Below are 72,089 nucleotides of genomic sequence, written 5' to 3' on the forward strand. Positions count from 1 at the left end.
GATCAGCTAAATCAAATTCCATCCACTCTGCTGGGATGAAATCAACATTATCCTCGTCCTTAATTGTTTCCTCAATAACATTATTTACAGGTGTATGGAATTCTGTTGCCACAACCTCGTTAACAATATCAATTTCCATTTCACCAACGCGCACACAAATTTGGGAATCAAATAACAAGGTAATAACAATCCTTTCAATTCCACATCCTATAATTACAGGTGCATAACACTATACAAATCAAGGGTCATATACGCAATGTCCACATTAATAGGCAAAATTCAAATTCAACCTTCACAAATATATGTCCATGTATTGTTAAATTTCTCAACTCCAACAAAAGTTAAAAAAAAAAATGCATTCACAGGTTCAGCCATTATAAAAGACATATGAACTGCCAAAATCTATAACGGAACATTTGTATGCAATCCATACAAAGAATGACCAACATTAACCATACAAAGAATGATCAACATTAACCATACAAGTCCGATGTAGAAGGGGTAGGAAGACCAATATGAACGATATAAGTAACAACATTTGTTTCATAACATTTCACACTCAGAATTACCACATTAACCTTAACTAAATGACCACATTTTTTGCAACACTAAATGTGCAGACAACAATTTCTCATACAAGTAACAACAACCCATACAAAGAATTACAACATTTTCCATAACTAAGTGACCACGTCTTGCAAAACTAAATGACCACATAACGATTTCTCCTACAAGTAACAACATGTCGTACATAGAATAACAACATTTTACACAATTAAAGAACCACATTTGCACAACTAAATAATCACATTTTCACTATAGATTACTTCTATAACCAAAGTATTTCTTCAATCGAAACCTCAACCTCTAATCTAATAGAATCACACCGACCAAACCAAATCTAAATCAGCCCATTTTTTAACGGGTATTAGTCAGCTCCTCTTTCAACGATTACCAGGAGCACCTTCTCCATTCAGAGTAGTACACAACAGAGCACATTCTCCTTAAAAAGCAAATTACAATAGAGCTCCTTCTCCTTCAAGAGAAAATCATAATAGAGTACCTTCTCCTTCGGCTATGCAGAGTAAAGCAGAACAAAAAGTACATGCGTGAAGCGGACATGCTTCAAATACTTCTTCCCACCAGCATGCGGTTCCCTATGTTTGGCCCATTTGGATACAAGTATTAGGGTAGTTGTGGTTGATTGGCTGAGAGGATAACACATTGTTGACTTGGATGTCGCCTCATCGCACAAGTTGACTGGGCAGGCTCATTAATTCGCTAGCACCCTCGCGCAAGCCATGTCATAGGACACAACATTTTTTTTTTTTTTTTTTTTTGAAACTATAGGACACAACAAATTGATATAAAATTACATTAAAAAAAAAAATGATGTAAACTTGTAAAGTAAACTTTTCTCTTTTTTTTTTTCTTTTTTTTTTTGTCCTAAAGAGTCATTATTTAATTAAAGGTGTATTTATAATTCATGTGAGAATAAATTTTATATGATGATTTATTATATTTCTCTCCCAAGTTAGTTATCATTTTTTGAGTTGATTTTTTGTTGGGGTTTGAAATTAGGTGACAAATAATGAGCAAACGACAAATAATTGAAGCATTATTTAAGAAAAAAGATATTAGTCATTTAGATCTTAGGACATCTGTAGAAATAAATGTTGATACTTTAATACCCGATGAGCATCCCTCCAAATGTTTTAGAATTCAATCTGAAGAGATAGATGGTGATCCAGGATCACATCAACAAATATATAAATTCCCTATCAACAAACAAGATTGATGTTCTTATCTCATAGACAATCTATATTAACCAAAAGATATAGAGGACTCATTCAAATTCGCAAATAATCATCATTATAGTTTTCAAGCTTCATGGTTTGAATCACTTTCAAATTGGTTGGAATACTCAACTTCAAAAGATGCAATATATTGTCTGCCTTGCTACATTTTTGGTAAGAAACCAACATGTTGTCCTAGATCAGATGCATTCACTGTAAAATGTTCTAATAATTGGAAAAATGTGAATGATGGAATGAATTATCTTTTTAATTGGTCATGAGGGGAAAGATCCAAGTTCACCACATAAAATTGCTAAGAAATGTTGTGAGTATCTAAAGAATTATTCACGACATATTGACAAGCTAGTTGAGAAACAAACATCAAATTAAATAGAGAATAATCAAGTCCGGCTCAAGACCTTCATAGTGTGCTTGATGGCTAGCATTTCAAGCTTTTGCTTTTAGAAGTCAAGATGAAAGTCTTGACTCAAAAAATCGAGGTAAATTTATTGAATTAATAAAACACACATCAACTTTCAATGACAAAGTAGCTGAAGTTGTCTTAGAAAATGCTCCATGGAATGCAAAATATACATCACCCAAAATTAAAAGGAGATCTTATTTGAAGGGTTTTGTAGGTTCATTGATCAGGGATTAATAGAAGAACTTTATAAGTTTCCAAAAATGGAAGATATAAATCAAGAAATTGAATTTCAATTATTTGTGGAAACATATCAATTGGTAGAACCGGTGATAAAAGAAAGAGATGTTGTATATCTTGCATATTCTTGCTAGTAAAGTGCGAAATGTGATTCGTAAAGAAATTGGGGATGCAAAATTTTGTATTCTAGTTGATGAAGCTCTGGATGAGTCGAAGAGAGAGCAAATGACCATTATTTTGAGGTTTGTTGATAAAGAAGGTTTCATTAAAGAATATTTCTTTCATGTTGTATATGGTAGAGATACTACTGCATTGATCTTAAAGACTGAGATATTTGTTGTTCTTTCTCGTTACAACCTTCACATTAAAAATAATCGAGGTCAAGGATATGATGGAGCATATGTGTGGTGAATAGAATGAATTACAAGTTTTGTTCCTTAAAAATTGCCTATATGCTTATTATATACATTGCATGGCTCATAGGTTGCAATTAGCTCTAGTTACAACATCTAGAGAAGTAAATGTTGTTCATTAATTCTTTGATCATTTGATTAATATTATTAATATTGTGGTTGCTTCTAGTAAGCGTAATGATGAATTACAATATGCTCAAACGAAACTAGTTGAGAATATGACTACTTCTAATGAAATTAAGACTAGAAAAGGAGCAAACCAAATTGGTACTTTGCAACGAGCTAGAGATACTAGGTGGAGATCTTATTTTCAATTTATCTACAGTTTGATAAAAAATGATTGATGCAACATGCAAATTTATCAACATTATCTATGAGGAAGGGGCTAACTATAAACAACATGGTGATGTCGAGGGGGTCTATCATGTATTAACATTATTTGAGTTTATTTTAATCTTGCATTAAATGAAAGATATAATGAGAATTATTAATATCCTTTGTCAAACTTTGCAGCAACATTCTCATGACCTTTAAAATGCCATGTATTTAGTTTCGACCACAAAATCACTTATTCAAAAGTTAAGAGATAATGGATGGGAGCCTTTACTTGCTAGTGTTATATCATTTTATGAACAACATGAAATTGATATTCCTTATATGATTGCTAGTTGTGGGCGTAAGCTCTCACACCACATCTCCTTTTGGGTGAGTACGCCTTGGCCTAGGGTGGTCCATGACAAAGGGGTATAAATGGATTCATCACCTAGTTTAGGTCTAGAAACCATAAATATAGCATCCTTCGTGGAATGACTGACCTTTACTAGAGCACGTGTTCGGAGTTTATGTATGGGGATTGAAAGGTGTTAGGCACTCAAACCCACCCGACCCGTGGGTTGGCTTCCACTCATTGTGTTTCAAATCTTAATCTCATTAAAGGCATATTCAACATGTTATTCTTATTAGGATGTATGCCCTTAAATTCTATTGTATAATGCTATGTATAACTTAATATTATGGTTAATAAAGTTGTTTTATTATTATCTAAAATAATGGTAACATGAATATTTGAACACTATCATACAGTCCATGTGATTTATGTGAAAAGTCACAGAAGATATAAATCACAAATTCTTTGTAAACTCAGAATTATAGTTCGTAGTCGATGATGAAATTGGGCATTTCATCTGCGAAGACTATAACATATCAACTAAGATGATTTGTTTTGATCATGGAAGTGGAGACTTCTAGTTGGCATATTGATATGTTTTTAAAGTTAAGGCATATTGAACTGGACCGCTATGAGATTTATTATTTTCCTAACGACTGTCAAATGAATAATAAATCTCACGACTTCTATTTACATAAACTCCTAATCCTGAGAGGATAATGGACCTGATTATGAAATGTAGATTAATTTGATATATCAAGAGTAAGATCTTAAGTCACGATCAAAACTTCAGTATGTTGGGCAGCCACATTTAGTGTTGATAGAACATATATTCTCAAGATAGAATTCATAATCTCTTAACGGAGATATAAAATATTCTCTTAAGATAAGTTTAATGGGTTTGGTTATTTAGAATGTTAGGCCTAACCACTTTAGTAAGGAGAAACTAAAGTATATACTTATGAAATTGGATTTCATAAATATATGATGAATAACTCAAATGATTAAACCGGGTACTCAAGGATTAAGATGTAGTAATCTTCAAAGTGACAGTCTACATTCACGACTTTAAATTACTACGAAAATTTTATGAAGGGGTTACATGTATAATAAAGTCTTGGGATATAATTTATTAATAAGGCCTATAGTGCAATTATATTTATGTAGTGGTATTAAATATAATTAATGGTAACTTTGGACTTGTCAAGAGTTGACAGAGAAGCCCAAGGCCAATTGGAGCTAGTATCTTATTGGTCTATTTTAGTCCCACTCCAAGCCACACACTAAAGCCCAATTGGAAAGGCCCCAATAGGCTAGCCCAATTAGATAATTAGTTAAATATAAATGGAGAAACATACAGAATTTTTTATAAGAGAAAAAGACACATCATTGTGAAATGGTGTGTATGTGTGAGTGAAGCCACTCGATTATTCTCCCTTGGAAACTGATTGAGAGACCATACTTCTTGGGCGTAAAGTGGAATTGGAGTGAAGATTAAAAATGTTCCCAAGTACTTCTAATATTTTGTTTTGAATTTCACCACACCAAGGTACGTTATCTTGTTCTTAAATTCTGAAATTTACATAGTGCATGTTATTAATCATGAATGAAATAAATCCATGTTTTTTGTTTCTGCTATGTATTTTGTATGAGATACAAAACCAGATTTTTCAACAATTCTAACTCACACACACTCTAACATGCATCTAAAAGCAAATAAACATGGCATAATTATTCCAAACCTAGCATTCATCTATCATGGCATTCAGCATATATTACCAAGGGCAGAAACATCACAAGCCAGATCTAGATAACACATCTAAACATTCAAAAATCATGGGACTCAACCAAACATATTCATATTCATCAACCATATCATACTCATTTTTGAAATTAAATGCATGTTCATGTGATTACCTCACTGCATCACAACACCTATGCTTGTTCATTGGTATATGCATGTTCATGGCATTCAAACAATCTAAAACCCTAATAATCATCAAAGAGATAAAAAAAACAAAGCAAAACAAAAACAGAGAAACAAAGACTTAAAAAAAAGGTCAACTAAGTTTAATAGAGACAAAAACACATAAAGAAAACAAAAGAAGAACAAACAAAAAAGGATTAGGGTTTTTAGGCATGGATGTGCATGTGCATACATAGGTCATGCGTGAATAGCCTAACTATATGTGTACATACATCACGAGCATGCACACAGCATGCACACGCATACACTCCCAGAACATAATACCTAGCAAATAGAAAGAAAACTACCAAACCAAAGAGCTAACAACCTAGCATGTTTTATAATAGAAACACAAAATAAACCTAGCTATACAGGTATGTTATAAACACATAGACACATTTATATGCACAAGAAAACAAAGAAAAGTGAAGAGCCAAAGTTAGAACATTTACCTCAACATTTTACAACTTGATTTTGACCGTTCCTCTCAGTCAATCTATTCACAACCAAATCAACATGGGTTAGCAAACTTTAGAACTCAAAGATCAAGACTAGAAAAAGTCTCAATCAAACAAAATTTGACTTAAGGATGTTTTGTAGAAAACTCCCTCTTTGATTCACTATTTTCTAGTGAATCTTGTGTGTTTTTCCACCGTTTTCATCATTTCTTAAACAAGTGCCTTTTATGGTTTTATATAGTTGAAAAATAGGGGTTTGGGGCAGCTCCCAAACAATGTAGGATTCGTTTCAAACCAAGTTTAATGTAGAAAAACCTTTCCTTATATAGTTTTTGGAACCCTAGCTACGTATGTATACCAGTGCATGCAATAAGCATGCGTATGCACGTACATATGGCTTGAGTGTGCGTACGCATACATGTGTATGCACGTGCACACTTAGGGTTTCCAGCGACCTTTCTTTTCCAAAAATAGTTTTATTCTTCCAAAAATAAGTTATATTCTCCACAAATACTTTCTTCAAGTAAATTTTCATTTGATTGGGCCTTAAACCAACATTGGGCTTTAGAGTACTACCATCATTGGGAAATGGGAGTCCAGGTTGTAAGGAGTACAAAATGTAGTGTTTACACTAGTTACACTAAAACTCGAGGTAGATATCGTTGTCAAGATGAAGATTTATTAGTAGAACATCATTTTAGAATTGGCATATTTACAGTTGTGATAGACTTTCAATTGCAAGAATTGAGAAGTAGATTTTGTGAGCTAACAATGGAACTTGTCATTCTTAGTTAAGCTTTAAATCCCAAAAATGCTTTTAGATTATTCAACATTGTTGATATATGCAATTTGGTTCAAAAATATTATTATCAAGATTTCACTAAGCCAGAACAGATTTCATTAAGCAAGAACAAAACTGTTTAAAGTTTCAATTGCAACATTATGAGCTTGATTTGATAAAACATCTAGACTTTTTGAAGGTAAGCATCATCTGATATGTCAAATGTTCTTTTTTGGATATTTTTGTATATGTTTACAATGAACTAGATAATTTTTGTATGTTTATTAATGTTTAAGAAAATGATAATATATCAAAGTTGATGATATATCATTAGTACAAATCAACCCCTAGGTATTAATTCCTAGCTAGCCCCTGTGTATAAGAAAACAAAATATACAAAATGAAAAAATCTCAACAACAAAAAAAAGGAACATACCTATACAGTTACATACAACAAAAACAAAAACAAAACAAAAAATTCATGGTGAAAAAACTAAGAGTGAAAAGTGGAGAAGAAAAGCTAACAGTCTACTGGTACTGGGTTGAATACACACAAAAAAAAAGAAAGAATAACAAAGAGGAAGACATAACATAGATTATTAAAAAAAAAAAAAAAGACAACAAAAAATGAGAAAAGTGAGATAAAAATGAGAAGAAATTCCAAAGTGAGAAGTGTAGAAATCAAAGAGTCAGAGACTGGAAGTCATGTGGCTAAGAAAATACGAAATAAAAGGGAAAAGAAGTGGTGGTATGAAACTAAAATGTCGAAAAAGAGGCAAAGAAAGAAGTGGAGGTAGGTGGGGATATTTAATGAAGTGTCATGTTTCACTTTTTCATTGGTTGATAGACTTTTTAAATATTTTTTCCGTTCAATGTGTGCTGTCCTTATGGTGGCACGTTCTTTTTTTCTTTTTTTTTGAGAAACAAACATACTGTTAAACACACACTTACTGTGCCACATTGATTGCATGCAATACAAATTGTAATTAACTATTTATACGGTCATAATCTTTACCCGTTTGAATAAAAAAAATTAATCATTGGTATTTTTTTTTTCTTTTTTAAAAAACAAACATTAGCAATTTAGCATTTCATTTCATAAATTTATATATAGTTATAAATATCCAAATAATTATATATTATATGTAAAATACATTTAATTAGATTATTTTAATTAATTTTTTTTATTTATTTAATTTTAAATAATTATTAAATTAATTATAATTTTATTACAGTTCGATCTCGATCCGACCTTCAAAACCTTGAACTTCTTCCTTTAACGATTTATTAAACAATCCGGGTCTAAAAATCATGACGGTAGGTAGGGCTAAAAAAAATATAGTATTTGGCACTTCTAAACATGTTTTTTGGTGTTGGTGTGCTAAATTTAGTAATGAGCACATCCAATGTTAGTTCTCTTAATGGGCTCATTGGCTTGAAAGTATTCTGAAAACGGTCATACCTATTTGCAAGACCTGCCATCCTGCAAGTTTCAAGCTCCTTCACTTTTCAATTTGGGCTTTCATGCAAAGCTTGGACTATATGATGGAAATGATCTTGGGCTCAACTGACCCAAGTGCTTCATGATGAACAAGTTTGGGCTTTGGAATTTTCTATTCGTCTTGCTTTTATTTCATATAGCGGATGGCCATGATACGTTGGCTTGTCTATTTACATACACATGTAGTTTCAGACTTAATCAATTATTTACCGGACATTTTACAGTGCATAGAATAGAAGCAGAAGTTAAAACCGTTCCATCCTGTCTAGAATTGTTGAACCTCTAGTTGTTTTTTAAGCCCATGCAAATACAACCCCTTTTTTCAAATTTTTTATTTTTAAAATAAAATACAGTTAACACTTTTGATATTTGGGTTATGTCAGTTAGGTCTAAATTTTTTTAAAACTAATCAAGTTGGTTCCTAATTATCTTGAGAGGGAAGAAAAATGAGTAATAATTTAAGGTCTAATTTGGGTTTAGAGACTAAATTGATCGGTTTTGAAAAATTGTGAAGTGGACTGACATTAAGCCAAACCTTAACAGTATTTATAATATATTACTTTTATTTTATTTTTTTTAGATTAATTTTTATAATACATCAAGTCCATTTAGTTGGAAATAATATTTTCCCAAAATAAATTTAAGATATATTTTAAAGATGCACCAGCAAACCAAACCTGCCAAATGAGAGAACTCTCACTTTCAGTTGAGACAAAAGTCTTAACTCTAGGCCTTATGGAAACACAGACACAGTGCCCTCTGTAAGGTCGGCTAAGTCCATATCCGTTGCGAGGATTGAGAAGCCGAACATGGGCAAGCCATTATAAGCGCAGCTGTAGTGTACAATAGCTGGTCTCCAACGAAAGCAAAGAATATCTGACCACGAATGACACCTGTAAAAGACAAAGCCCACTGCAAAGTCCTTTTGTCCTTGTACGGAAAGACGGCTTCCATCACTCATGGCCTCATACAGTTTCCATGTTTCTTAGCTCAAACAAAGACACGCGGAGTTCACATTCCTTTTTAGATTTGCCATCACGTGGTTTACACAGGTGTCAGGCAAAGGAATACATGTGCATGTTTCAAGCGATAGAGAGTCGATGTACTACAAAACACTAAGAAGAAAATCTTGGGATTTATGAAAAGGTGTCCCTGTTTCACGATGCGCATTTTGATTTTTTGCAGGTCTCTCCTTTTCATATTTTTATATAATCCCGCACGAAAGACAATGGCTCTAAGTAAACAAACACAAAGTAAATATAAAAGACGAAAATATATTTTTGTTTCTTATATTTTAGGTCAATATTTATTTTAATTTTAAATTAATTTTATATTTATCTTATTCTTTAAAATTAGAAAAAAAAATTTCGTTTTAATGCCTACGGTTAATCTATTAACAAAAAATTCATACGTGGCATGTTCGATACTAACGTGACTAATAAAATAATATTAAAATATTTTAGTTGGTATTTTAATTTTTTTGAAAGCCACGTCAAAAAAACAATGAAATAAAATTTTAAACTTATGATTTTTTTTATAAATCAAATCAAATCAAATAATTAATTTCTTTCTTTTTCTTTTCATTATTTTTTTTGGAAGAACATGACTGATTCCTATTCTTGAAACCCAGCAAATCCATTAAAACAGAATATCAAGACAGTAAAACCAAAACCAAAACAAAAGCTACCAATTTGAGATTAAACTTATCAAACATATGAAGGAAAAAAAAATCATAACCGATCAACCCATCAAACCCATATGAAACCAAAACCAAATCAAACTCATCAAATGGATCAACCCATCAAACGCATATGAAACCAAATTAAACCTATCAAAACCAAAACCGAATCACACATAAAATTCATACCACTTTCCCTAAAAAAAATTCCAATGTTAACTTCTTTATCTTTGCTCTTTCTACGCGTAGACCAATCGTTAAGGCGTTAATTTATTGACTTTTGGCTTTTTAAAAATGATCTAGTTTACTTAAAACATCATTACTTATTGGGAATTACAAAAATTAGTCATAATTTCTTTATTATTTAAATCAAATAACAAAAAATGGTTTTAAAATTATTTTTAATTACAGCCGTGGCCAAATATGGAAATATTGATTAGTTTTTTACAAAATATTTTCAGTTGAAACAAATTCAACACAAATTCTTATGAAAACCAAGTTAAGCATTTGTACCAAATTTTCAAAAACCATGTTTCCAATGAAATGACTTCTTTGACCCTTTCACATTGCCCATTGATTAGTAATAGAATATATATACATATACACACACGTACTACAAGAGGAAATAAATACATATACATATAGATGTCCAAAATATATTCTATTGTTTTTTTTTTTAATAAATCTATAATTACAATGAAATGATTTCAACATTGCATGTTTATATTGAAAAGACCGAAATATATCTTCTGACTTCTAAGGCTCTTATCGAAAATACATTCTACTGTTAATCCTATACTAAAAGGAAGCATAGTAACTTGTTTAAGTTCTTCTTCTTTCTTTGTTTATTTATTTATTTATATTTTTCTTATGAAGATACGAATGTGAAAACTTGTCTTACTTGAGCTATGTAAATGGTTTTAAAATGAGGTTGCTCATTACCCTCTCTCACACACGCATATATGTTAATATGTGTGTGTGTATGTTTTTTGTGTGGATAATTCGTTGATATGCCCAATCCAGCCAGCAGGATTAATGTTTATGTTGTACGGTTGACATAGGAATAGTACAAGATCAGCAATTCTGCATATATGATGTAAGAGATATGTGTGTATATGTCCATGAATACTTTCTCCTCGTATAGAAATATAAAAAAGTGATAAAGTTTGAATGGACAGACGCATAAGATTTTCTTATTTTTTCCTTGATAAGAGCAATCGTGTACCAGACAATGAAAAAAAAAAAAAAAAACTAATTTTATACATTTTACCACAAAAAACACCTACATACTTGCATAAGAGCATCCGCATTAGTAAAACCATAATTTTATCTTTTTTAGTTTCACTAAAAGCTATTTTATCTATATTACTTTTTCATTTTACAAAACACTAAGTGATTTTATTTTAACTTTCCTCACAATAAACTAAGATATATCCACAATACCTATTTATTATTTTTTCTCATTATTCATCTCTATCTCTATCTCTCTATCTTCTTCTTATCTTCCCTCTCTTCAACCCACGGTCTCTCACAACACCACCACCATCACCACCACTCACTGCTGTGTCAAACCAACCCAGCCACCAACTCACAACCAATCCACAGCAAAACCCACCATCGATCTGCCACCGGCCACAATTCACCACCACAAACCCACAAAACCTACTTTATCTATATTACTTTCTCATTTTACAAAACACCCAATGTAAATGATTTTATTTTAACTCTCAACACAATAAAATAAGATATATCCACAATACCTATTTATTATTTTTTCTCATTATTCATCTCTATCTCTCTATCTTCTTCTTCTCTTCCCTCTCTTCAACCCACGGTCCCTCATGACACCACCACCACTCACTGCTGTGTCAAACCAATCCAGCCACCAACTCACAACCAATCCACGGCAAAACCCACCATCGATCTGCCACTGGCCACAATTCACCACCACAAACCCACAAAACCCATGTTCTTCATCAATCGGCACACCGCCACTAACCACTAATCCAAACCATCAAAAGCCAACACAAGCCAATTGCAAACTTATCCACACCCGAACCCACCACAAAATTTAGCAACCCACAACCACGATCCACCCCAAAGAGGGGAGGCACAGCGACAATCTACCCAATGGCACGGCAGTGATCCATCCAGTGGCACGACGACAATCCATCAACGATGTGACGACGACCCATCAGCGGTGTGACAGCGATCCATCCAGCAGCACGACGGTGACCCATCAGCGACAAGACGGCGACGATCTACTTAGAGAGAGAGAGAGAGAGAGAGAGAGAGAGAGAGAGAGAACAAATTGAGGGAGAATGAAAAGAGAGAGGCGTCTGAGAAGCTCAATAATGAAAGACGGAAAGAGAAAAATGTTTTGGATTAATAAAACAATATTTTAAAGTAAAGGGAGAATAAATAAATATTGTTTGGGTTTAGCTCAAGAGCTAAAAATTTTAGATATGGCTTCACGAATGTAGCCCAGTATTTGTAGTTTGTGGGGGTTAAATATAACAATTTAGATTTTTAGCATCATTAATATTAATGCTCTAAGTTTGTATATATCCAAAAGTGCTATAGTAATCGTGAATATATGCAACTTTTTATATATTATTTTAATTTTTTTTCTTGATTGGAACGAGTCTCGGTGCATGCGGAGGAGATTGGGGTTTTTGGATTGACTGAACGAATCTCTGTGGACCGTGCTTGTGGCAGAGAAGGTGCTTCTAGATTGGTGCTTGTGACCAAGTGTCATCCATGGAAGCAGCAGTGTCTTCAAGAATCGAGAGATTTTTCGGATGGGTTAAAAGGAAGTTGAGATAAATAATAAAAAAAAAATAATTATTTAAATAAAATATATAATAAAATTAACAAATTAATGTGGGCGTTTTATAAAAATAGGTGTGTAAATAGAAAATATATATATATATTTTTTGTAGAATAGACAAAATTTTTACATCTATTAATGCAATTGCTCTAACAGTGATAAGCTTAAGTAATGCAGCAACCGTCCTGCATAAAAAACTTGAACTCGGTCCACTCCAATTCCAAACTTGCTTGACTGAACTTGAAGTATATCATTTAAGTTTAAATTTGATATTGTACTTAGTCAAAAAAAAAAAACTTGAAGTAGTTTAAATATGATAACTTCGCAATTCAATGGATTTTGATGCACCACTTTCTCTAACTAAGTTCTTAACAACTGGATTTTTGGCTGAGCCAGTTTAGCGACTTGTTATAAACAACAATTTAAAGAAAATGACATTGTACTTTGTTGGACTAACAAGTTGTTGAAGGATACTTGACATGATGTGTTGTTTGTTACTCACCTAACACAATTGCAAACGAAATGACCTGTTTTCGTAATTTTATAAACTAAATTAATAATATAACAAGAAGCCAGCCAGTTCTAAAACTTGGCTAAATTTGGTAGACTCAGACCTAACTATCGATGTGATATCTTACAGATGGTGTGGGGAATGATTTCGTGAGATAGTTTCATAGTAAGACCGACTATACTAATATCATATATATACACTTGCTTTTGGTACATTGTACTAAATTTGTTGTGACAATGACACGTGTTTACTTTTAGTTAGATATCATTATTATAGGTATGGTAAAAAAAGCTTCTCAAAAAAAAAAAGGTATGGTAAAAAAAAATGCTTTTATTTTCAATTTTTACTAAATTTTGACCGAATTTAGTATTGGACTAAATTAGTGTTTGATTCTCAGTTCAACTGGTTGATTTGGTTCAATTTTTAAAAACTATGATCATTATTGTAATGGGTTTAGTGCATTATGAAAGCTTAATTAGTGTGAAAACTAATGCTTGTTTAGACCCCCTAATTTTAAATTAAGGCTTGATTGTTTTTATTCTAACTCATCTAAGTGTAAAACAATAGTAAATGAAGCGCAATAAACCAATAACACTACTCTAAGCCATAAGCAAGTACAATGAGCAATAAATGTAAAGCTTAAAGAGTAAGGAAGAGAGATGCAAATACAAGATAATACCGAGATGTGTTATCGAAGAGAAAACCAAAGTACTTGACAAAAAACCTCTCTGCGATCCTTCAAGTTGAAATCAATCCACTAGTGAATAAGTTAGAGTACAAGAATATCAAAAAGACCCTCTAAGCCTAATCTACCCAATGTATTTAAGTCCTCTCTAGCTACCAACGGACTTCTCGGAGTTTTGTCTTCACTAGTTATTCGGATCCCGCATTACCGCTCTATTGCATCTGCCAAGCCTCACCAGCTTCTTTTGGCAAATCCCAAATACTTCCCAAACTCCAAAAACACTCTCTACACTCTGAATATGTGTGAGTTGTGTTTGGGTACAAATCTCATCTTAAGGTATAACAATGGGAGAGTGAAATGAGAAGAGACTACTAATGAATTCTTACTCAAGGATGAGTAGGTCTCTCTAAGACGATGGGCGTGTTGTAAAAACTTCTCTAGGGTTTTTCTCTAAATAGCCTCCTTACACTTTTGTGAGTAATGATGATATATATAATATGGGCGAAGGTTATAAGAGTCACACTTAAAATTTCAGCTATCAGTGCATTTTGCGGGTCATCTCACGAGTTGACCAAGTCGTGAGATGAGTCGCAAAACTCACTAACTCTTCAGCTTTCGACATGTGCTCCTCATGTGATCTTTGCGGGTTGCACCACCGTGATCCAAGTTGTAGAATCAACTGCTTGAGCAATCTTCACCAACGTAATGCTAAACCTATTACAAATAAATCCCACAAAGTATAAGGAAATAAATTAATGCAATTACAACACTTTTTGTTATGAAATAAAGCCAACACATATGTTATGTGAAAAATCATAACTTTACACATTTGGAGTCCCTAAACCCAAGCTTTGCATATAATAATAATATAAGCCAAAAAATACTAAAACCTGGCTAAATTGGGTGCAGACCCAAACTAATCCACTGAGGGGTATCTCGTTATATTCCAGTACCACACACGTTGTGGGAGAATGATATCATGTGACCATCTCATACTATAAAACTTTTTTTTTTTTTTTGCTGAATATCTCATTCTATAATAATAAAACTCAATCATACCCAAATGGACTAATGTATAGTAAAGATCATACCCAAATGGACCAATAAACAATAAACAACATGCCAAAAGTGAGGGGGAGGGAGAGGGGGAGGGAATTAGAGAAATGATAGGATCTTCATGACGGACAACTCACTTATCCACCATTCCATTAAAAGACGCTTACTTGTTTAAAAATTGTTGAGTCAATTTTTTTTTTAAACATAAACTAATTATTTTAAATAGGTAAAATTTGTTTAACAAAATAGTAGATCACATTACTTACCCATAATGAATATCTTATAATTTCCCTTCAAAAGTGAAATTGCCAAGTTCATACCTGTGTAATTACCAAATTCCTAAATGACCTAACACCAACATCGGGAATCCAATGACACATTGAAAATAGTCCATCGCAAGTGCGAGAATCCGACCAATGTCCCTCGCACGCTTTAACTGGGTCCCCCCTTTGTTTCTCTCTCTTTCACACCCACACACAGACGCACATTATAGTATACAGTGTGTCTAAAAAGAGAGTGCAGTAGCCTCTGTGTATATCTCTCACATATTCATCAGATTCCCCATCCGCTCCTAATAAAGCAAAAGCAAAGCCAAAAACTCTCTCTCCCTCTCTCTCTCTTATCTCTTTTATTATTTTCATTCCCAACAAAAAACAAAAATCAACGCCATTTCTTGGTTTGCTTCAACAATAAGATGAACTCCGATGCAGTAATCGGTGTAGGTTTTCGGTGATTCTCTTTCATCTCCGACAAGGTAAATAACCTTAAAACAACCTTTCGGTTCCTTTGAGTTGTCTTTGTCTCGTAGCTAACCGTATTACATTAAAACCATGTTTGGTTGCCGAGAAAGTTTGAGTAAATTGTAATGTAACCAAACATTTAATGTCGGTTTCGCTTTTGTCTCGGAAAGAAAAAACAACAAAGGAAACGCTAATTAAATAAACTAAAACTTCTGATAGATAAGTTTGATAAGGATGTGTATCGTTTTTTTTTTTCTTTCCCCTTTTCTATGTTCTGCATTTAATGAAGAACTCAAGCGGTTGATTTTTTATATATTATTTTTGTTATTTAAAATTAATAAATTAATGTTTTCACATTTTTTTTATCCGTATTTTCCTGCGTTTTCTCGGTAACCAAACACGGGATTTGGGAATGTCTGTGTTATCTGGTCACCGATCTAAAAAATTACAGGGTTGATTGTACTATTTGTGGTTTGTGACTCTGTTTGTTTTTTGTTTTTGGTTGTTAACAGTGTTTCAAGCATTTAGATCTGAGGATTTCTCTGATAACAGTTTCCTAAAGGTAAGCTCATTATGTTCGTTTAAATTTTAAAAATTAGTTCTACTTACTACTCAAAAGATCTAGGGTTCTCTCAACAACCTCTCTGCATTTTGTTTTGTTTTTTTTTTAAATTTTTTAAAATTTTTATATTGAATATTTAAAATCTGATTTCGTTTCCATTTTTGAAACCTTTGGTTTTCCGAAATGTTCGCTCTTAGCTTATCTGTTAAGTTAGCTATTTTAAAAAAAATTTCCTACAATTAATAGTCTTCTTAGTATTATTAATTATTATCGAAAAAAAATTTAATAGTCTTAGTATTGTCCTAGTTTTGAGTTTATGGAATATTAATGTAACTTTTTGTTTAGTTTTTAGTATCGAGTAACGGCTACTTGACTGTGTCTTTTCCGATGCTTTAGAGGCCTTTGAATTAATTCAAAACTAAACTAACATCAAACTCTTCCACTTCAATTTTTCAGTTCTACCCACTACCAGGTGTCTCTGCTTTGTTTGATTCAAAATGATGCAGAGGCCTCCTCCACAGGAGGAATTTTTGTTGAAGGAGACCAATCCCCATCTTGGAGGGGGAAAGCACACTGGAGACAAGCACACAAGCACATATGACCTCGTTGAGCAGATGCAGTATCTCTATGTCCGTGTTGTCAAGGCCAAGGACTTGCCTGCAAAAGATGTCACCGGTAGTTGTGACCCTTACGTTGAAGTTAAGCTTGGAAACTACAAGGGTACAACTCGGCATTTTGAGAAGAAGTCGAATCCGGAGTGGAACCAGGTGTTCGCTTTCTCGAAAGATCGGCTTCAGTCTTCGGTGCTTGAAGTTACTGTGAAGGATAAGGATCTTGTCAAGGATGATTTCATTGGTCGGGTTCTGTTCGATCTGAATGAGGTTCCGAAACGGGTTCCCCCCGATAGTCCATTGGCGCCACAGTGGTATAGGTTGGAGGATAGGAAGTCTGAAAAGGTTAAGGGAGAGCTGATGTTGGCTGTTTGGATGGGTACTCAAGCTGATGAAGCGTTTCCTGAAGCATGGAATTCAGATGCCTCTGGTGTTACTGGTGCTGATGGTCTTGCCAATATTCGTTCAAAGGTATACCTCTCTCCTAAGCTTTGGTATTTGAGGGTCAATGTAATTGAAGCTCAGGACTTGCAACCGAGTGATAAGGGTAGGTTCCCGGATGTGTTTGTGAAGGCTATTTTAGGAAATCAGGCCTTAAGAACCAGAATTTCTCAGAGCAGGAATATTAATCCTCTGTGGAATGAGGATTTAATGTTTGTAGCAGCAGAACCATTTGAGGAGCCCTTGATTTTAAGTGTAGAAGACCGAGTTGCACCTAACAAGGATGAAGTTCTTGGGAGATGTGCAATTCCCTTGCAGTATGTTGATAGGAGGTTGGATCACAAACCTGTGAACACTAGATGGTATAATCTTGAGAAGTATGTTGTTGTAGAAGGGGATAAGAAGAAGGAAACTAAATTTGCGAGCAGGATTCATATGAGGATCTGCTTGGAAGGTGGTTATCACGTCCTGGACGAATCAACACACTATAGCAGCGACCTTCGGCCAACAGCAAAACAGTTGTGGAAGACTGCCATTGGAGTTCTGGAAGTGGGGATTTTAAATGCTCAGGGGCTTATGCCTATGAAGACAAAAGATGGGAGGGGAACGACAGATGCTTATTGTGTGGCAAAATATGGTCAGAAATGGGTTCGAACAAGGACGATTATAGATAGCTTTACTCCCAAGTGGAATGAACAATATACTTGGGAGGTGTTTGATCCTTGTACTGTCATTACAATTGGGGTCTTCGATAACTGTCATTTGCATGGAGGAGACAAGGCTGCACAGTCAAGAGATGCAAGAATTGGGAAGGTAAGGATTCGTCTTTCCACCCTTGAAACTGATCGGGTTTACACACACTCGTATCCACTTCTAGTTTTACACCCCAATGGGGTGAAAAAGATGGGTGAAATTCATTTGGCTGTGAGGTTCACTTGCTCCTCTTTGCTTAATATGATGCACATGTACTCACATCCGCTTTTGCCAAAAATGCACTATATTCATCCATTAACTGTTAGCCAGCTTGATAGCTTGAGGCACCAGGCAACTCAAATTGTATCAATGAGGTTGAGCCGGGCTGAGCCACCGCTGAGGAAAGAGGTGGTGGAGTATATGTTGGATGTGGGCTCCCACATGTGGAGTATGAGAAGGAGCAAAGCAAACTTTTTCAGGATTATGGGAGTTTTGGGTGGGTTAATTGCTGTAGGAAAATGGTTTGATCAGATTTGCCACTGGAAAAACCCCATCACAACCGTATTGATCCACATATTGTTTATAATACTGGTCATGTACCCTGAGCTCATCTTACCAACCATATTCCTCTACCTTTTCTTGATTGGGGTCTGGTATTATAGATGGAGGCCAAGGCATCCTCCTCACATGGACACTCGACTTTCTCATGCAGATTCTGCACATCCTGATGAACTTGATGAAGAATTTGATACATTCCCAACTTCCCGGCCTTCCGACATTATAAGGATGAGATATGATCGGTTGAGAAGTATTGCGGGGAGGATTCAAACAGTGGTTGGTGACTTGGCTACTCAAGGGGAGAGGCTGCAATCTTTGTTGAGCTGGCGAGACCCAAGGGCAACAGCTCTGTTTGTGATTTTCTGTCTGGTTGCTGCTATTGTTCTCTATGTTACACCATTCCAAGTTGTAGCCCTTCTCACAGGATTTTATGTGTTGAGACATCCAAGGTTCCGTCATAAGCTTCCTTCTGTACCATTGAATTTCTTCAGGAGGTTGCCAGCAAGAACAGACTGTATGTTATGAGCAAGCCTTTATCTGCAATTGCTTTTGAATGGGAATGATGCTCAGTTCCCAACCACCCCCCCCCCCCCCCCCCTCTTTTCATGTTAAGCTAGCAGAAAAGATGTGGAAACAAATGGAACTTTCAATGTTTGGCGGCTGATACTAGGTTGTGTGTGTAACCTTCCTATGAAGGTAGTAGATTTTGTGTTATTTAATATTTAATGCCATTTGATACTATTTCTGCTTGAAGCTTGGCTTTATGGTAATCAGTGATTGTTTATCTGTAATTTTGTAGGCTGTGAATTACCCTTTGCTGAACCATCTTTATTTTTGCATAATGCGATCAATTACATGATAATTTCTTCCTAATTCTTTTAAATTTTTAGAATCTTTGCTAGTTTGGCATCATCCCCTGGATAAATAGATCTAGTACATTTATAATTGGTCATCTGGAATGTTGACAGTGACATGTTAATGTATAGTATTTAGTATTAACTACTTAGATAAATGAATGTGGACATTGTTGCTCCTGGACAGTGACAAACATAAAATTTTTGCTATACTTAGCATCATGCCTTATTTAATTCAAGCTGGCTCTGTTTTACTTTTATGCAACTTGTATATGTGTTTTTGTTATCTTGTTTGCCACTGCGTTTCCAGCTCAGTTTGGTGGAAACTCGGTGCTTCATAAAGTAACATATGAGAGATTTTTTTATGCATTTAATTTGTCTATTTTGTGTGGTAATGTTTCTGCTGATGGATTATAGTATTATTCACAAAAAAAAAAAAGATCAAACAAAAAACAAACAAGTATGGAGATTCACACTCAAAAGAACTAAAACTCACCTGCTTTAATCAGTACCAACTCGGCGAGAGGTCTCGATCCATCCTCTAATACAATACCCGACTACACTACTACCAATCATATGCCTAAGTTATTCCAAGAATAACAAACACACGTCTCTCTTCAATTGTGTTGTCCCTGCCCTATTTATGTGTGTAATATTACTTTGTTATACTAATAATAGTATTTTCCCTCCTTGAAAAAAGAAAAAAAGTAATCATATTGTAAAGACGTTGACAAAAGAAAAACATTGGAAAGACAGCCCAGACAGCCTCCTATCATATGTGTAATGTAGTGCAGCATAAAAAAAACCAAAAACGTAGCATTGAACACACAGCCTCATCCAACCACCATAACCAGGCCACTGTGATGTTAACACCTAGAATAGAATGCCAAATGAGGGGGGTGAGAGACAACATGCAAGGGCAAAAGACGAGCGAGTAAAGAAAGCAAGTAAACAGGCTGTAAAGAGAAAAGAGCAGCAGAGATAGGTCCCCACATATCTAGAACACAGAAGCGGCTTCAGATTCCAAGAATCAGCAAGAAGTTGTTTATTTATTTTTTTTCTACCTTATTATTATTACAAGGCCTTTGGTATGTATGGTCCTTGCATTGCAGTCAAAATTTGCTGTGGAAAATCAGACAGGCTCCGCTGTTGAGGGCACTTTAATCGATCTACTACAATAACAAGAAGCTGAGGTAAATTTGATTTACCACATCCACATGGGAGTCATTTGGTCATTTGGACGGTGCAATACAAACAACCGTACTTGCTTTTTGGTCATGTTTATGTATTCCCAAAATGCTTTTTAGAAAGGAACCGGTCCAGTGGACCGTGTGGATTCTGCGACCTGTAGATGAACTAATTGCTGCGACCTACAACAGTTTCATAACATTTGAACACTTTGTAGTTTGTACATGAAGCCCTTCACGAACGACTTGTAGTTTACACGACCAGAACTTTTGACCAACTACAAAAAGTCCTTCCTTGAAGGTTTGAATAACGTTCGGTTCATAGGTTCTGTGGCTTCAACTTTTGATCACTAATATGCAACAATACTTTTGGAATATTCGCCTTTTGAACTCATAGGTTGACCACGCTTTTAGGTTAAGATTCTCTCTGTGTAACGTCTATGACAATAGCATCTCTAAACCTTATGGAGTCTTTTATATGCTGTGTATGCAGAACACGAAAATCTAGGCTAAGACTTCAATTAAAAATACATTAGATTCTGTTTTACTGATAATTGATCAATCGACCAGCAATCAAATAGCTTGAAGATCCTTTTTCAATCGATTGAGCAACGATTGAAAGTGTGTTGAAATTTTGAGTTTGATCGATGGAGTATCTATTGAAAGATATTCAAAATCTAGATCGAAAGGCTTTTTTTTTTTTAGTTGTATCTTGGACTTTTGATCTTGCATATTTGATAACACTTTACATATTCGATATTTATTACAATTTCATGGATTTTTCCAATTTAAAACCTAACAATTTTCTCATTTGACCATTACGAGACAAAACCCAATTTACAGAAACTAACCCAACTCAATATAGAGTCATCAATTATAAACAATCCCGATAAACCACATATTGAACTAGGACGGATTAACTGACAAGACATAAAAATAAATAGAAAACTTCTTTCCTAAAATCATGAACAAACACATTAAGCGCATCAAGTGGAAAACAAAAAAATGAGGATTACGATAGGAATTGTAATCTTTATTACTGGGAATAAAATGTGTTGTAATGTAATAACTAAACCTATTCATTAGTTTTGTTGTGAGTTATAACATTAGAATGAAATTTAACATTTATTTTAGGAAATTTCTTACTCATACAATTATATCTCCTTAAAAATTGTTATTTTTATATTTAAGAGAGATATGTGTTATTTTTTATGATTTTTTATTTTTATAATTGTTAAATGTATATGGAAAGTTTGTTTATTTGGAAATATATTAAGTTTTGAAATTATTGCACTTACTAAGGAATAGCTAATACAACATTTTAAAGAGAAATAATTATTCCTCATTTTGAAGAATAGTTATTCAATAAGAATGATTATTCCTTGTAATAAAAACATAACCAAACTAAATAATAACTAAACCATAGGAATAACTATTACATTACAGTGCTTATTACAGTCTACCAAACATGTCATTAGAAACGATACAATAATGATTGTGATTAGTGACACTTCAAGAAGATAATAAATAAGTATTTGAATGAATGATGTTAGGGATATTATAAATTTTTCAATATGAGGCTTACAAAGACGTATCATCAATCACAAAAAGTGTTTCAAAAATGCATTTAATAAGTTGTTGACGTCTACAAATTATATTAATTGTCACATCAATTTGTAAAGGTCTTTGAAGTAAAACTTAATGTATATATTTCTTGCATTTTCCTATCTAAATTATTTCTTGTGATTAATGACATATATTTGTAGGACTTATGTATTTAAAGTTATATTGTCTCTAACATTACTTAATTATTTGGGACTTCTTAAAAGTACAAAAAAAAATCTATATCTCCAATTTTTTTTTTTTTTCAAAAAAATATACTAATTTTTACCCCAAAATTTGGGGCATTTCTCTAGTAGGGGGCCCTAGGCGATGGCCTAAGTGGCCTAGGCCTAGGGTTGGCCTTGCATTCACATTCATAGACTTACTACATTTATCTTTTAAAAAGGCATATGACCATACCCTGAACATTCAAGAAACTGAACAGCTTAAGCATTCTTTTCTTTCTTAGCCTTAAACCTCTCTCTAGATTCTCTCTCAGGTGGATAAATTTTTTTCCAGGTTTTATACTTGATTTTTAAAACTTTTAAAATTGTTTAGCAAGATAGGCTAGTTCTTACCATTCATTTTATCCATGGTTGCCAAAATCCCGATCTAAATCCTACGATCCTACGATTTTACGATCTTACCTGTTCAAAACGATCTGGATCTTTCAAGAATCTTTGTGATCATTTAGAATCGGTAGGATCGTACGATTCTGACGATCCCAAACGACTTTGGTTTCTTGTAATTTTCTTTAACTTAATAGAAGGCTTCGTTGGACCTAAATGAAAAATAAAATCTCAATAAATCAAGTTTTTCTAGTCTAATGAAAGAGAGTGTCAGTTGGACCCAAATAAAAAGAATATCTCAATAGTGTCACATTTTGAGATTTTTGGTCTCTTTAAATGATGCTTACAAATGGATGTAGTGATATATGGTAATTATATCAATGAATGTATAATTTATATGATTATTTTACATACCAATATGTGTTTTTTGTTTTTTCTCAAATAATGTAAGATCTTACGATCCACGATCCGATCCTACGATCTACGATCCCACCTATCTCCCATGATCCTACATAGGATTCCGATTTTGATAACCTTGATTTATCATAAGAGGAATTAGTATCCTCTTCTTTGATAGTTTTGAGGCCATTTATATCATTTGGGTCATACTAAAGAAGTGTATCATCTTGGATGTCATTTATATCATAAAAAATATTCATGTTTTAAGAGGGATATTAAAATTTTTGGGAGAGCCAAGCCCTCAAGCCCAGTGGGTTATCTTAATTTAATAATTTAAAAAACAATAATGCTTAAATACTTCCAAAGTACAGAGAATGATGCTTATTTTTCTCACTGTGGTCATATTCATAGTAGTGTCAATTTATTAAATTTATAATAAAGTTTACCATGAATGTGAGGGAAGCGAACACCATTTATTAATTTTCCAAAAATACTTAAGAATTTTATAAAAATAAAAAAGAGGGGTCTGTCAAGTCAAAACAAATAACTTAGAAAAATGAAGGGGGTGTTTGGTGGTTGTTTTCAAACAACCATTTTCAGTTTTTAAACAACATTTCATGCATTTTTACACACTTTTTCACTCATATGTATTTCCACAAATATTTTCAAACAACAATTTTCAATTTTTAAATATATGTACCAAACGGGTCCGAAGTGGTCGATATTAGCTGAAACCAAAATCTCAGCAAAAAGCTCCCAACAAGATCAAGTTCCTATATTTAGAAACTGGAAAAGAGAGCTCACCGGCCTCACTTGGAAAATTGGACCATGTCGATGAGAGAGGAGTTATTAAGAGGTAAAAAGGCCCATATAGGCTCCCTTCCTAAAAATAAGGACCATCAAATTGCAAACAAAGCAAATAAATATATGGCAAAATTGTTTTCTCCCCCACCTGAAAATTAATGCATATCTTACACAGAGGTCCCATGGGCCAGGTGATCCCTCGCCGAAGCCTTTTGCTCATTTTGGATAAGAACGAAGGCCAAATCGGCCCAATACCATCATTTTAAAAAAAATTTAGCCAGAAAACACTGTTTCGGAAGTAATTGGGGATATACCACTTTTTCCAGTACTCGAGTTCACCAAACTCGAGTACTGGATTTTACACTTCCGCCGTGGCATGCCAGCATGGAATTTCTATTTTAAAAAAAATTCACCCAGTACTCGAGTTTTGTAAACTCGAGTACTTTATGATCTGGTACCCGAGTTTAAGGAACTCGGGTACCAATCTGGTGGACTCGGTTACCAATCTGGATGTCCGGCAACATGTGATGGGAATCCAGATTAGTACTCGAGTACTTTGAATAGTACCCGTGTTCTTGAAACTCGAGTATTATTCAAAGTACTCGAGCATATGATACTCGAGTATTTCTCACTAAAAACCGGTAATTTTAATCTCTCATCTCTCATTTCTCACTCACTTGTACACTCTCACTCTCCAAACCCCAAACCCATTTCGTCGCCGGCAAAGTCGAACTCCCAAACCCGTTTCATCACCGGCGCCGCCGTACAAACCCTAAACCCCTTTCATCGCCGGTAACCTCGGACTCCCAAACCCGTTTCAGCGCCAGCGCCACCGTACAAACCCCAAACCCATTTCATCGCCGGCGACCTCGCACTCAAAGGTTAGCAATTTTGGTAATTTTTTTTGTTCTTTCCATGAGTTTTTAAGTAATTGTGGTAATTTTGATTATTAATTGTGTTATTTTTTATAATTGTGTTGGATCTAAAATGTTGTTCATTGTTGTGTAAAATGCAGAGGAAACAATGAAAATTGTTGTGAAAGTTTAACAAGAAATGAAATATTGTTGGCTAGTTTTTTGTTTTGTTTATATGTTTTTTTGAAAACATTGTGAAACGAAAATGAGAGTAGAGGAGGGTGCATGTTGCATTGTTGTAATTAAAAGGAGTCAAGAAATTGAAGTGAAGCTAATTCTATTAAACTATGATAAGTGTGTCTTAACATAAATAAATAAATAAAGGGTAGCTCTGTAGATCTCAATTATTTGATCTTTTTTGATTTGGGTGTGTGTCTTTGTTCCTTGTTATGAAGTTTTAGAGGGGAATTACTGTGTTGTTTATGTTACATGGTTGTTTTTATTTTAGTTTTATTCTGAAACTGTTTGATTCATTCTGTTGTTGATATGTAGGAATTTTTTTTATTGCAATGAGCTGTGTTGTGTTACGTTTATTGGGAAATTCAAATTGTCATTGCTTGATAGTCTAGAATAATTCAAAATGCAATTTGTTTTGGATCAATGTTGCTAATAGGAAGTGATGCAATTTGAGTTCCCTTTACATTAGTTTACAAAGCCATTGTTAAGTTTATTGTAAGAAAACCAAGAGAAGATGGTGCTCCAAGAGATCTGTCACACTCCCATTTTATCTTTATGAAGAGAAAAATGCCGCTTAGACAAAGGGAACTCAAATCCGATAGCGCAATCAAGAAGGACTAAACACCCTAATGCTTAATGAAGCCCTTCTCCAGGACAGTTAATCTGACAATTTCATTAAGATACATACAAAGTTTATCATTTGAAAAAGAAAAAGGTATTGGTCCCATTTCCATCCCATTGATGCCTTCACTATCATGCCTGGAGAGCAGCATATTTCTTAACAAAAACTAATTTTGTACAGAAAATGCATGCTTGTCCAACAAAAAAGAACATGACGGAAAATAAAACAGATCAAGAACGAAACGAGAAGAAAAAATCAAAAATTAAGGTGCATGATTTTGTCAAGAAGAGTGCATAAGCTTATATCTCACAAACTACACCACAAAAACAAATTATAAATTCCTTCACTCTACTAGGATCTAGGAAAGTTATAAATGCAAATTGGAAAGCCAATCTCATTCAAATCAGACCTGCAAAGTATTTAGGCACTGAAACTGTGCCTTTTGGTTTCTCTACTTGAGCCAAATTCTCAAGCAATAAACTTCATATGGTAAAGGTAAGTGTAACTAGTACCAAAAAGCTCAGACATTATAAATGGTTCCTACACCTAAACTAGATGAAGGGTCTGTTTATTTAATGCATGTTTTTGGTCATAATAATTATTGGTAATTATTTTATATATATATATATATATATATATATATATATATATATATATATATAGCCTATTGTTTATATTTTGCAATTAATCAAACAATTGGTATATTCATTGATATACAAATTCCAATACTAACTTTAAAATACAACTAAATATTAAATATAACTTAAAACTAAACAAAGGGATGAAGAAAGAGAACATGTATATATAGGTACTGACTTTAGCAATTTGGTTCAATAAAATTACACTTGAGCCATCCTCAACAAAAGCATTTCCCCTCTGGTAGGCCATCAAAAAATTATTGATATAAAAACAAATAAAAAAATTAGTGAGATGCTATCAATGAGATGCTATCATTTTGATTTAGCTTATGGGTATTTGATGAATATGCTAATGGGCCATTAATCACCTTTAATTTATGCCAAGTATGGACCCACATCGAGCAAGACCCTCTATAGGGACTGTCTTGACGAGGCAACCTATGCATCGTTCAAGTTTGCTTTGGGATGCTCCTTTGGCAGGCGAGCTATGCACTTGTGTCCAAAATCGTAATCAATATATGTAGTAGAAAGATTTTGGGCATTATGTTTGAAGTGTAATTATTACGTGGTTAGTGAATGCTATTATTAATACTAAGCTGCTTTGTTTGCAGGAAGTGCCAGGTGTTCTGACTTGTCGTCACCGAGATAAAGGTCTGTTTGATGGTGGGTTAGATCCACGGATTGCCGCTTATATCACAGATGCGGGGTTAGATGGGCTACTTCGGGTCCCACATATGGACCTTGACCATGCACTGATCACGGCCTTAGTGGAGAGATGGCGGCCAGAGACACACTCATTCCACTTGCCCCACGGTGAGATGACCATCATGCTACAAGACATAGAGGTCATCATGGGGGTACCTGTACATGGCTTGCCGGTGGTAGGATTTACCCATATGGACAACTGGCGTGACTTTTGCATGGATTTGCTAGGTACCCCCCCTCCACCGGACAGACTAGTTGGTACAAAAAAGAACACTGCAGTGTTGGAAGGGCCGAGGATAAAAGCCAAATGGCTGGAGGAGCAGTTTCGCAACCCTCTTCCCGCTGACGCCACTGAGGTGCGTGTGCAACAGTATGCTCAGTATTACATACTCCAAATGTTGGGAAGTATACTGTTTATGGACAAGTCTGGTGAACGGCTCTCAATCATGTATCTACAATTTTTCAATCCAATCAGCAATGGAAAGAATTATAGTTGGGGTAGTGTAACACTAAGTTGGCTATATAGACACCTATGTAAGGCATCAGAGAAGACAACCAAGCAAATTGGTGGTGCACTGCTATTAGTGCAGTTGTGGGCATGGGCGAGGTTTCCACAAATATGTCCTGTGATGAGGCATCCACACCAGGCACTGCCCCCAGGTCCACTTGCTGTCAGGTATGTAGGATCTTCAACTTAGTTATCGTTTTACATTTCCGCATTAATTTTTTTCGCATGGGAATTATGTAAGTAACTAATATGAAGGTTATGTCTGTGTTGTTTGGTAGATGGAAAGGGGCTAAGATAACAACTGACCATCCAATGCATGTCCTACGCGCCTATCGTGTGTCGCTTGCTTCGCTCCGGCCAAATCAGGTATCGTGCCTTACAAGTGGGAACCAACTACTTTATGGTTGTTTGTATGGTTGTTTGTAAGATATCGTTACACATATATTGTTAATATGGTTGTTTGCATTTTTTGGATCATTGTAGATTGTCTGGGAGCCATATAGAGATTATTTGGGTTCCCTGCCCGCATATTGTACGGCAGGCCAACACATATGGAGGTCCATCGTGCCGTTCATACATTTTTGGGTAGTTGAAGGCCATCACCCTGAACGTGTTCTTCGACAGTTTGGGATGAAGCAAGGCGTACCGGACAATGTCGATACTTCAATTGAACTTCACAAGATAACACTCCAAGGCAAGCACGAAAAAAATTGGGTTCAAGAACATGCCACTCATAGTGCTAGATGGGCTGCGCATGCCACCATTGCTGAAGCACCGCCCTTTCATGGGGTAATGAGCTACAATGACGAGTATATGGTGTGGTATCGTCCCATCACTGTTTGGCATATTACAAAAGAGACCTCATATTGGGACACTTTGGTAAGTTTACAAAGATTGTTCTATTATAAATGTACCTTGCTTCGCATACTTTAGTTCCAAATCCTAACACTACTCTTGTATACTTGTGACAGGTTGAATCACAGTTGAGGATTATGGCGAAGTTTGAACCAGGGTCTGAGATCTACATCGACTGTATGAATGCCTTGCAATTTGTTGAAGAGATCAGTCGATTGACCTTGGACGGTGCACGCACTGTGGGCAACGCAAGTGAACCGGCTGTAGGGCGTGGTCGGCAAGCAGGTGGACATCGAGGGCATGGAGGTCGTCAATCTAGTCAGCGCCATGCATCTAGTCGGCGTCCCACAACTGCGAGCCGTCACACATCGGGTGGGCATCATACACCCGTGCATGACCACATGATGGAGGAGGCAAGTCAGACATCAGATGAGATGTGTTTGGACACTGGTTATGACATGGGCTCCATGGCACATGATGATGCGGGTCCATCCCATACGTTTACCCCGACATGTCGGTCCCCATCCACGGTTCGCAATGATACCTGCCCACCCACATCCTCCCCCCCATCGACTACCGGCACTATCCCCGCAGATGTATGTGGTAGAGATGAGATGAGATTCATGCCCACCCCTGGGCTACCCACTCCTGGTGCCATCCAGACAGAGATACCCACCCCACCACCTGAGGCTTCACACAGTGAGGATCGACCGCGAAGGCCGCAACAGACACGGACACATCCTCTTGACTGTGGGACTAGACATGGTACTCCTTCTCTTATACCGATTACATATGCATCTCTTTATAGTTAAATGATTTGAATATGAGTATTTGCTTGTGTTCTTTTCAGGCAAGGTGAGACTTGTCAAGGAACCAGTGAGGAGAAGAAAACGGGGATGATTTTCGATGGTCAATCGCATTGGTGGAACCAAAGGGTGAGACCAGTCAAAGGTCTTAGAATCCAACCTTGAATATTGTACATATTATTTTCTGCTTGAATCTTCTATTTCCTAACTCAAATGTCTGAGATGCCAATGACTTATTAAATTTCCTAACTCAAATGCCACCATTAAAGATTATAAAATTTATTAATCCATACTAAAATTTATTAATCAAATGCCAATGATTGATTTAAATTTAAGGATTTTGCTGTTATTATTTTTCTTGCTGACACAATCATCATCTGTTATTTTTGCACCCTTATTTGTAGCTATTTTTCCTCTCAGAATTTGTGAGTTTGTTACCAAATTGACTTTCGTTTTCATTGTCAATTTGCTAAAATATGGCCAGAGCCAGACACTGTAAATTGTTACATGGAGCATTGGATTGAGTTTGCTCTATGACGGTGCAAAGTAAACTGTGAACTCAATATTTAATCAAAAAAGCAAAATGACAACTGAGAGCCCTGTGAGAATGGTGGAAAGCAGTGGAGATAGAAAGTGGCACTCGAGTCATGATGTTGCGACTTTTGGATCTGCATCGAAAAATATGGCGGCGGAGCAGTTGGGATTACTGTCGAAGGTGCAGAGAGTTAAATGAGGTCAAGCAGACGTAATACCCAATAGAAGTGGTAGTGCTCCACCAAGCATGGAAGGTTCACTTGCAGCTATTAAGAATATCTTAATGCAACAAAACTCTAATCCGAATTCAAGCTTGGCTAATTTAAGCAATGCAATTGAAAATTGCATGTTTGAGGAAGAACTGCGCTCTGATCCAGCATATGTTGCATACTACGGCTCTAACATCAACTTAAACCCAAGACTTCCTCCACCTCTTATCTCACAAGAGAATCAATGCCTGATGCGCCATATGGGTGTTTTTGGCAATAATCAGAGATTAACTTCAGTAGATGACAGTGGCAATGGATCCTTACATTTGTCTCAGGTCTCCCTTTCTACTCACAAGGAGGAGTTTGAGAATGACATATCACCAAGGCCAGCTTCCAACAAGTGATCTGAAAGTAGTACTGCACATATTCCTGGACATAACACAGTTTCTTTGCCTAGTCGTCATAAAAGTTTGGTTGATCTGATACAGGTATAGAATTCAGTAAGTGTTTTGGATTCTAATATGCATTATTCTCAATCAACAACCATTAAGCTTTTAAGTGCTTTTGAATGTTTTGTTGTTCATGTTTGATTAAGTGTGTTTAACCCCTTCCCCTCTTTTCTATCTTGAATATCACAAAAGAAAGTTCCTAATATCCAACAATTCAAGTAGGTAAAATTAACAAGGAGATAGGAAAAGAAAAATATTATCAGTTTGCTTTCACATGGATTACCTCATGAATTTCAGAAAACTTATTTGAGGGGTAGAAATGTATTTGTTCTTATAGATGGTTTACATAACAAACCACCCCCTCCCCCTTCCCCCCCCCCCCCCCCCCCCACCAAAAAAGAAAAAAGAAAAGAATCTATTTGTGTTGTTCTTTTGGGATACATGTGAATTTAAGTTTTCTAGTATTATAAAAAGAAAAAGTGTTGACTTTGGCATCATGCTTCACTTTACACAACTATCCAATCAGTTGTCTTAAAAAGCACTTAAATAGAAGGGTATCATTGGAAAGTATTAAGAATGCCCATTAGGAGTATATCTAACTGATGCAGTGCATCCTTGCAGCTGCATTGTTTTCCTTGGTACTTGATTTTTAGGAACGGTTTAAGTCTTGTGCATATTGTAACCAAAGTTGTTCGAGATAAGTGTTAGCTAGTTAGTTGTATAGTTTGCTCTGCCATGTGCAACTGATTTGAGTGAAGCTCTCCTATGTCATAAAAATAAAAATGTTTGCTAGTTAGTTACACAATTAGTCAACCAGATTCTAGGAGCCTATGTTGTAAGGTTAGGCAATGGCATGCATTCTTTCCAACTATAAGTAGGCAAGGCTATTGTATTTTGTAATCAGTTGTGATCTGAGTTCTAAAAGTACAGCCTAGAACAATTCTTTCCAACAGTGTCCTCTTGAAGAGTTGTGTTTCCACTTTACATTCTCTAAGCAACTTAATCCCATTAAGATTGACAGTCTACATTAAGATTGAGAAGATCTAATTTTCTTTTATTGGTGTTGAGCCATGTGTTTTATATACTTTGATCAATACAAAATTATGTTTGGAATTTGTTTATGGCAGAAGGGTGAAACAAAGAAATAGTCTGGGAATTTGTTTCCCATAAAAAAATTTTCTAGGGATTTTTCACTACATTCAATGTACTCTACAGAAAAAAGAATACATAAAGTTGAACATATAATTTTTCATATCATAATCTTTCAGAAGCTTGCATCACTAGTTTCTGAATTTCTGGGATCTTTGATTGAGTGAGATTGATAGAACACAAAAACTTCATTATGTCAAAAGTTTTTTGATCTTGTGGTGGCAACTAACCATCCAAAAAGATAACGAGTTCTATATTATTCAACCATTATAGAACATTGTGTTGCACACTTGCACATCTTTACTTCCTTTATTTCATCTAGCAAAACCCCCCCCCCCAACCCCAGGCAATACCCAAAAAAAAAAAAATGGCAGTTAAGATTTGAACTTAAAACCTACCAATTTGTCCCTAGCCTTTTACTAGCTGAGCCAGAGGTGTGTATGGCTTAATGAATATGCTCTCTTCCTTTAGTAGACACATATGTATTTGTTGAATATCTCTGATACATGCACTGTCCCAAGCCTGTCTATAAATGTGTGTATTGGGTATCTCTACATATATTTTTTTTCGTGTTTAGATAATCCTAGTGTGAAGTGCTAGACACTAAGTATTTGCCTCCTGTGTATAGCTAATACAGCTATGGTGTATCATCATGGGAAGCTTCTAGCACTTTCTGAGGCAGATAAACCTTGTAAGCTTGTCTTCTTTTTGTGTTTTTCATTCTGAAAAATTAAAATGAAAGGGGTTAGTCTTCCTCTGGATTGCCATTCATATTAAGTAACCACTCTATTCTTTCATGGTGGGCGAAAAGAAATACTGAGAAATGCCAATTTCTTTGTGATGAGGACACAATTTACTGTTTAATTATTGTAATTTATTATTTTTGGTATTTTTATGTAAAAACGTTATTTTAGGTTTAGGTGATTTAATTCCTTGTTTTTAGGTGCATTTAATGCTTTTTAGGTCAAACTTGATTCCTGATATGGTAAGGTATCAATTAGGGGTTATTTTAGAATATATTTTCTTGTCTGTCAAGTTTTGTGGAGTCTTTAAATAGGCCCTGAAGTTTGTAAACGTTTTTTAATAGAATATTATGGAATAAAAATCAGAAAAGGTGAGGCTTTGCTCTCTTTTGGTTCTTTAAGAACTGTGAACTTATCAAGGATTCTTCCTTGTGGCGTTCAAACTTTATACCTTTGGTTCATGATTCTTTATAATCATTGGGTCAAGGTGAACTTATACCTTTGGTTCGCGTTTCGATTATAAACGTTGGGTCAAGGTTTCCATCATAAATCTGAATTTTAGCATTCTTGGGCAAGTATTCCAATATTTTTGTTGGGTCTCAAAGCGTGTCGATTGAGGTTCGCATCATTTGGTATTAAATATTCCAATATTTTTGTTGGGTCTCAAAGCGTGTCGATTGAGGTTCGCATCATTTGGTATCAGAGCACAGGTTCTAAAATCAGTTTTCTATCCTTTTATCTTTTATTTCCTGTTATCATCCAAAAAAAAAAAAGGTGAAAAAAAAGAAAAAAAACTTGAAAAAGAAAAAGAAAAAAAAAAGAGATGGTAATTATTGAGAACATTGTGGAAGATTCAATTGAGGTTAATTATGAGGATGAGTCCACAACTCACAATCCTCTAGTCTCAATTGATTTGTTGAAGATGACTATTCAATTTGTTGATTTTCTTGGAGTAGAAAATTTTAATTTTATTATCAACCCTTTGTTGATTGATGTTGCAAATAAATTGAAAGTAGATGTGAAGAAATTTTCTGCTACACTTTATGAAGGATTCAAGTTTCATAACAGGATCAAGTCATTAAAGCATTTGAAGTATTTGTTTATTTGGAGTGGAAGATTTCAGATTTCAAAGATGAACTCGAGGACGAGTTTGTTTCAAGTGGAGGGGTCTGATGAGGACACAATTTACTGTTTAATTATTGTAATTTATTATTTTTGGTATTTTTATGTAAAAACGTTATTTTAGGTTTAGGTGATTTAATTCCTTGTTTTTAGGTGCATTTAATGCTTTTTAGGTCAAATTTGATTCCAGATATGGTAAGGTATCAATTAGGAGTTATTTTAGAATATATTTTCTTGTCTTTCAAGTTTTATGGAGCCCTTAAATAGGCCTTACGCTTGTAAACGTTCTTCCTTGTGGCGTTCAAACTTTATACCTTTGGTTTGTGATTCTTTATAATCATTGGGTCAAGGTCAACTTATACCTTTGGTTTGCGTTTCAATTATAAACGTTGGATCAGGGTTTCTATCATAAATCTGATTTTTAGCTTTCTTGGATTAAATATTCCAATATTTTTGTTGGGTCTCAAAGCGTGTCGATTGAGGTTCGCATCACTTTGTCATATACGGACTCCATCAAGTAACTTGGTGATATGTCCTTGCTTCTGATGTGGGATTGAACTTGTCTTCAGTGCTTTATTCAGATGCTGTTAAAGTTTTGGAGGATGGAGATCTCCAAACACTTGGTATGCTGGGCTATGACAAGAGATTATCACATTCTTTTACTGCTCATCCTAAGGTTGACCCATTCACTGGTAAGACATCCTCGTAAAAGCAATTTAGTGACCATGGTAATGGAAGAAGTCCTTTTAACTTACAGAACCTTCCATGCAGGCGAAATGTTTACATTTGGCTATTCACATACACCACCATATATCACCTACAGAGTAATTTCCAAAGATGGTTTCATGCATGACCCAGTACCAATAACAATATCAGACCCCATCATGATGCATGACTTTGCCATTACTGAGAACTATGTGATTTTCATGGATCTTCCATTGTATTTCAGACCAAAGGTATGTTACTTGTAAGTTGTTCCTGTGACAAATTTTAGCCTGGTACAAAATACCAAGATATTAAATAAATAAAGTTGGCATGCATAGTGATGAAAAGCCTCTCTGAACAACCCTAGGCTAAAGGAGGAGCCCTGCCTGAAGAGACTGCACGTGGGGGGGGGGGGGGGGGTGAAAGTTAAATTTATCATTTAGTTCACCCTTTCACCCGCTAATGTGTAACCAGCTATATTTGACATATTGATTATAAGAGAGAGCTGTACCCACACTTTAATGTGGCCTGCAACATAACAATTTAAACATAAGTAAGCTTGAAACCATTTGCTTTGACAATGTTCGTGGAGTGTTTTTTAAAATACAGGTATGGTTCAGTTGGCTGCATCATCCATTAGGGTCATCCATCTTAGTCTTAGTCTTTTTACCTCTCAATAAGCTTGAAATCATTTGCTTATACGATGCTCATGGAGTGTATTTTGACACAGAAGTATGGTACGGCTGTCAGCATCATCCCATTAGGGTATCTTGATTATTGTAAAGAATAAAAAAAGAAGCTTGCTTGTCTTTCCCACTCTTTGGTACTTTTGAAGTAATTCTATTGTCTTTGAAGTTTCTCAAAATTCAGGCACAAACTTGGTACTACTGAACTACATAATGTAAAATCTAAAATTGAAGTGCCTTAACTAAAATGGGCTTCAAAAGGTCTTGCATCAAGATTTTGACATTGATTTATCTTAATATTTGTAGATGTCATGAGCATCAGTATGTGAAATTTATATATCCTTCTTGAGTAAAGAATTTTAATGGAAATAGATGTTCAGATCATTCTATGTCTCAGGAGTGGTACTTGGAATTTGAACTTTTATAGTTTCTTTCAAACATTCCATAATTCTGGAACAACTCCTCAGCATGCACAGTTGATCCCAAGACGAAATCTTATAATCTTCACTGGTTCTCTCTTTAGGGGGTGGGTTGGGTGCAAGGTGAAAGTTGCTAAAGTGATCTATACAGGAAATTTTCTGATGGCATTGTTGAGCATCATATTGGAAGTTGTAATAATTGTTTACATTTGATTTCAGGAAATGGTGAAAGGGAACAAGCTGATATTCACATTTGATGCAACAAAAAATGCTCGCTTTGGTGTACTTCCTCGGTATGCAAAGGATGAGCTGCAAATCAGATGGTTTGAGCTTCCAAATTGCTTCATATTCCATAATGGTGTGGTTCATGATTAAGCTAATGTTAATATTTTTTTTCTGTTTTCACGTTTCCATACTAACCTTTTTGATGACTTCCTTCATTAGCTAATGCTTGGGAGGAGGAGGACGAAGTTGTTCTGATCACTTGTCGACTTCAGAATCCAGATCTGGACATGGTCAATGGGGTTGTCAAAGAAAAGATTGAAAACTTCACAAATGAGCTGTAGGACACCTTCACCCATTTTTTGATTAGGCAAAGCTCTATGTACACATAGGCTGTTCTGATAGTTACTATTCTATTCAGGTATGAGATGAGATTCAACATGAAAACTGGTCTAGCTTCACTGAAGAAATTATCTGCATCTGCTGTAGATTTTCCTAGGGTGAATGAGAGCTACACTGGTAGGTATTCATCAACTGTTTGTAATGGGAGATTTTGGGTTGTTTATTGTTACCAGATCCATTCGAGATTGCAAAATTGTTCATTTTGGCAGTGGCAGTGGAATATTGCAGTGGTGAAGACAAGGCATCTGTTTTCAAAGAAGTTCTTCCACATGCTTCAAAATTAATGACAGATGTTTTTGGTAATTACGTTATCGAAAAGGTATGCTTTCCAAATTCATGTGCATCAAATTGTAGATTTCTATAATTGTGTATGTTTTTGCTTGACGTGAACTTTCTGAATGGCTGGCTTGATTATTAAGTCATGTTGGTATTTTACAGATTTTTGAACATGGAAGTCTTGAGCAGAGAAAGGAACTTGCAGATCAACTTGCAGGAATGATGTTGTCTTTAAGTTTGCAGATGTATGGTTGTCGTGTAATCCAGAAGGTATGTTAGAATGTGGTGATAGATGTGCAGGCTTATAATTCCACCAAATGTGCTGCCCATTGCTGATGGATCTTAAGATTATGCACTAACATTTTAAAGAGAGAGAACAAAAAAGAAAAAGAAAAAGAATCCTATGTTATTGAGCTTGATCAGAATTAACCTGCTTACATGATGATTGTTATGTTTGCAGTTGATATCATTTTTGCTATTGAATTTGATAGAACTGGGGACCACTTAGCCACAGGAGATCGTGGGGGTCGGGTGGTTTTATTTGAAAGAACTGATACAAGGGATGTAAGTCTGTGAATTGCTAACTTGTTTATTTTGTAAATGCTTTTTTTAGTGTATTTTTCCATAATTTTTTTTAGTTGTTACCATTTCTTAATATAGTCTATAATATGAGCTAATAATATGTAGCATGGTGGACATCGGCGAGAACTAGAGAGGATGGATTATTCAAATGGGAGACATCCTGAGTTCCGCTATAAAACTGAGTTCCAGAGCCATGAACCTGAGGTATTTTTACTTTTACATGGTCACATATGATTATTGTTTATTTATGTCCCTTTTTCTGCAGTATGGATTTTAATAATTTTTTGCAATCTTTGGTTTTCTTTTTGAATTTAGTTTGACTATCTTAAGAGCTTGGAAATTGAGGAGAAAATTAACAAGATTAGATGGTGCCAGGCAGCTAATGGTGCCTTGTTTCTTCTATCCACCAATGATAAAACAATCAAATTTTGGAAGGTGAAGGCACCTTTGAATTTTTGCTCTTGATATCATAAATATACATATTGGATAATCTAGAGTAGCTGAGAAGGTGGTTAACAGTTAAGAGTGAATGAAACATTTGACAAGAAATTTTGTGATGGTTATGATGTTATGGTTACTGCTATGAGGGTCCATTGAGAAGCATAAGAAGACCTGTCTCAACTAGTTATTTATGAGAACATATATAATATGCAGGCATTAGTTTTGGATATATTGGCTAGAAAATGTGCATGGTATTATTGATGGAGGTGATCAGAAATTTTTATTGCATTGAGTCTCAGAAAATAGAATTCAATGCATTGAGATAGAAAAATTGATGTAAAAGGACTTTTTGTAATTTTTATCTGGATGATCAGAAAGAGTGCCTTCTGGAGAGTAACATTTTCATAGGCTTCCTAAGAAAATCTGAAAGTAGGTCACTTGTTGGATTGTTGGAATCTACCCTTCCCCTTCCCTTGGGGCCAAACTCATTGTCAAATAAAAGAAAAGGGACCAGTGAAAACTCCCTACTCTGTAAATAACAAGGACAAAGCTACCTTTAATAATGGACCATTTAACTGTCTAGTTTTTAATCTCTTGATATCTCGTAGGACACAGCTCATTAATTAGCCTTTTTGAATGCTGTTCCTCCCTCCCCTCCTTGTTTCAACACACACAGATGTAGTGTGGTAAGAATAAGATTTGCACCAACTATTATAACAACCTAGTGAGCAATAATAGTCCTGAAAATATTAACAGTCTATTTGAATAATGAAGTGGAACTTTCTAAGACCAGTGGTGTTTTCTGTTGCTGTTGCTTTAATGTCGGGCAGGTCCAAGAGAAGAAGGTCAAGAAAGTGTGTGACTTGAATATGGATCTTTCAAGAGCCATGGGAAACGGTCCAGTTGTTTCCTCAAGTATATCAACAAGCTCCAAATCACGAATTCAGCAAATGGAGGATGTGATGAGAGATCCTCTGGTTATTCAAGCATTGATACTTCACTCCCATCTGGGGGTCTATCGTCCTTACGGCTACCCATGGTAGTTGTACTCAATCTGAGAGATCCTCATGGAGGATGTGATGAGAGATCCTCTGGTTATTAACGTCATTTGTGTTTAACGTCAGCTTCCATCATTTTGTACTGTGGGGTGTCATGCTTATGGCATCAATGAGATGAGGTAGAGATAGAGATGTACATAAACTACTGACTGCTTGTAAATATCAGTATGGTAACAATGTGATGAGTTGTGTGTATTAATTAGTGACTACTTGTAAATATCAGCATGGTAACGGAATAGCCACCCTTAATTTTTTTCCCCCTCCTTGTAATGGAAGGAAAAACCACATGTGATGCGATTGTGCAGGCCTACGAGGAAGTAAACCGAAGTAAAGACCCATTGATGCATTAGGATTTAGATTTGTTAGCTATTGCACCGCACCGTACAATACCTCCTTTAATGTGAGAGACAAAGGTTTAAAATATAGAAGTTAAAACATTAAAAAAATGTGAGAGATGAAGGTTAAAAAAAAAAGAGTTAAAAAGATTAAAAAGAAAAAAATTGGTCCAAGGGTTAAGATTCTAAAGTGTTTTTGATCTAGACCCTTTGACGTTTTTTAATTTCAATCCTTACATTTGATTTTTACCACTGTATGAATTTGACATTCAAGATCTAATCGTGTAACTTCAAAATATAATGAGCATGGATTGGAGGTAACCAATCACATTACATAAAGTGCAGTGCATACGAGGTTGAGCGCATTTTTGGGGGTTTATTTTTTTGGTACAATGCATACAAGCTTGGTAGAAATCTGCAAACTGCTACAAAGTTAGTAAGATAGAGTTTAAAGTGGTACCAGATAAGTAGTTTAGAAAGAGTTACCAATTCATTTAATAAGTGATCTCTGTGATACATATATTTTTTCAACGTGATATTCATTTATATTATTCCCTTGAGAGAGAACTATAAAAAAAAAAACTAAAAAAAACCCGAGTTCCGAGTTAGAATAAAACTCGAATGGTTCGGGTATGAAATGGATACAATCATACAGCTCTGTACTCGAGTTTAAAAAAATCGGGTACTGTTAAAAAGTACTCGAGCCTAAAGAAATCGAGTACTAAGCTGTATGTTTGTACACATATAATGAGGCATACCCGATCCATACTCAAGTTTTTTGACCTCGGGTACTATAGCACAGTACTCGCACCTCATAAACTCGAGTACAACGGTGCAGTTGTACACCATTGGGGTTGGCATGTCATGCAATGCATTTAAAGGACCCAGTACTGTGACACAGTACTCGACTTCCCTAAACTCGAGTACCAGGCTGTGTCAAACACACCTCTTAGACGCCGTACCCGAGCTATACTCGAGTTTAGAGAACTCGGGTACTATTACACTGTACTCGAGTTCGTTAAACTCGAGTAGTATGTGCCATACTTATTACTTACACCGACTTCCCTGGTAGCAGCAACCACTACAACTAATATAATGAATAGATAATTAATGGTACTCGAGTCTGTGGAACTCGAGTATCCCTTCACATACTTATTACTTTCACCGACTTCCCTGGCAGGAGTAACTACTACAATGGATAATTAATGGTACGCGAGTCTATGGAACTCGAGTACCCCTTCACAATACCCTCCCCGTCAGCTTTCATCTTTCTATTTTGAGTAAGCATATTACTCTCGGCTATCTTTCCAAATTCTGCAAGAAGCTGTCCAACTGTGACCATCTTTCCAACTCTACTCACCTATATTTCCAACTCAAGTCAGAGCACAATTACTGTGTAAGAAACTGGAGGTACTAGTAGTTGGGTCACCATCTGCAAGTCTTTGAGTCTCAGTGTCAGTTCTCCATTCAAGACCAACGTGCTGTCCATTTAACCTTTGGGTCAACACTGCTGTGACCAGTAAGTAGAGATAATGGTTAAGTGTTTTGTTTTAGATTGTGTGACCAACGTGCTTTGTTTGCATGAGGCATTTTTGTGCCCCCTACTGAGATTATTTTAACCATGTAAAACTGCTGATGTTTACACATCTGAATTTAAGTTTCAGAGATTGTCTTCATGCACATAAAATTCAAAAGTAGTTTAAAATTTCAACAAAATGCTCTTGTAAGTGTTATTTTTTGACATACCAAATAGGACTATAATGTCGCATGGGATAATCTGCCATATGGAGTGAGCAAGTCCAGATTTTTATATTCACAATTTTTATACGTTAGAAATAGTTGCAATTGGTGTTTTAATTAACTCAACTAATATAGTATTTGAGCAATAATGTATTTTTATATTCACAATTTTTATTATGTGTTAGATAGAAATAGTTGCAATTGGTGTTTTAATTAACTCAACTAATATTGTATTTTATACTCAAATAAGAAATTTTTTACGTTTGGATTTTATCTACACCAAAAAAAAAAAAAAAAACTTAGTGAAAGGCATGCAATTATTGTGTAAGATACCATAAATTTTGAACCCTATCATAGTAGAGACAAAAACATACATTAATTCCAACTAAGACTTATTGACCCCGCATCTTACCAACTAAGTCACCTGAATGTTGGTGCCCATAGCGTTTTTGACATTAGAAAAAAGAATGCAGAAATAATCAATCGGGCATTATTAAAATAAGAACCTGCAGGATTAGGCATCTCCTAAAAAGAAAAGAAGAAAAAGGTACAAGAGTAAATAGCTTTATAAAGTTAAATCATGGTCAACAAAAGATTACCCTTTTTTTTTCCCAACAATATTAAACTAAACGTAGTTGGGTGCCAACAAGTAGACACATGTTCCCTAAAGATAACTACCATAAGTCCATAACCTAAAATCTCATAGGAAAATTACCAGAACCTTGCAGATAGAATAGGACAGAAAGAAAAAGAAGTCTCTATAAAAGCACATGATAACATTTTTCTTTATCCTTTTATATAAATTAACAACGATAACACATTACTTCTTCTTCTTTTTTTTTTTTTTTTTTTTTTTTTTTAATTGTAGACTAAAGATGCTAAAGATAGTATTGCCTTTATTATTATTATTTTTTTTTTTAGAGAAACCAAAAGATAGTATTGCTAAGGATACTCTCTATTATCTTTAGTCACATGTAGTAGCAACACTTTTTTTTTTGGCATCTTGCAAAATTGAACCTAATTAGATGATGTCTCGCAGATATTTTACAATTTCATTTGAAATTATTTTTATATATATTAAAACCTATATATAATACTTATTTTGTTGCATAATATTTATGTTTATCCATAATATTGTTGAATACTATGTAACTTGATTTTCTTAATTAATATTTTATTTTTAAAAATTGTATGACACTATAAAATATTATAATATTTATAGTTTAAAGTATACTTTATTTTTTAAACTAATTAAATGATTTTGAAATCTATAAACAATAATTTAAAGCATAAAATACTTTTATATCCTAAAATTACATAAATTTAATTGCCTTTAGTTGGGCTTTTGTATCATTTAAAAAAAAAAGGTAAAACACTTTGCAATCATCATTGATTTTTATTTTTATCACTACGGTTCATGCCACATAAAATAGCAGTAAAAACCTACAAAGAAATTGACAAATTATGAATTCTAAGACAAAATATATTTATGACTTTCCCAAACCAAAATTTCAAAAACTCAAGAAAATCATAACCTTCACAAAATCCATAATGCCTAACTTCAACATCAAAACCGTAAGTTACCGTCACTAAATAAAAAAACGTGTTAGGTTCTAAATATTTAAGATGAAATGTTTAGTTTCCAAATATTTTTATGTTGGCAAATTGAGAACCAAAACATGTCTAAATTAGGTGTTAGACATTGTTCAAGTTTGTTCAAGTCAAATTTCAAGAACTATCAAGCTACAGAAAGAGGAAGCAAGCAACTTTGAAGCTACAGAAAGAGTAATGCATCTAGTCTATTTTGCTACAGCAATATTATAGTAATATGTCAGTTTGTGTGGTAGTCCATCGCCTTAGTTATATGGTAATAATAACTCATTGCACAATGTTGTTTTAAATTGACTTTATTATTAATTTTTTTTTCTCATTTAAAATGTAAATATGTGGTCAATCGCATTGTCAGTTTGATTATGGTTCTTAATTATGTCAAAACACTAATAATTTTTTTTAGACGTGATTTGATTTTAAAAACCATTATTTGACAATAAGAGATTTTATAATTTTTTTTATGAGAGAAATTTTATAAATTGAGTTAACTAGAACGCAGAACTCGATATACTATTAATTGTTTTTATATTTGTCAAATATTCAATTATTTATATGTCTATGATTGAGTTTGAATATAAATTGTTTTTATCATATGCAAGATCTATTGCAAGTGGTTATACATTATGACAACTTTTATATCGTTAATAACGAATTCGGTGATGGATTTTCACTTTTTCTATGTATACTACGATGGAGAGATGTATTATCATGACTTGCATGGGTTGTCATACCAAGGCTCGAACCAAAAGCAAAATTGTGTTAGGGTGAAGCGTGGGATAGGCCTTATGAAATTGCAACGAAGAATATTGAAGGTGATGAGGTTAGACCACTCTAGGCATAACATTTCCATCGTGTATCGAGCACCTCAACGGGTTCTAGACACCCATGTTTTCTACAATTCACTACAGTTATCAAGTGGCGCCCAAGTGAAGATGATGTGGGAAATTGTTGAGCAAATGGTGGTGAAAGGATTTTTTGCTTCGGATCTCTATGTCACTGTTGAGCCCACCATAGTAGAGGCTGGGGAGGGTTCACACCACACTGTTTTGGATGGAACTATAGATGAGTACATTGACTCAATACCATTACAATCTTATCAAGGGTGTGCAGAAAACACAGGAGATGAGTATGGTACTGAACCATGGCAAACATTTCCCCATGCTTCACACATTGAGGAGGGGCAAGGGCCCCAGGAAGTGCATGCAGGAGAGCATTTATCTCATGATGAGTTGCATGGGGGCACATCTGAACCCGAATATGATCACGGACTTGGTGACGATGCAACCCATATTGATGTTACTAGGGATGAGTTTGAGGAGCTTCTAGAAACCATGGGTGAACATGATGATGTTAATCATATCGAGGATGTGGTTGTAGAAGAGAATAGAGACACATGCCCTGCTCCCGATCCTACACCGAAATGGTTCACCAAAAACACTTGGGATAATATGTTTGATCCATCACCGGTTATGCAAGCAGAAGTATCAAGTTGGACGCCTGGGCAGCAGCCAATGAAAGGAATGGTATTTGCAACTAAATTCACGGCGCAACATGCATTGACTTGGTACGCACTGCGAGAGAATTTTAGGTTTAAAACTGAGCATTCAGACTCAGAGAGGCTTATGGTGAGTTGTGAGGATGATTCCTGCCTATGGTCAGTCCGTGCGATCTGTTGCAAGGGAGACAATGTCTGGAAGATCGCAAAATGCAAGGGCCCCCACACGTGCGACAAAATTCAGAATGCTCATGATGGACGGATGATTGATTCGGTGTTCCTAGCATACGTACTTGAGTGCTATATACGAGAAGACCCCGCATATAAGATAAAGAACTTATGTCACGTTGCTTTGGCAGACTTAAAACACGAAGTATCTCACTACAAGGTATTCTTTAACTTGCATTCTTTTTTCAATACATGGAAGTATAAGCATGATTGTAATTCCCAAAACCCATGAATACCTGATGTTATGAAAAATGAAATTGAATTGAAAAAAAAAAGGAATAAAGAGAAAGAAATATTATCTTCATCTTATAGCCTTACAAGTCTTCATTTGTTTTCTTAAACTATAATTATTTGACTTGTATTCATTTATAACATAAATCGTTATGGTTTACATACAAGGTTTGGGATGCCAAACAAAAGGCCGTTGCAGCTATATACGGGGATTTTAAGGAGTCTTATGCAGAGTTGCCGCGTTTTTTGGCAGGACTTAAGGATACAAGTCTGGGTACAAAGTATAAGTTAAACGTGGACGATAATTATGAACTGGGAACCTGTACATTCAAGTCCGTATTTTGGGCGTTTCATCCATGTATTATTGGGTTCAAGAACTGTAGGCCTGTGATTAGCATTGATGCAACCCACCTCTATGGAAAATATAAAGGGAAGTTGATGATTGCAATGGCGGCAGATGCTAATAATAAGATTTATCCACTAGCCTTTGCTATTGTAAAGAGTGAGAGCACAGAGACTTGGGGTTGGTTCTTGGCTTGTATAAGAAGGTATGTTACTGACCGGAGACACCTGTGTGTCATATCTGACAGACACCCTGGGATACAAGCTATCTTCAGAGACACTAATCGAGACTTTTTGCAGCCTCCCATGACAGAACATCGTTACTGCCTTCGTCATCTATGCAGTAACGTCAACACTAGATGGAACAATGAAATTTTAAAGAATCTAGTATGGAGGGCAGCAAGTGCAACCCAGGAGCGAAAGTTCAATGCCACCTTCGATTTAATTGAGAATGTGAACCGGGATGCGCACCAATATCTGAAGGATGTGCCCAAAGAGAAATGGGCTCTAACTTTTGACGAGGGTTACCGTTATGGGGCGATGACTACAAACGTCTCCGAGTGCTTCAATGGTGTTCTAAAGGGTGCTCGTAGCCTGCCCATTACAGCAATGGTGAAATACACGTGGTTCAAACTGAATGCTTATTTCGATGATCGTCGCAATAAGAGCATAGAGCAGTTGAATTCAGGGAAAAAATGGTGTAAATATGCCTTGGATATCTTCATGAGAAATAAGGAGAAGGCGGAGCATCACAGGGTAACGAGATTGAGTGCGCAACAACAATCATATCAAGTAGATACACCGCATAATCCAGGGACTGCTGGACATGGGGATCACACACATGGAGTTAATTTGTTGCAAAGAACTTGCACATGTCAGAAATGGAAATTGTATAAGATACCATGTTCACATGTCATTGCAGTTTGTATTAGGTATCGACATGTGCAGAGCAGTACATTGACCAATGCTATAGCGTGGACGCACTGTTTCGGAGCTATGCTCCCGTTTTCCCTGTCTTGAAAGATAGATTATCATGGCCAGATCCTGAAGAAACTCGAAGGGTCCTCCCTAACCCCCAATTGATTCGAGAGAAAGGTCGCCCTGTCTCAACACGAATCAGGAATGAGATGGACGAGGGTGGGAAACGGCCTAGAACCACACCATGGAAGGAGGGCGGGAGGAAGGTGCAATGCGGGTTGTGTGACCAAGAGGGGCATAACCGAAGAACATGCCCTAAGCAGAATGAGGCCCCGGCGAGTGGTGGTCTCGCGGACTAGGTACGCTAAGTTTGAACCGTGGCATCCTTCTAATTCTTGAACGTGCAGAGTACAAACATTTTTTGACTACTCGATATGTACATGCATCAGTCCATCTTATGTGTTCTGCATTTACAAATACCATGCTATTCATAAGGAAGTCTATGATTGGTTTAATATAAGTTTTGATAAATTTGGGCGTACCTCAACCCCACAACAGACGGAAATTTGCCAAGTGATTTTTAATAAAATTTTGGAGAACAATTGGCTTTTTGAGAATTCAATGCAGCAAGTATGATTTATTTTCTTGTTAATACTTGGTGTGATTCTGTACATGATAACATTCTCGACCACTCTATTCTTTTATGCAAGAAAAAGAAAAAGAAGACTTCTCTATTCTTGTTTAGTTGTCCAATTATTGGATATTTTTCTGGTGTCTCCTTTTTGTTCTACAGCTTTTTTATTGTGGTCAATTATAGACTTTAATGGTGATAAATTTATTTAACCTCTTGTTACTAACACTTTATTCATACCATATTCAGCTTTATTGCGATACATGCAAAAGGTTCTTAGCTGACCGGCTTGTGGAGGGTACTTGCCCAAAAGAAGGGTGCAATTACCAGTCTGCCCAAGGAGATCAATGTGAAAATTGTGGCAGTCTTTTGAATCCGACAGAATTAAAAGATCTCTTTTTTTCCCCTACTGTTGCTACGTACAGCCCTTGGTGTTGACTCCAAACCACCCTGATGTTGACTTCTATTTTCTTACCCTTTTTCCCCTCTCAAAATACAAGTGCCCTTTTTAGAGTTCCTTGTGTTGTATCAAAATATGTCAAAATACAAAATTTCACAGTAAACTACTGTGAGAGAATCCTGAAAGATGAGTTTAGAACGCAGATGTCACATTCAAATGACAAAGTAGTTTTTGTTTCCTTGTATTAGGATTAAACTGTCATGATCTCTCACAGATGTTTTAGCAGTATTGGTAGTTTATTCCTATTGTGTCTGAACCGGAATTGCTGTTCTGCAAAGTTCACCTACCTGCTCATTTTACTTGCTGCTGTGTTAGTTATACTATGCGGTGTTTTAATTCTCCATAATTTGTCCTTAATTTGAATTGGGAGATTCTGATTAGTATACGTTTCTTTCTTATATTTCAAATTGCAGGATCCATTCCTTACACCACGAGAGAAGAGGCCAGATGCACCACCAGCAACTAAGTAAAACAAAGGAGGTGGACAGTTGGCATTAAGGTTGTAGCAGGACCCTGCTTTGTTCAGTACATTTGTTTAGCAAACTTGATTTTTGATTGGGTCATGAATAATATTATGAGTAATAATTTGAGATTCTGAACCAAAATGTGAGTAATGTTCCAGTGCTGTATTTGAGGTTGTTAACTCACTGATGAAGTTCTTTCTGAATGAAAATAACTACTTATATTTAAATTGCAATATGATTCATGAATTCTTATTCGAATGATACTGAGTCTGAATGAATGTTTGAGCAATGGCCTAATAAAGTGTTGATTTATTATTTCTATCATTATTTGTTTTGGAGCAATGGCCTAATAAGGTGGTTTTCATAGTTTACTTATTCGATAAAAGGTCCTGAACATTGAGAGTCATGATTTTGTATTAAGTAGGAGAAATTATAAGGTCTTTATGGTGGACAAGTGATGTGGTTTACCATTTTACTAAAATACTCCCGCTTGTTTAAAATTGCTGAGTCAAAATTTTTTTTAAAAACATAAACTGAATACTGACTCAACGATTTTAAACAAGTGAGAGTCTTATAGTAGAATGATGAACAAGTGACGTGGTCCACCATGAGGACTGTATAATTTTTCCTCTATAATTTCTCCTTAAGCAGCTCTAGTAATTTTACCAACTATGTTTTGGTTAGCTTTGATAGTGTGGTGTTTTATATCCTTTGTTTTTATTGCTTCTTATCCAATTCATTTCTATTTGCAATTAGGAATTGAAAACTAACTACTATTTGACAAGGACAATTGCCTTCAGTGCCCTAGTTAGGCAGGAAGACATCTTGTTTTGGACATGAAATTTGTTCAGATTTAGGTGCATAACGTAACAAATTGTGTTGTTTTTTGTTTTGATAAACGACGACTTGTATTGTTGATGCTGGTTTGACAAATATTATGTATGGATTAGTCAATTATGGAAAAAGGAAGGCCTTGGGACATAAAAATTAACGGTACATTTCTAATTTGGTACTCAAAGCATTTTTAAAAATCCTAATTTTTTCATCAATCATTTAATTGTTTCACTATAACTCTTTTGCCTTAAACCAATTTATTACCAGATGACATTTAACGGAAGTGATCATTCTTGTCGTGTATTGCCATTAAGCTTGAAAGGAGAAAATAGTTGGGATGCTGAGGATTAGAGTTGAATGGCTAAAGTGGAGCTCAACATTTTGAGTGTTGTGTAATTATGTTATTATATCGATAAAGCCATACGAAATACAAAATTCCCATTTTTTAATTTAAGAAGCTTGTTTAAAGTTTATTTATTTACTTTTATGAGGATGCTGAGATGTCAGATGCTAAGGAACAAAGTCATAGTTATATCACATTCTGTGGCTTTATTTGGGTAATTTGGCAGGAATATTGCATATATTTTGCTACTTTGTTATGTTGATTGGCAACAATGAATGGGCTCAACAAATTCGGGTACTTTGCATATATAAAGGAGCAAGACCTTACTAATAATACTGTAAAAAATCAAGTTGATGGTAATTGGCATGACCCAAGAACTTCGGGCCAATCCAGATTGTTACTTGAGTTTCAATAACTCGGGTACTATTCACAGTACTCGAGTACAAAAAACTCGAGTATCAATCGGCATTATCCCATCAGCAGCTCTAGCGTCAATCCAGATTGGTACCCGAGTTCCTTAAACTCGGGTACCAGATCATACAGTACTCGAGTTCACCAAACTCGAGTACTGGGTGAATTTTTTTAAAATAGAAATTCCATGCTGGCATGCCACGGTGGAAGTGTAAAATCCAGTACTCGAGTTTGGTGAACTCGAGTACTGGAAAAAGTGGTATATCCCCAATTACTTCCGAAACAGTGTTTTCTGCCTACATTTTTTTTTTAAATGATGGTATTGGGCCGATTTGGCCAAGAACGAACATCTTTGCTCTTTGGTTCGGATGTGTCCACTCCAAGCACCGTCTATCTCATGCTTTAAATGCTCAAATTATTTTGCATAACAAAATTTGCCTTTTATAGTAAAAGGATAAGGTCCACGCTAACAATGGGACTTAGAAAGGTGGCCGATCGATATATGGAACTGTATTAAAACAAATTTTAGTTCCTTCCTAGCCCATAATATTCCATACAGTCATTCTTTCTATATATTATATTGGAAACAATTACATACAATATCTCTCTTAAATTAACAAAAACCTCGCAAGCGGTTGATTCATCTCTCGCAAGAGAAGTTTTACTACCTAATAGCGTGGGAAAACAATCCTTTCCATTTTAAATATATTCATTTTATGATCTAGATTAAATTTATAATTATAAAGCTGCATAGACTGTTATGTCATTCAAAAATATAAATTACATAGTATTTTATACATCGTTGGATTTATGTCATGCAAAAATATAATTTACGTAGTAGTTTATATATCGTTAGATTCATAATATAAATCATAATATAAAATCTAAAAGCTGTGATAGATGAAATGAAGAGGATCTTGTTCCATATGTAAGAGTCACACACACACATATATACTAGCCGCTAACCCTTGCTATTCACATGAACCAATCTATTTGTGAAGTAGACTAAACTAATTCTACACTATTGTATGATTTGCTATTGTAAGACTTTAATTTGTGTTACAATTTGATGAAGAAGCTATTTCTTGAATGTGCAATGGCTTATAAAAAATTTGTCAAACAGTTTTAGATACTACAATCAAATAACTCAAAAATTCAGATATTAAAACTTTTGAAAGACTAAAAAATATTAAAAAATCAGATGATTCACTATTTAGAAATTATTGAAACAAAACAAAATATATATGACTAAACAATAGAGAAATATAAGAGAAAAATGGGTTACATTTAAAAGAATAATTTCAATTATTTCAAACTTTTTTATCTTGTAAAAAACAACTAAAGAGAGTTTGGTGGTTCATGTATGAAAATTACTTTTTAAAAAATACATGAAAAACCATATATATATATATATATATATATATATATATATATATATATTTTAACAAAGTAGAGGAGCAGAAAATAACATAAGAAGAGTTCATACCTCTACTCAGCTTAAAAAATATATATTGGGGTTTGCCTTACTTTTATAGTGTTCATGATTAGCCTCACAAATTTGGAGATAACCATGAATAGCCCAAATATGAATTTTCCATCTATTGAACCATTTATGAAGTAATTATCATCAATAGGGTTAAACTGAATGCAAGTCATTGCATCATAGCATTAAGTAAAAATTAGAAACAATAACTCCAGCATAATAAAACAATAACATCGGGATACTACCCCAACATTTATCCAACCCTTGCTAGTTCCTTAACTACCAAAATAGATTTTAGGTTGAAACAATGAAACATCAATGAGCTCACCATAATTACTATGTGTAAACACTAGAGTCAATTGATAGACAGAATAATTACCCTCGTCCAGGGAAAGCCAACCTAGACGAGGACCGGACTCCATAAAAACCGCCATTCAATGCCCCGTCGGTTACATATTAGCAAGGAGACCGTTGGAGCCCTCATAGAGACCAAGTAAAGACCTGAAGCGTTACCCAAGCATGCTTGAATTCACCTTTTAAGGAGGAAAACGGCTACTCCAGAAAGCCTATATATACAGACTTGTAAAATCCCAAAAGAGGTACACACATATACTTATACTTATTCCAACCAATAAGTTCTCTTTGTTATAGAAATATCCATTGACTGACTTTATCATTGGAGACTCTGTGGCTGGCATCACATCGGTGACCAGACAATGAGGACTTTGTTCTAAACCCAACAGGTCTCAAGGACAAAATCATGCTGAGCCATTTGGACGAACCCATTCAACTAATGATTTTGGCATCATCAATTTGGTGCCGTCTGTGGGAACGACAATTTTGTACTTTAGTTCGAAAGTGCAGTTCCATTCAATCCTAAAGTTCAAATGGAGTCCAGCATGCCACAAGATTCTTCAGCATTAGCCCTGTAGATTCAAACACTCATAGCTAGCGTAGAGGAGCTTACAAGACAGAACCCGGAGATGAGGTTGCAACTTCAGCAGGAGGAGAATCTCTTTGGGACAAACTAGAATGACGATGAAGACAGCCATAGAAGGAACAATCACCGATGACCAAATACCCCTGAGGAAGCGAACTCAGACCTCCTCAGGGAGATGAGGAAGGAGATAGACGAGATGAGGAGTGCGATAAAGGAGAAAACGGATCGAACTTGGATAGAATGGTCAGCAAGACAGACTCGTCTTTCACAACAAAAGTACCTGGAGTGCCCTATGCCCCCGAAGTTTCGCCTTCCGCAGCTCGAATCGTTTGATGGTTTGAAAGATCTGATGGATCACATCACCACCTTCAAAATGACTTTGAGTCTGTAACAGCCCCCGGACGAGATACTCTATCGTTCATTCCCTACCACTCTCAAGGGAGTAGCGCGAGTGTGGTTTAGCAAGCTAGAAACATTGTCCATTGACAAATTCGAACAACTGGGCAACTCGTTTGTACGCCTCTTCGTCGGTAGACAGCACCTAAAGAGGCCTGTAGATCACCTACTCACCACAAGGCAAGGAGAAAAGGAGACCCTACGATTGTATGTAAAATGTTTCACTAGAGAAATCTTGGAAATTGACGAAGTGGACGATAAAGTGCAGTTGACCACCTTCAAAGCTGGGCTGAAATCTAGAGAGTTCGTGGTTGCACTCGCGAAAAGCCCTTCGAAGACAATGGCAGAAATGTTGTTGAAAGCTCAGAAATATATGAATGCCGAAGATGCCCTAGCGGCGACAGGTGACGAGGATAAGCCCACCGAGAGGGAGGGAAAGTGAGACGACCATAGGGGACAAAAAATAGATAGAGGGGACCATTAGGAGATTAAATAGATCAAACGGAGGGGTGACAAGATGCCTTGAACGGTAAAATTTACCCCCTTGGTTTTGCTCGTTGACAAAATTTTGATGCAGATCAAAGACGGCCCTTACTTTAAACGGCCAAAGCCACTGCACTCATCATTGAGCGTGCGAGACAAGAGAAAGTACTACCGCTTCCACAAGGATCATGGCAATTACACTGAAGACTATAGAGACCTAAGGAAGTAGATTGCAGAACTTATCCAGAAAAGAAAGCTTTAGAAATTCATGAAGAAAGGGGAATCTAGTCGACTAAGAGATGACGACGACGAGAGACATAAGGCTGCTCCCAGAGACGAGGCAAAGCCATTTAATCGTCCACAGAGTTTGATAGGAGAAATAAAAGTGATCATTAGAGGACTGTCCGCAGGAGGATCTTTCAAGTCCCTCAAGAAGTCACAACAGAGGCAAGCGAAACGTCCATCAGTTACCGCCCCTAAAGTAAAGGAGAAGGATAGAAAATGACATCTGGTTTTCAGAAGAAGATGCTAGGGGTGTGAAGCAGCTGTTGATGCTAGGTTGAGAACGGCTGGAAAATTGCCGAGCCTTCGTTCGACCACTCGCCTTGGCGACACTCCCACGCGTGCGGGACCTGTTGGAGGCCCCTCTCAATAATGGTGTGGTTTGTACGGAGCTTCGGGTGCTCTCTCTCTCGGGGGAGGAAGGTAGGTCTACCTTTGGAGGTGTGGCAGGAATCTTGGCCAAATTTTAGGTGATTACCAAAGGTTATTGAAGTCGCCACCAATCATTGGATTTTTCTAAGGTGTGATTGGTCACCTGTTTCTAGTTGATTTTATTACCAATCCTAAGCTAAGAAAAAAAGGATTTTTCATAATCTAATGTGGATGGCAAAAAATCTTGATTCTCGAGTCCAAAAATTTGGTTACGTGTGAGGAAAGTGTTAGGCACCCCACAACGCTTGTCCAATGACAGTCCTTTGTTTTGATAAAACCTTAATTTTCAGAGATTGGCAGTAAAAAACATGATTTTGGCGTTGGCTTTCAAGGCTTTGCAAGCATGGGGGGCTTTGATGTTTGGCTTTTGAATGGCTGTGGTCCCAATCTATGCTTTCCTAAGGCATTTGGGCAAAGTACTAGATTTCCATGGCGAAAATCTGGCGACATGTCACCTTATTTTCGTGGAGGAAATTAGGCATCGCTTTACCTTAGGTGACATGGACTGTGACAGTCACACCGGAAGGGGCGAGCAGGTATATATATATATATATATATATATATATATACTTATATCCACATGCTCGCATCCTTGCCCTTTTTGCTTGTGCCTAGGAGACTGTGCCCTAGATCCATGTGTATACATGCAAAGGTAAAGACAAGAAACCAGCAGACAAGCAATGGAAGGAAAAGATGCAAGGAGCATATGAAAGAGATATAAAACAGATAAGTATGATAGACAAGACAAGGAAAGAAACAAGCAAGAAAGCAAACAAAAGGTGGTGTGTGTAAGGGACAAATGTAGGTTTGGATCGAATGTCCATAACTTTATTGTGTTGAAGCATGGACGACACACTAGCTAGCAAGACTCATGCATGGACGTGTGAGAAAGTGTGTAAAGACGCGAACAAACATGGTAAGCATAGCATCACACGGAGTGAAAAAGGAAGGGTATGTATGAAGCAACCCAGCATTTGGAGATGCTTCCTAAATGGTCACATCCAAACAAGGCCTCATGGGCGTTGGATGTAACCAAAAAAGATTAAGCCCATGGAGGGCGTCAAGCATGGCAAATACAAGAACAAGAGAGGCTGGCACAAGTATAAAGCATAGAAGCAAGCAAGCATAGACATGCAAATAGGATGATCCAAACCCTTTGATGTGGGCCTTGGTGTATGGACGATGACAAAGACCATAGGGTCTAGATCGGGTCCTAAACATTATGCCAAAACACAAGAAAATGCAATAAAAGGAACAAAAGAGCTACAATAGCACATGGCATGACAAACAAGGTCTAGGCCTAAGCATATAAACAAGGTGTAAAGCACGCAAGCACATGAGAGATGGCATAAAGCATGTAGAATGCATCAATCTATGCATGTAAATACACTGATCTACACATGTAAGCATGGAGATATGCATGTAGGCATGTGAATGTACATTTAAGCATGTGGACGTAAGCATAAAAACATGGAAGAACACAAATCCAAGCCTACAAGCATGTGACCAACATGGACATTGTTAGAACATATGTAAATCATGTTAGGAATATATGTCATCTAGAATTGGCTAATCCTTTGACAAAATGCACTTTACTTGTAATTGGGTAGATCTAAGATGTGTTTAATACTTCAAGGAACAAGAGTTCAAGTCCAAGTGTTAAAACCAAACAAATCTTTCCAAGAAACAAGTGAAGAAGTGCTGGATTACAAATCTCGACAGCTAGCTCGACAGATAGCATTTATCGAGGTTTAAAAGGAACTTTCAGCTCGATGTTCAATAGCTTCTCGATAGATAATCTATCTATCAAGATTTATGAAAATCAGTTTTTCAAATCTGATTTCACGTATATCCATGTGTATGTGTTTAGACTTTCTTTTCTCACAACCCTAAACATATATAAGGATTATTTTAAGGGCCATCAAAGGTTGCGCAAGTGTAAGACAAAGTTTTTGTTCATGCAAATTGTGACCGGAGACAGAATTTGCCTTAGTTCATATTTCTCTTAGAGAAGCTGTTGCGTTTGTACGCCGTAGGATTTTGTAACCAAGGAACTTCGTGATCTTCGTCATGTTGATGAACTGAAGAACTTTGCAGACAACATCCTTCTCAAGTTGGTGGTTAGTCCCGTACTTGGATCCGTGCATCGATTGGTTAGTTACGTACTGGGAGTCATGCTTTGAAAAGGAGAGATTGTCACTATAGTACAAGTCCAATTGGTGACCTTAAATCCACCCGGTGGGGTTTTGCCTCGGTGGTTTTTCCCATTTGTAAATAAATCGCTGTGTCAACTTTATTTTCCACTGCATACTAACTTAGTTGGTGATTTATTTGTGTTACCACGCGTATTGCATATTAATTAGATTAATTAATAAACTTGGCTAATTAATTGGTTAATTTATCACAAGGGGTTCATACATTCTTGGCCTATCAAGTGGTATCAAAGCAGGCACACTCTGATTAGGGTTAATTTTTGTTGTATGATCCATTAACTCCTGTTGTCGTGGTAGAGGACAATTGTTGATTATACCTCCTTTATTTGATGACACTAACTATGCAAACTGGAAAGTACGCATGAGAGCTTTCTTGTAGTCATTAGATGAAAAAGTGTGGCAAGCTGTGGAGATAGGTTGGACCAAGCCAAAGGAAGCACCGGCTGATTGGGATGATGCTAAGATCAAGGCAGCTAACTTCAACAGTAGGGCATTGAATGCTTTATTTAGTGCGGTCACGAACAAGGAGTTTAAGAAGATATCCTCTACCGAAACTGCCAAGGAAGAATGGACCATTATCCAGACAACCTATGAAGGAACCAAGGCTGTCAAGGATTCAAAGCTTCAGAGGCTTACTACAAGCTTCGAAGAGATCATGATGGAGGAGTATGAGTCGTTTGATGAGTTCTATGCCAAGCTCAAGGACATAGTGAACTCAACCTTTAATCTTGGGGAAACTATTCCTGAACCTAAGATTGTTAGAAAGGTGCTCAGATCTTTACGATAGAGATTTCATGCCAAGATCACTGCAATTGAGGAATCAAAGGATATTGATAAAATTCCTTTGACACAGTTGGTTGGCAATCTATAGACCTATGAGTTAGATTTGACAAGGATCGGGAAATCGAGTAAAGGAAAGAGCATGGCACTAAAGGCCAAGAGCAGTGACACTGATGATTCTTTTGATGATGAAGATTCTAAAATGAAATCCTACATTATGAGGCAGTTCAAAAAGTTTATGAAGAATGCCAATGCTAAAGGATTTGACAAAGACCGCAAGCAGTCCAGTTTGTCTCAGTTCAAGAGCCAAGACAAAGGAAAGAAGGATGCTAGGGATGGCAGTCAGTACACTGTTCCCTCAGGACCTAAGAGTTTCAGGTGTCAAGGTTTTGGACACATGAAACAAAAGTGCCTTATGTATCTTAAGACCATTGGGAAAAGCAAGGCACTTGCTGCTACATTGAGCAACATCGAACTTGAGGATGATTAGGAAAATGAGGATGATAGAATCCTGGATGCCTTCACTGCCACTGTAAATCCTACTGAGGGGATTGTTGAAGATGTGGATAAAGAAGAGGACTTAGTGGAGTCTAAGTTTAAAAAGATAGATGAACAAGATAACGTCCACACAGTCTATGCAAAATTTTACGGAAAAACATTGGAAGTTTTATAGGTTGGCCACCAAGAAGCTCAATGATGTGGAGCTTGAACGTGAAGAAATCTTTATGAAGTTTGATGAAGCCAATCAGACTAATAGAGCATTGAAATTTGAGAATAATTTCTTGGAGGAGAAGACTAAGAAGCTTGAAGTAGAGTTGTTTCAAGTCAGAGCTAAGCTGCAGCGGACTTTAAGTGCAAAGCTTGAAGAGATGCTCAACTTTCAAATATCTGCTTATGATCGAACCGGTTTAGGGTATGATTTCTCTTTTCCTAATATTGCTTCCTCTAGCACTACTATTTTTGTTTATCCAGCTAATAATTTTGAATCTGAGAACACTGATGTCAAAACTGTTTTATCTAATGAGAATATAGATGAGGGTAAATCTATTGTAGGAGCACCCCCTAAGCTTGATAAGTAAGAGACTAAAAACCCTAGGGCTAAGAGGGCAATACTTAAAAGTCTAAACAGAAGAAGCAGCATCTTTGCCATCACTGTGGAGCAACCAGACATACTTGATCTAATTGCTGTAAGTGGTTAGTCACTCAACAGAGCAACAGTATGATCTTATTGGGAAACCAGAATCAGTTTCTAACTTCTTTTGCTCCTCTTGGAGATCTACTCAAAGCCCTCATGTTCCTTTCGAACTTGAACGGTTTCAATTCTTCCCCCTCACCACCGGATCAAGGGTTTGCTAAATGGAAAGGTTCTTCCAAGGTGTGGAAGGAAAAAGGCTCGAAGTGATTTTGTCACTTTTCTCTCTCTCCCTTTATTTTTTTTTTATTGCATTACTTATGTGTTTTGCTTTCTTTTTTTGAGTCAGTCTAGTTTTATGCTAATGTTTGTTTAACATGGTTTTGTTTATTTATTTTTAGTTTTGCTTTATTTTGTTTTTCATAAAAATAAAAATTTGAAAAATCAGAAAAATACAAAAAATAGTGTGTTTGTGTACATTGGTACTTGTGTACCTTGGATGGCCATTGAAACAAAGTTTTCTAAACTTTGTATCTTTTGTAGCTTAGATGAGCATCTCTATGCACAACTAAGCAAGTGTGCTTTGTGGCTCGTGTTTGTGACGAGTAGGATTAAGTAATCTCTTATACTTAACACTCGTATCACTCTTTTTGACGGGAAGAACTAGAAAGGCATAAATAACCATCTTACCATTGTTGCCTGCCAATCATGAAATGACATCTACATGCTTTTGCATAGCAAAGTGCAATGTCAAAAGCTAAACATAATTGGGTATTTCTTTTCTATCTCTTATATGCCCATGCATGATATGCTTAACAAAATAAAATATGCAAAGAAAAATGAAAGCAAAAAGAATCAAAATGAGTTACACCATTGAAACAAAGTTTTCTAAACTTTGTATCTTTTGTAGCTTAGATGAGCATATCTATGCACAATTAAGCAAGTGTGCTTTGTGGCTTTTATTTGTGACGAGTAAGATTAAGTAATCTTTTGTACTGAACACTTGTATCATTCTTTTGACAAGAAGGATTAGAAAGGCATAAATAACCATTTCACTATTGTTGCCCACCAATCATGAAATGGCATATGTATGCTTTGGCATAGCAAAGTGCAATGTCAAAAGCTAAACATAATTGGGTATTTCTTTTCTATCTCTTATATACCTATGCATGATATGCTTAACAAAAGAAAATATGCAAAGAAAAATGAAAGCAAAAAGAATCAAAATGAGTTATATATGATTGTAAGCGTGTCTTCTAGGAGATGTGGGAGTTATAGGATGTACCTCGAAGGTGATAGTCCCCATCAAGTAGTTATGATTGTGTGGGAGTTAAATTGATATTCTCATATCTCAAATCATCATAACATGTAGACAATTATGAAATCTTGCAATGTTTTTCACACACAACACGCAATATTCTTTGCTATTCTTGATACATGTGCAAGTACAATGTGATTTAGCCATCACAAGGAATACATGTGTTAATGTATGCTCACTAAACTGTCTTGACTTGTTTTTGAAATATAAAATTGGTTAGAATTTTATAGTGTGTGTGTGTTTTGGATCTATATGCTTGATTTTTTTTTTCTTGTTGAGAGATGATTTTGAGAGCTTAAACCCAAAGGTAGACCTACCTTCCTCCCTCGAGAGAGAGAGCACCCGAAGCTCCATGCGAACAACACCATTATTGAGAGGGGTCTCCAACGGGTCCCGCGCGTGCGGGAGCATCGCCACGGCGGGTGATCGGATGAAGGCCTGGCGGTTTTCTAGCCGTTTGCGACCCAACATTGGCAGGCTGGCGACTCCACGAAGGATCGATGAGAGTTTAGCCTTTAGAGCTTTTGATAAATCCATAATCTTTGGACATTGGCTTTCAAAAACACGAAAATTGGCATTAGCCTCTGGGGTTTTCCTTTTTGAAAAAGGCTTCTACTATATCCTTGTAGACTATTTTCAAAAGAGAAAAAACGTTTTCCAAAAAGGGGTGTGAGGTATTTACATATGGTTTATAGGTTTCCCTTTCCCCACTTGCTTTACAGCTTTCCCCACATGCTTTACAACTTTCCTCACATGTTTTACTGCTTTCCTTCGTATGCAAACATAGGATAGCAAAATTTAATTTCCGCTACAACTTTATTTGCTTTCTTATATATATATATGCTGTGCTTTGAAAAAGTCTTTCCCCTTCATTTAGGATTGCATGACATTTACACCCTTTTTTAGCCGAACCCGGGCTTCGCACTGCTGGCGTAGTCACATCTCTTTGGGGATTTCATCACCCCATCTGTAGATACCTAGACACAAACATCGACAGTGTTACCCATAGTTAGATCTGATGCTGACTTTGTAGGCACTTCTAGGTCCATGGGTGGATAGGAGTAGCTGAAAAGGGCCCCTTGATCCTTCCTACCCTACAACTTCTATGAAGGGAGGGGTATGGCAATTGAGTCCCCTAGGATAGGAACAACCTACCAGTTAAGCCTTTGCATTCAGTTGGCCTAGTTATGTCAAACCCATGAGGAATAGATCAAGCCCAGAGCCCATGAGGACTAGGTAAAGCCCAAAGAGTGAGCATCCAAGCCTAGGAAGGGATACCTTTATAGGGCTAGAGGTCAGGGGAAAGTGTCTTGTAACAGGTGCACCCTTATTGCTTGTGCTAAAGAAATTGTGCTCTACTTTAGGTTCTTTCTATCCTGCTTGCATAACATCCATGATTAAACCCCTAGGGAAAGCAACCTCGTTGCTTGTACATGCTAGATCATACCTCATCCCTAAGGGTTTACAACCCTACAAGGGAGCTCATGCATACACTAATTGGTTCCGTCACCTAATTGTGCAAAGATAAAATATGTGGCAAGTAATCAAAACTCTCTAGGAGGAGATGCTGCTGAAAAATTGTCAAGAATCCCAAGATATCATGAGTTCAAGAATTCTCCCAAGGTAGATCCAAAAAAGATTGCTAGGAGACCTAAGTCCTCAAAGAGATCCAAAGGTCCAAGAGATTAATGTTGTCTAAATTGCCAAGAGGTGCAAGTTGCTAAAAGGTCCTAGATGTCAAGAGTCCAAAGGCTCCCCCAAGAGATCCAAAAGTCCAAGAAATCCATGCTATTCAAATTGCTAGGAGGTCCAAGTTTCCAAGAGCTTCCCCAAGAAGTCCACATCATCAAGAGCCAAGTTGTCTCGAAATCGCATTTACCTATATTGTAAAAGGCCCATTGTTGGAGCCGATGAACCCAGCTTTGTAAAAGCAAATCTTGTACAAGCATGTAATCAAAAGAAGGGTCCTTCTCGCATTGTTGAGCATGTCATGAAAGTTTGGGTTACTTGCCAATCTAGTGAATTAATCTTACATGATTATAGAAACTCACCATGATAAATACCCGATCAAGGGTGCAAAAGCCAAATTTTTCTTAAAATGGTGGGTGCATGTTAAATAACAAAGACATAAACTAACTTGATTTTGGTGTTGTGTTTCCACATTGTCAAATAGACCCCATTTCTTCCGCATCACATTCTTTCTCAAGATAAAAAGATTGCTAAATAGAAACAGTCTAAGCTACCACCACATCGTGATCCCATCATCACTAGGTCTCGTGTAAAAGTGATGTCTACTAGTGGGCCTTTAACTCCCGAAGTGAGTCTTGCCGAGTTCGCTCAGATGAAAGAGCAAATGTCAGAATTAATGCACATGGTACAACAACTGATTGTAGAAGGAGGACATAACTCTTTTGGTCATAGTCAAGGAGATCCCCGAACCAAAAATGAAAATCAGCCCTTACCAGAATAGGATCAGGGCCACAATATACCGCCCTAAGGCAATGACCAAGAAATCAATCCTTCTAAGGAAAGGAACCTCGAATCTGGGAATGGCCAAGTCAAGAGCCAAATGAAAACTCTGGTCGAAAAGCTTCGAATCATAGAGGGTTCCAACGCCCATAGAAGCATTGATCTAGACAGTCTGACCAACTTCCCTTAAGCCGTTATGCCTCCCAAGTTCAAGGCACCTGAGTTTGTTAAGTATGATGGTACAGGAGATCCTTGCGCGCACTTGCGCATGTTCTATAGGAAGATGGCTCCCTATGGGGATAATCACCCTTTGCTTTGCCAGATTTTTCTAGATAGTTTGACCGGCCTCGCGGCCACATGGTATGTGAGATTGGAAAAGACCTCTAGCTGGACAAAAATGGCCAACTCTTTCTTGGAATACTACGGGTTCACCACCGAGATATCTTTCGACCGCACGGTCCTTATGAGAATAGAGAAGAAGAGTGAGGAGTCTTTCCAAGAATATGCCTAGAGGTGGCATGAGCTAGCCGCACAAGTGCAACCCCCCATGATGGAAAATGAGATGATCAAATAGTTTATTGACAACCTTAAGCCTCTTTACTATGAGAAGATGATCAGCACCCAAGTCACTCATTTTGCTAGCCCCATCCCTATTAGGGAGCGTATTGATGAGGCTATTATGGAGTAAGAAGATCATGGATCTCGAGTCTTTAAGTTCCATGGTTGAACAACAGGTTCGGAAAATGACCTGCTGCAAGACTAAGGAAGCCGATAATCATATGGTTGACAATGCATCAGAAAGGCCTAGGGGTATTACTTTTGCTTATGCAACCCTAGCTACTAGACCTTATCAGCAACAGGTTCAGCCTACTCAAGCACCTAACCGAGCCTTTAATCAAAAAGGGAGGCCAGACCCACCTCGTCCCCTTAGGAGGGAAAGCCGGAAGTATACTCCGTTACCCATGCCCATGGCAGATCTTTACATTTACCTATTGGAAAGGAAGTTAGTGACCCCAATGTTTGCCAAGCCCAAAGAAGGTCCTCCCTCACAGAGCTTTGATCTGTCCAAGAAGTGTGAACACCATTTTGGGGCCAAATGGCATACCCTGGAAGAACGCTACCAGTAGAGAGACTGTGTCCAGGATCTCATTGACAACAAGTTGATATAGTTCGATAATGTAGCCACTCCGAACATCATCACCAACCCTTTGCCTCCCTATCAGGAAGGGAATATGAATGCCATCATCACAGTGGAAGAAAAGGTTCTAGATTTCTCCTCACTGCCATTCCCATGGAAGGCCCTGCTCCAAGCCTTGGTCCAAGAAAGCCACCTTGATCTAGAAGGTTAGGAACCCCGAGATTTGATTAGGGAATCTGCTTATTTATGTGAGAGTGGAGACAAGCATGCCCTATTTGATTGTAAAGTGCTCCAAGCACAGGTTCAGAGTCTAGCCGACCATGGTATCATTTGGATTGAAAGAGAGGTTGTATGAAGAGGTGATTACATGGTAGCCAACCTATGTCCTCTAGTTGCCCAATCAGGAACTAGCTACAATGCTATATTAGTTGGGTCAAGGAAAGATTGGGACAAATTTTTACCGAAACGCCTTGGTAAGGTTACTTCAGTGCCTCCCTCTTTAGTAGTCATTGAGGAGATCATAGAATCACCTGTGGATTAGGTTCATTAGATTCAGGAAAAGGGCAAGCCCCGCCAGCCATCGAGGGATTCACTCCTTTAGTTCTTGCATTGCCTACAGTCGCAAGGCCAACTTCTTCGTCAGTTCAGGGGGGAACTGTCATTGTCCCTTCCATCTGAGGTTTCAATCCTCTTATTCTGTCGAAGCCTGCCTCAAGAATCTCTGGGTTATCTGACTCAAAAGCCCTTGAAGCCATTCTGCCAAGTTCGGCGATCATTAATCCGAAGATGTTCTCCATAGAACCCAATTTGCAAACTCAAGAGGGTGTTATCATTCGCATGCTGAAGCCATTCCCTTATGAGGATAACCATTGTGTCCTCTAGAAATATGATGTGTCCTTGATCTCTACTTGAACCGGAAAAGAGGAGGTCTGCTCCAATATCTCTTCAAGTCTATCTGGGCTTACTAGGAGTGGCCGCTGTTATACTCCCGAGGAGCTAGAAAAGAGAAGGAAAGAGATTGGCAAGGGTACAGCCAAACCCGTTAGGAATAGGGTCACAACCGAAGAAGCCAAGGATTTCTTGAAAATTATTAGAAACTCAGAATACATTGTGATTCAGCAGCTAATCGAGTCACCAGCTCAGATTTCTATCTTGGCGCTATTGCTATCCTTTGATGTCCACCGTGAGGCTCTCTTGAAAGTCTTGAAAGAGACATGTGTTCCTATAGGTGTCACATGGATATGCGTGAAATCAGATCTGAAAAACTGATTTTTGTAAATCTCGAAAGATAGGTTATCTGTTAAGAAGCTTTCGAGCATTGGGCTGAAAGTCCCTTTTAAACCTTGATAGATGCTATCTGTCGAGCTAACCGTCGAGATTTAAAATCCAACACTTTTTCACTTGATTCTTAGACAAATTTGCATGGCTTTAACACTTGGACTTGAACTCTTATTCCTTGAAGTATTAAACAAATCCTAGATCTATCTAATTATAAGTAAAGTGTGTTTTGTCAAAGAATTAGCCAATTCTAGATGACATATGTTCCTAACATGATTCACATATGTTCTAACAATCTCCCATTTTCAATCAATGACAAAACCACAACAAATAAATGAAAATATGGGAGAAGTCATAAATCACTCAACTCATACTCACTTGTTGAATACAGTAAAATCTATCCTAACACAAACTCTTGAAAAAATTTGCAAGAAGAGAGTTCATGGCAAGAAAGACTTTGACAACCTGTATTTCTAAAACACTTTACACAAAACTCATCACGGCATCTTAGTGTGAAACAGAAATTAGAGATTGCATACAATGAATAAGAAGCATGTGCATAAAGAGAGAATAAAACAACACATGAAGAGATAGATGAAAGAATATAATAAAAACCTCAATATATATATCAATAAGAATACAAGGCTTGCTATCACAAAGTAAGAACAATGTATCTAAAAGGAAAGAAAAGAAAATATACAAAAAGTCTTCACTACATCCCTCAAAAGAAAAAAAAACTCCCCCTAACAAAAAATCTTCTATACTAACTCTCCCCTTAAGTACATGACTACTTTCACACCCCAAAACTACTCCCCCTTTTTTGTCACGAATGACAAAGGGTAAGTCACTGAGAAGCAGTCATCTCCTCATCACCGGAAGAGCTAGCATCATCATCCTCATCAGCATCATCACTACAAGAGCCATCAACACTCTCATCCTTTAAAGCTTGTGAAGATGGAGAGGAAGAAGCAGTGAAACCACCTATGACAGCCTGTCACAACATAGCCATCAACATAGGTGTTCACCTGACATAACTCATCACTGAGAGTGTCAAGGCGAGCATCCATGCACACAATCTATGCCATGATAGCCTCAAGAGTCACTCCACCCACAAAAGAAGAAGGAGCGGAGGTGGATGGAGTGGAAGAAGTTAAAGGAGTCACTGTCTCAATCCATGGCCACTTTGGTTAAAGCTGGGCCTCACTCAGTCGAACGGTAACTGTGTCTATGGCACACATGACAGAGAAGTGTGTAGACTCAAGATAGGAGACAAACGCATGGTGGAGAATCCGCGTGATAGTCGAAGGAAAAATAAGCTTATCACGGGTTGCCGTATATGTATAGACATCTATAAGGGAGAGTATGAAGTGAGAGGGAAAGTCTATGGTATGTCACTCAATGAGGGATAGCAAAAATTGAGCACTTGGCAGTAATGTAGTTATAGTAAGACAAGGGATGTAAAACAAATGTCATCACCATATTAAGGAACCTTGGACCTTTTGCAAAGCCTGAGAAATGGGTGTTTTGACAGTCACCCCTAAATGAAGGTGTCTCATAGAAGAGAGACAAGAGTTTGTCTTTGGACACGATCCTAAGACGATCACAACTGGGGTAGTTAGAATATGCTACCCTCAGTATGTGTAGCACCTCGGATATAAAATCCGAAGTGACTACAATGCGCATACCTCGAACACGAGTGATAAACTGAGGTACAGAGTAATCAAATCCATGCATATTGGAGTAAAACTCCTATATGATCACGGAGGGACAAGTGACTGTGGTGCCACAAAGTGACTCCCAACCCCTACTATAGATAACAGTGGGAAGGTCAGTATCGGAAAAGGATGATTTGGCATTCTGAATGAATGCCTCATCTAGAAAAGTTCTCCGAGAAATCTATGTGGGCCTTTTCATCACGGAATCGAACATGAGAGGGGGTAGAATCAGAAGTAGATGCCCTAGAATGAAGAGGGTTCCGGGACAGAGTAGACTTACGTTTAGGTGCATTAAAGCAACTAACCAAAAGAAAGAGAGAGAGAGAGACAAAGAGATAGTGAGAGACAGAGACAAAGAGATAGAGACAAAGAGAGAAATAGAAAAGTACCAACATAGATCAAGATCAATAAGATAGAGAAAAAAAATGGTACGTATGCATGAAAAATGCATGAGCATGTGACATGCAACAATAAAAACATCATGGGCTCAGCCGAATCCAATCCTACCAGCACACATCATTTCAACATAGTAAACACACATCTAAAATGCATGAACCATTGTTAAAATGCAAACGTGATGCAATGCATGAACATTTAAGATAGTTTAAACAAAACCCAACCCAAATATTTCACAAAAACTTCATCAATTTTGAAAAACCCCAAAAATTTTCAAAAACCTCAAAAGTTAGGTCAAAATGCATGAAATGTATGATAAAAAGATAGAAAAGAGATCATACCAGAGAAAAAAATGCAAGGATTAGACTGAAGAATGAGTGGGGAAGATGAAGAGTTTAAGAGAGAAGTGTTTGGGAGAGAGAGAAGTGATTTTCTGTCGAGAGAGATCGGAGAGAAAATCACGAATAAGCTTTTATATAGAAAAAATAAAACTCGATAGATAAAGAGGTGTTGAGATTTATTTTTCAACAGATGGAGTTATCGAGGAGCTATCGAGAGGTGTCCACAACAAAGTGACCTCGACGGATCGATAAGCTATCGAGCACACGAAAACTTCCTCGATGGATCGAGAGGTTGTTGAGAAGCTATCGAGACAAAATCTCAAAAACTTCAATGGATCGAAAATGCGATAATAGTTGTCGAGAAAGGAAGATCAAGAGGCTTAATAGATAGCCTAGTTGTTGAGAGGTATCGAGAAGCTGTCGAGATTGCCGCAATCCAACATGCTATATTTTTCTAAGGTGTGATTGGTAACCTATTTCTAGTTGATTTTATTACCAATCCTAGGCTAAGAAAAAGGGGATTTTTCCTAATCTAATGTGGATGGCAAAAAAATCTTGATTCTTGAGTCCGGAAGTTTGGTTATGTGTGGGGAATGTGTTAGGCATCCCAAAACGCCTGTTCAAGGACAGTCCTTTGTTTTTATAAAACCTTAATTTTCGGAGATTGACAGTAAAAAACATGATTTTGGCATTGGCTTTCGGGGCTTTGCATGCATTGGGGGGCTTTGAGGTTTGGCTTTTGAATGGGTGTGGTCCCAATCTATGCTTTCCTAAGGCATACAGAAACAGATCGAGAGGAATATAGAGGTGTACGTAGACGATATGCTCGTCAAGAGCAAGGAGGAAGCCACACATCTGGACTACCTCAAGGAGACCTTCGAGACCCTTAGACGGTACCAGATGAAGTTGAATCCTAGCAAGTGCATCTTTGGGGTCACATTTGAAAAGTTCCTAGGGTTCATGGTGTCCTAGAGGGGGATAAAAGCAAACCTAGAAAAAATACGAGCCATATTAGAGGTGGCATCACCAAAAATAGTGAAGGAAGTTCAAAAGTTAACTGGAAGGATAGCAGCCCTCAATCAGTTTGTCTCTAAAGCGACGTACAAGTGCCTTCGCTTCTTCAAGACTGTGAAGCAGGCCTTTGCCTAGACGAAGGAATGCAAGAGAGCCTTCCAAGAGCTGAAACACTACTTGAGCAACCCACCACTCCTGAGTCTGTCGAAAGAAGGATTACTTGTATTTGTATTTAGCGATATCAGCCACAGTTGTGAGAGAAGCCTTAATTCGAGAAGAGAATAGAACACAACTCCCGATCGACTATGTTAGCCAAGCCTTCCAAGGAGCTAAGGCAAAATAGCCACGGATCAAAAATATTGCATTCACTCTGATTGTAGCCTCTCGTAAGTTGCGCCCTTACTTCCAAGCAAACCCTATTATGGTAATGACAGATCAGCCTATAAGGAAGTCAATGAACAAACCTGAAACTGCAGAAAGAATGGTGCAATGGGCAATCGAACTTAGCCAGTTTGACATCAAATATCACCCCAGAATAGCGATCAAGGCACAAGCATTAGCCACTTTGTCGCTGAATTCACGACTCCTGACGAAGAAGGAGCCCAGGACGAGGCGGAGAGATGGATGATCCAGACTGACAAGTCTTTAGCCCGAAAGAGAGGAGGAGTAGAGATTATCATCATTACTTCCGAAGGAGATATGCTTAGATATGGACTTCAGCTTCAATTCCCCGCCACCAATAATGAAGCGGAATATGAAGCAATACTAACGGGGTTAAGGGTTGGAAAAGAGTTGGGCACTAAAAACCTGCTCCTCTAGAGTGATTCTAAGTTAGTGGTGGGGTAGATAAAGGAAGAATATGAGGCAAAGGAGGATAGGATGCAGAAATACCTTAGGCTGACAAAGCATTTGGCCTAAGAGTTTGATCGGGTAGAGTTCACATAGGTCCCCAAGAGCCAAAACTCAGAAGCAAACATAATAGCGAAGTAGGCGTCGTCGGAAGAAGGGTCAGCGCCCCCAAACTTGAAGATGGAAGTCCAAAACATCCCAACATTGAAGAACTTTACACTTTCGCGGTTCAAAACAAAAACAGCTGGATGACCCCAATCCTATCCTTCCTCTGAGACGGACGACTTCCAGCAGAAGTCGAGGAGGCCAGAAAAGTTAGGAAAAGAGCAGTCAGGTTCACTATCTTGAACGACTCCCTTTACAAAAGGGGGTTCTCTATGCCGTAAAGTTTGTTGAAGAAAATGAAGCTAATTACATCCTGGAGGAAGTCCACGAAGGAATATGTGGAGACCACACAGGCCCAAGGTCCCTGTTAAGTAAGATCATCAGAGCAGGTTATTTCTAGCCTACCATGTAAAAAGACGCAAGCAAGTTCGTCGAATGATGCGACAAGTGTCAGAGGTTATGGAATATTCAGTGTATCCCAAGAGAGAAGTTGACACCCATAACCTCCCTGTGGTCGGTAGCCCAGTGGGGGATTGACATTGTGGGCCCATTACCTCAAGGTAAGAGACAGGTAAAATTCCTACTGGTCACGATTGACTATTTTACTAAATGGGTTGAAGTAGAAGCATTATCGACTATCACAGAGGCAAAGATCCAGAACTTCATGTGGAGAAATATAGTTTGCAGGTTCAGGATACCACAGACGATAATATCGAACAACGAACGCCAGTTTGACAGTTAAGACTTCAGGAACTTTTGCTTGGGACTAGGAATCAAGAACCAGTTTTTATCTCCAGGACATTCACAAGCTAATGGATAGACAAAAGTGACGAATCGAACACTGTTGAAGATCATCAATGTTTGGCTGGAGGAGGCAAAGGGCACGTGGCCAGAAGAACTGCCCAATGTCTTGTGGGCATACAGAACCACCACGAGGACCCCAAAAGGAGAGACGCCATTTAGACTTACCTACGACACAGAAGCAGTATTACCAGTCGAAGTAAGAGTCACCAGCATGAGAATAAAGGCCTTCCACGAAGATGGCAAAGAAAACTAGTTAAAAGTCAAAATGGATTGCTTGGACGAGGTGAGAGAGAGGGCATCCCAGAAGATGAAAAAATATCAAAAGAAGATGATTGAGTATTACCACAAGAGAGTGAAGCTTAAGAGACTTGACATATGAGATCTTGTTTTCCGTAGAGTTACACCGGCAACAAAGAATCCAACCCAAGGAAAGCTTGGACGAACCTGGGAGGGACCCTACAAAGTCATCCATTATTCAAGACAAGACAACTACCACCTGGAGTCCATGGACGGAAAGAAGTTACCACGACCTTGGAACATTGAGCATTTGAAAAAGTATTATAAGTAGAACTAGAAACACCATTGTATTCATGGCAGTGGCGTCTTTATTTGAAATAAAGCAATAAAAGTACTATTCAACAAATATTTTAGCAAATCGTGTCAAAAAAAGGCTAAGTGATAAAATTCCTTGGACGGATGTAAATCACTGACGAAGCCAAGTAATAAAATTCCCTAAATGGATGTAAATCACCTAAAAAAAAAGGTTAAGTGATAAAATTTATTAGATGGATGTAAATCATAGATAAAGCCAAGTGATAAGATTCCTTAAATAGTTGTAAATCACCTAAAGGAGGTCAAGTGACAAGATTCCTTAGACGGAGGTAAGTCACTGATAGATATAAATCACTAATGAAAAGCGTAAGCGGATGAGAATTCTTGCAAAAGCACAAGTCACACGCAGATCACCAAGAATGTCAATATGATGACCATGAAAGAATAGAAGAAAAACCATCGAAGGTATGAAAATAAACCATAGCATAAATATGTAAGTTTTCCCATAATTAGTAATTAAAGCCCAAAAAATACTGGGCAAAAGGCATTGTCTTGAAAGCAGAACATAAAGCCCAAAAAAAAAAAAAAAATACTGGGCCCCAAAAATGAAAAAAAAAATACTGGATAGATTTTATAAACAGCTAAGTAGCAGATTCGTTCCCATCGGCCACATCGGGAGCAACGCCCTCAGATCCACGGCCAGCCTCACTCGGTGCACTGTCCTCAGGAACCACTGCTGTAGATTGGTACTTCTCGTCAATCTCCATCTCTCTATCAACTACCTCGAAGTCCAGATTCTCTAAATCCACTCCTGAGGGGTGCTTGACGAGGTATCACTGAAGAAGCTTGAAACCTTTGTAGTACCAGCTGAAGAGCACAGTGTTGTACTCCTCAATTTGTTGAAAGGCTTCGATGGCTTTAGCAGCTATGGTCTTGACTTTTTGGTTCGCCGCTTGGAGTTGCTCATCCTTCTCCAAGGTCAGCTGCTTCTCAACTTTCAGCTCATCTGCCAAAACCTTAGCCCTTTCCTTGGCAGAATTGGCCTTGTCCATTGCAGAGATCAGGTCCTTCCTCAGCTTTGCACTCTTAACCTCAGAGCTCTCAACCATGGAACTCAAAAAGGAAAAGGGATGAAATTCCTATCCCAAAACGAAAAAAAGTCTACAAGCAGTTTTCACTACAAAGATTAAAGCAAGGGAAAAGAAATCGTACCTCAAAAGAACAGTCCCAGAAAGGAAAAATGTGATGAAAATTAGAAAGCTCGAAGAAGGAAAACACAGAGCAGCAATGGCACAAAGGGAGAGAAAAAGTAAGGGAGAAAGAGAAAAGCAAAATAATTTAAAAGCTAGGCACGAAAAATTGAAAACGGTGGGAAACCCAAAGGTCTCTTGAGTAAAACATTGATATCCACCAGTCAGAATGTGCCACGTGGCCACGACTCGTACGGCTTCGCCACTCCGCCTTAAATATGGAAACAATGAAAATACCAAGAGTCTTATTCGAGCAAGAAGACTTTTCGTATTCTTGAGGTTGTCATTACACGTATGGATGACCTCGGAATAGGGGGGCAACTGATAGACAGAATAATTACCCTTGTCCAGGGAAAGCCAACCTGGACGAGGACTGGACACCATAAAAGCCACCATTCAATGCCCCGACAGTTTCATATCAGCAAGGAGACCGTTGGAACCCTCATAAAGACCAATTAAAGACTTGAGGCATTACCCAAAAGAGGTACATGCATATACTTGTACTTATTCCCACCAATAAGTTCTCTCTGTTATTGAAAGATCCATTGACTGACTTTATCATCGAAGACTCTGTGGCTGGCACCACACCGATGACCAAACAGGGAGGACTTTGTTCTTAACCCAACAGGTCTCAAGGACGAACCTGTGTTGACCCATCTGGACAAACCCATTCAACTGACGATTTTGGTATCATCATCTATGATCACATCCCACTCGCCGTAGACGAATAGTATGGTCGATTGATGATGAGAGCAGATATTGCATCAAAATAAACATCACATTGATGAAAATCAATAACATTTATACTTAATCCATAAAATTAAATTGGCACTCAAATAATTTACTTACATTATTCCTAGACCATGAAAGATCCAATATATCACCAATGTGCGCCCGTGGAACTTGTTTTGTCTTTTTAATGTTTATTAATGTTTGAGTTTGAGTTTAAGTTTAAGTTGACAAAAATAATTTTGCTTAAAAAAAATGATACTGAATAATGATGAGTTTGAGTTTAAATTGAACTTGTTAAAGAGATAGAGTTTTCACTCTTTGTAAAGTTTGGATTAAACAAAAATAATTTAATTTAAGTGAAGTGATAACTTTATTTAAATATTGTGCTAACGTGGAAAATTGTGAGAGTTTTAAAGGTTTCGGTTATATATATAGATAATAAATGAGGAGAACCCATATATTCTTTAAGAGTTTTTACATTCAAAGGCTCTACAAGACACAATCCCCTTTAAAGAAGACAATATTTCTTCCTTCGATCGCTTCAAACACCTAAAATTAAACCCCTCATGTCTATATTCCTTAACATTGGAAAATAAAAAATAAAAAAAATAAAGCCACCATGTATATGATACAACCCTCATGCTCCATGGTATGGTGATTGAACACAGTATTTAGAGGAAGCTGGAGAATCAGAGAGTTTTTTTTGTCCTCATTCCTACTTTTACTTCGACCATGCCTTGCAAGCCAATTTGAATATCTTTTACCATGTTTTTAGAATCAGGCTCAACATTTTTACCATGTGATTACCTTCAGCCTTTTGTAGTATTGTCCATCCAATTTCTAATGCACATTCCTACGAGTAATTATTAACCACAAACTATTAAGCAAAACAATTATTAACCGCAAATTAACTACGAGTCTACAGTTTTGTATGTTACAGTAAGTGCTTATTATGACAAATATATCATAGAAAGGGGGAAAATGTGCTTTTCTCTTTAATTTTTAAACTATACAACAATTTTTCAAGGGTTTTTTTTTTGGTCGCCAATATGATATTTGAGAAGTCAATACCAAGACTTGACTTTGGGCTTGGAATATGGCCCAAAGGCTATCGTGAAGTGTGAAAAGCTCATTTTTGCTCAAAGTTTGGATTGCATCCAACAAAGATTATAATAAGGCCTCAAAAATACCTCCTACAAAGATAAGCTAGCACAAAGGATGACCTACCATTAAGTGCTTAAATAATAGTCCAACGCTAAAAAGAGAAGCGTCAAGCGGTAGATGCTTGACAAATTAATTAGTATATTTGCATATTAAAAATTATGCATTTTTTCCGTAGTTGGTAAATATAAAAGTGGGTTCGTTATAACAAATACACAAGAGGAAAAATGGTCTAGCAGTGAATATAATAGACTTCCAGTGGTAACATCTGATTAGTTAATAAATGTATTTACATGATAAAAATCATATATTTTTCTCATTATTATTAAGTCAACATGAGGGAAAAGTTCCATAGTATCCAAGACATTATGGCCTTCAGTATAATAGAAATAAATAAGGATTAAAGGCTTCATAATTACAAGTAAAAGAGGAAAAAATAGGATGGAATGAAGGGAGAGAAAAGAGTGTCCATCTAGTGCAGTAAATTTTTAAATAAGATCTCCATGTGCCATATCATGCCCATAATAATGAATATATG

At 36.7% G+C, this 72,089-nt stretch overlaps 2 protein-coding genes and 1 long non-coding RNA gene across 4 annotated transcripts; all 3 read left to right on the forward strand.

The window, feature by feature from the left end:
• The first annotated feature begins 15,414 nt into the window (after positions 1–15,414).
• On the forward strand, positions 15,415–19,481 carry LOC142610657 (FT-interacting protein 3). 2 transcript variants are annotated; one of them, XM_075782534.1, is made up of 3 exons: positions 15,415–15,757; positions 16,256–16,305; positions 16,762–19,481. In XM_075782534.1, exon 3 carries the CDS (start codon positions 16,803–16,805, stop codon positions 19,131–19,133), a length of 2,331 nt encoding a protein of 776 aa, XP_075638649.1. In that variant the 5' UTR covers positions 15,415–15,757; positions 16,256–16,305; positions 16,762–16,802; the 3' UTR covers positions 19,134–19,481. The 2 variants fall into 2 exon arrangements, with proteins under 2 accessions (XP_075638649.1, XP_075638648.1); XM_075782533.1 differs by lacking the exon at positions 16,256–16,305 and having other exon boundaries at positions 15,537–15,757.
• Positions 19,482–27,557: 8,076 nt separating this feature from the next.
• Positions 27,558–28,157, forward strand: LOC142610013 (uncharacterized). Its single transcript, XR_012839736.1, has 3 exons — positions 27,558–27,755; positions 27,866–27,953; positions 28,071–28,157. It is a non-coding gene; the product is annotated as an uncharacterized LOC142610013 (long non-coding RNA).
• A 4,064-nt stretch (positions 28,158–32,221) lies between these two features.
• LOC142608982 (carotenoid 9,10(9',10')-cleavage dioxygenase 1-like) lies at positions 32,222–38,230 on the forward strand. Its single transcript, XM_075780632.1, has 12 exons — positions 32,222–32,280; positions 34,036–34,146; positions 34,226–34,410; positions 35,484–35,622; positions 35,709–35,826; positions 35,908–36,005; positions 36,062–36,207; positions 36,327–36,438; positions 36,625–36,728; positions 36,852–36,950; positions 37,062–37,181; positions 38,018–38,230. Exons 1-12 carry the CDS (start codon positions 32,229–32,231, stop codon positions 38,228–38,230), a joined length of 1,497 nt encoding a protein of 498 aa, XP_075636747.1. The 5' UTR covers positions 32,222–32,228.
• The last annotated feature ends 33,859 nt before the right edge of the window (positions 38,231–72,089 follow it).

The sequence above is a fragment of the Castanea sativa genome, chromosome 9 (assembly GCF_040712315.1).
Source record: "Castanea sativa cultivar Marrone di Chiusa Pesio chromosome 9, ASM4071231v1".
Classification (NCBI taxonomy): domain Eukaryota; kingdom Viridiplantae; phylum Streptophyta; class Magnoliopsida; order Fagales; family Fagaceae; genus Castanea; species Castanea sativa.

What these genes read in the sequence shown, in the direction of transcription:
- LOC142610657 (XM_075782534.1), top strand. Translation starts at nt 16,803, where the DNA reads ATGATGCAGAGGCCTCCTCCACAGGAGGAATTTTTGTTGAAGGAGACC.
- LOC142608982 (XM_075780632.1), top strand. Translation starts at nt 32,229, where the DNA reads ATGGTGTATCATCATGGGAAGCTTCTAGCACTTTCTGAGGCAGATAAA. An exon ending in GAAAACTTCACAAATGAGCT is followed by an intron (nt 35,827 to 35,907) that starts GTAGGACACCTT and finishes TATTCTATTCAG; the next exon opens with GTATGAGATGAGATTCAACA. An exon ending in TCGTGTAATCCAGAAGGTAT is followed by an intron (nt 36,439 to 36,624) that starts GTTAGAATGTGG and finishes TTATGTTTGCAG; the next exon opens with TTGATATCATTTTTGCTATT.